The following is a 72089-nucleotide window of genomic DNA, read 5'->3' on the forward strand; positions in this document are numbered from 1 at the left end:
GGAAGGAAGGAAGGAAGGAAGGAAGGAAGGAAGGAAGGAAGGAAGGGCATACTTTGAATTCAGAAAATCTCATTCACTCCTTTCTTTTGGACATTTCTAGTAAACTTTTAGAATCTGTAACAGGTGATTCCAAGATTTCTCTTGCATCCAGGATGTAAGTATTTTTCTCACATGTTCCAACATTGAAATAATAGATGACATAATGTAAACATATTCCCACCACAAGGTAGTGTCAGCTTCCAAAAAAATTCATACATTCATTGTTTAGAAATGTGAAGTATTTCCACTGTAATAATTGGAAGGCTGTAAATAAGTATTTAGGTGAATGTATAAAACAGCATTTACAAAAACTGTTTATATTTGTTTGTGGCATTTTCCATTTAACTCAAGTTCCATTCACAAATTACTTCAATATCAACAGCTTAAAAACATTCAGGGTCCCTTGTACTTTCAGAGTAAGAAAAGTTTTGCAAGCAACCTGGAATCTGTTACACTGTTCTTTTGTCCTGACATTCTTATTACACGTTGTTTCATGAACTTCATAGTCTTTAAGCAAAACTGAAGTGAAAGTCTTGCCTTCAGTACACAATACCAGTAGTCCTGTAACTAGTATTTGTTTTTATTGGAAAAAAAAACAAAAACAAACAAACCAAAAAACCTCAACCCTTTGCTATTTGTTTTAATTTTATGAATAATGTCTAAATTAAATCTCTTGCATGTTGAAATTTTTCTACAGTACAAAACTGTTAACCAGATCTGTTAAACAATTTTATTTCCATCCTTCTTCATTTCTCTTTTCATTTTAAATATTCTGTTTATTAAAGGGGTTTAAAAATTCAAGAAAGTCCTTTCTAACCATTTATTCCATGCTTAGTAAGAGTGGAAGCCCAATAGATTGCATTTGTATTTTTGAATAAATGTAATTCTTGCCTCACCCGTATTCTGTCTTTAATGCAAATGTTGCTGACTTCACCAATTTTTGGTTTCTCAAACATAGCTTTTCCAAAATACAAGAGGTTTGTTACTGACAAATTTCATTATTCCACTAATTTAGCAAAATCTGAATTTGTTCATGACCACATGTTCCAAAATTATCCTCATCTACCTGCACTTCTGACATATTCACTCCATTTGCTAAGATAGCCGTTTCTATTTTGCAGGCTGTTAACATTTTTAAATCAACCACGTCCATCATGTCTTAGGACATCTGATTCACGTTATTTCTAATATAGTTTTAGTAAATAAAATGTGTGCTAAATTTGCAAAATAAGTGATATATGGCAATTTAACTGGTTTATCAACATAGATTTTTAGTATACTTGCAGATTAATTAATCTGATTTTAAATAGTTTTACAGTAAATTACAGAGGATTGGTGGATGACACATTTATCTGATATTCTTCAAGGAACCTGTACAGAAAATAGATACAATTCTTTCCAGTAGTTAACTTGGCACCTGATATTGCAAATTACTGTATGAAGACATCAGAGTAGATTTTCCATGTCAGTTTATTTATAGCATCAGACCTTACTTTTTTATGTTCCCGAAATGCTAAGTGATAGTTCATTCTCAATTACATTGCTCTGCCATATAAAAAATCCACAGTACGTACATAAATATTTTGCTGAGTGCAATATCTCTCTTTGATTTCTCAAAGAAAGAGTGTAGCACCTACCATCAACCAGAAATTTTAAGCTCTCAGTATGTGAGTAATCCGAGAATGTGTTCTAAGAAAAGCACAGATGTGATAATTCTGAATAATGCATCTAAATGCTTCAGAGGGGCAGAATTTAAGACCCATTACTATTGACTAGATTCAACAACACCCCACTACAGAATACTGACTTGCATCTGTAAGAGTTATAGATGCCTTACTGAAAGATTACATACATTCCTGAAAACCTGAACCACGATGGAGAGTTTAGGATTCATAAAGCAAAGAAATGGACTCAGTCTTAAAGCTGTGTTGCAACCTTAAGGAGCTGCTGAGGTGCAGAAATATGCAAAAAATGCAGGATTTGATATGTAATTTTAACTCTTTAGACAATGCTGGGGAGGATAACATAGAATAGTCATCTGAACAAGTGCAAGGATGGAAACAACCGGCTGGATATAAATTTTACAGAAAAGAGCTCCAGAATCTACTGTGAATTTTAATCTAAAACTGTGTGAAGTGCTGTGCTGTTGCAAAAATCAAATATATTACCGTAAGGGATAACAAGGGTGGGCAGTAATTCTTATGCTCTGTTAAGTGATAGGAAGGTCTTAACAGGTCCTAACAGAAGTCTTGTGTCCTATTTTAGTTAGGAGATTTAGTTTCTAGTGGTTAGGATAGCTAAGCATTACCTAGGGAGGTGAGAGACTCTCCAGTGATGGAAGTCTTTAAAAACAGGTTAGATAAACCTGGATCAAAAATGTATATAGCTGATCCTGCCCTGGAGCAGTGGATGAACTGGATGACTGCCTAGTATCTTTCCAGCCCTATTTTGTACGGATGTCATGAATTTTAGAATTATGTGAATAAAACATACAGTTCTGGTAGGATATTGTAATATAACAGAAAATACAGAAAAACAGGAAACTTGATGTTGAAAAAGTCATGTTTTAGTAAGACATTTGAAAGAACTTATGTTACTTTTCCTAAGAGAAGTTGAAAAGTATCTTGATTATTGCACTGAAGATGAAAAGTACTTGTAAAGAAAATGTTAGTTCTAAAACCATTCTTAGATAAGTAGAGAAATACAACAACAACAATGAAAGGATCACTAATTAGAAGCTGGACAAGTTCACAGTGGAAATAATGCCAAAGTGTTAACAAGATGTCAACCATTGAGGCAAACTAGCAAAAACCCACGCCAGTGTTATAAGCAGAAACCTTTCTGAAAGATGTGGTTTTGGGAAAGATATGATGCATAAGTAAAGAAATGCATACATTTTGGTATGATGGATTTCAGATTTGATTATCCAGTGTTATTTTTTCAGTGCTACTCAATCTGTAAAACCCTTTTCCTTCTCTGAAATTCTTTGTTGCTTTTAAGTTTCAATTTTCTGATAAGTCTTTTATGACTATAGCGATATCAACCACTTCAAATGCTAGTTTTCTTCTAGGAATAGACAAAAAATAATAGAAATATATAGTACAATCTGATAAGTTCTACATAAGTTGCTCTGAAAGTAACACCTCCTATTTAGTTTCACTGAAACTACAACAGATACAGAGAGCACAATAAAAATTTGAAAAAATAAATTTTCATCTATAAAACACTATTTTTCATCATAGTCACCAACATTAGCAATGCATTTTCACCTGCGTGCTGAATTCATAAAAATTTTCACCGGTGGAGGCGACCCACTGTTTCACTGAAATGCACATCCCATCACCCCACTGTTCTTATAACTACTATTTTGTCTCCATAAATGTTCAGTAAACATTCGTGAATGTCAATGGGAGCCATTTTTTCTGCATGGAGGAGTTCAGTGACACTTCCATGTCAGATGCCATTTTGTCAGAGTGCCCCTCTGCTGCTATCTGTCACAGAAACAAAATGTAATGGAACTCTGGTGGGAAGGTTCAGTCACTACTGCCGTATCATCACCATCTGCCTCTAACATTGTGGACCTCCTATTTTAATAGGAGGCATTACTTTTGAAGCAGCCCTGGTATATTTTGTAATGATCGACTATGTCAATTGTAATTCATAGAATATAAAAGAACTGTTTGCAGGTTATTAAATAAATCCTCCTGTTTTGGGAAAAAAAAAAAAAAAAGAAAAAAAAAAGAAAAAGAAAAGAGCCCATACCATATGCTCGCAAGGAAATGAAGGACTTCAATCTGCCTGGAACTTTCCAATATTAACAGATTATATTTGCTCTTTCATTTTCTTTTGTCTCAGCATGGGTCCCATTATAGGGAAGATGAAATTGGGCCCAGAGGGAAAAAATAAATAAGTAAAATCCACTATAATTGGCATTGGTTTCACTGGCACTGGAAGTTTGCAGGTTTTTTTCAGGATCAGGTCCTTACATTTTATGTTCATCTTCCTGGCTATATCTCTGTAAGTCTAATTAGTCTGTAAGTTGAAAATGACAGCAGGGGAACTATTCTTTCTTAAAAAATAAAAAATAAAAATAAAATAATAAAAAAAATGGGATTGCATCTGTTTTGTTTCTCAGACTAGCAGAGCTCTGTGCTTAATAGGAATAAAAATAAATGATGAATTTCCTGCCTTCAGGAAAAAAAAAAAAAAAATAGTTGGTGTTCCAGTGTATCACAAATGAGATGTCTTCACTTGCCTTGAAGATAATAGAAATTTTTAGCAACAGAAACTCTAGTGGATGGTATAGCTAATTCCTGTTATATTTTCAAGTGCTATTGTCATGAGCTATATTCATATGCAGTTTTCTCACCTTTTGCATTTTAGGCATACTCTGCATTTTGCTTTGCCATTTGTCTGTATGGGCACAATTGAAAGCACATTCTCTCAAATCAGATATTCTACTGTAGCATACAGTAAGAAAAGAAATGATTTTTAAATGTAACTTTGTCACAAAAAGCTCATGAATATATTCATAAACTCAATATTCCCATACACTCTCTGACCTTCAAAAATTTTCTGAAGACTGTAGATTAAGAATTCAATGAACACTTATAGAAAGAATGTAATTGCCATTCCAGCCTTCCTACGTAATATAAGAGAAGTAGAAACAATGGACAGGGGAAGAACAATCCTTATGAACTGAAAGATGACACATACATACATGCTACACTAACAGAAGATAGATGATTTGAATGTGCATGAAAGATAATGACACTTGCTACTATTCCATGCAGAAAATAGATATCTTAAAAAAAAAAAAAAAAAAGCTTGAGGCTGGATCTCAAAGGAATAACAAGGAGATACTTCTTGCCTTTGCAGTTTTTGACAAATAAAGGTCAGTATCTATCTATCTATTCGGAGAAACCCATTACTAGCTCCACTGATTAATAATTTCAGGTCTAAACCATAAATAATCTGCACAGAGTAGGTCTTTCTTATTATGTGTTATTTTTGGTTCCAATGATATTTTCAGTTTCTATAGCTCTATAGAAAACTTTGCTCCATAAATTTGCAATTGAAGATCCTCTACAGTGGTATTCGTTAAAAAGCATGTCAAGCTGAAGCCCAATGAAATTCCGTACATGTATTTGACTCAGAAGACTTCCTCCTTAGTGGGAAGCAATTGCTACTTCCTGCTGCTAGTTTAGAAGCAATGTAACCAGTGTAAACCAATAATATTTTAATATTTCTGCTTTCTTCACACAGAAGAGGATTACAAGACTACTCTTGATGTTTCAGAATGTAAGATGTAAGGTGATATATTGACTCCAGGACTATTTACCTTACAATTTGTAGTAACACATTTGCTTTTTTCTATATGTATAAGAATATATATGAATAGGAAGTGTTAACAAATACATACATTCAGTGTTTTGTGTTAATATATTAATGGAAAGTTACATAAACTGCAGGAGGGTATGCACAGCAGCCAAAACAGAGCCAGTAACATCTCCGTATTAAAAATGTGTTGAGTATACTAGTTTGCTTTTAACCTGAATACAAGCCTTCTACACCAGCGTAAGCAACAAGCAAGCTCTCAGTGACACTGCGGTGGCACAGCCACTGAGCACAGGCATGCCAGCAATGCGGCCACCGCAGGCGAGTGTTCAGGTAGCCCGGGTTGCCAGGCCAGAACAATGCGAGCCCCAGGGTCTGCCAGCAGTGATATGCAGGAAGAAGTCTGGTGAGACAAAGGACTCAAACGAAACCGGGGCGGGGCAGGAGAGGACCCGGAGTTTAAAATCAGAAGTAAAGCCTAAACTAGGGGAGTGGAGAAGCGGAGCAGGAAGGTCTTTGAGGCTCTTTGCTCGCCTGTGTTTCAGCAGCCGCAGGGAACGCAAAGGTCGGTGCTCGTGGTGCTGATATTCAACAGAGGGTGAGAACTGATCGCTAACAGTAAGTGTCGTCGGAGTAGATGGATTCAGTAAGGTTTGACTTTGAGTCTAAAACTGGCCACCTTTGTCAGTATCAACACTCAGATCTCATAATTTCTTTAACTGATATTTATATACACGTGTGTGTAATTTGTTTGCAACAACATCTGAAGAGTTAACACCACCATGGTTTCTTTCCTTTCCCAAATGCAGCACAAGATGTGGGGATTCGTTAACATTTTGAAGATGTGTGAATAGAACTCTAAGAGATGTTGTTTCGATTTTGTGATGTTTTTCGTAAATGCTGCATTTGTTTATTTGAGTACGCTCTGTCCATGGAAATTCTCTCTCTCTTTTCCTTTCCATTTGTGGTTTTTCTATCAGAGTTAAGAGATCTTTTAGGAAAGTTCTTGTGTGCAGATTGCCATATACAAAAGTCCCTCAGCTTTGCCTGCTGCAGAGAAAAACCTGCAACAGGGGGCACTGAATGTTCAGCTGCACGGAGTTTCAGAACAAAACAACAAAAAAAAAAACCTAGAATTTTTGTAGCTTAAGTAACCCTTGACTGTTTTACCTGGATTCGGGGGACGGGGACGGGGGGGGTTGGAGAGGGGGAGAAATGTTTGTTATCAAGGCCTGGATTTGATTCTTTCTTACTGAGGTGAAATCTCTAATGAAGTGAGAAAGAAAAGCTTTGTCCAGGCAGCTGCTGAACAGAGAGGAGCCAGGGCCTGAGTAGGTTGACTAGGCTTAGAAATGGATTTTGCGTTCTAGCCGCAGACTCAGCTATCACCAGTCCTCATCAGACCCTCAAGTATTAAGTGCTTCATCCTATTTGGAGGAAGTAATCTCCGTCTTCAGATAAGCCTGCCTCATCGATTTTCCTGCTGGTTGGCAGAATGCTGCAGGCTGACGAGGAGCAGGCTGAGCAGCCTAGCCGGGTGGAAGCGAGGAGCTCCTGCCCTCCTGTGTTCTGGGGAGCTGCGTTGTGTGCTTCAGCAGCTGGGCTGGGACGTCAAGATCGGCTTGACCCACTGCTTAAAATCAAGCTGCTTTTTTTTTTTTTTTTTTTGGATTGTTTCAGATCTGCTTTCTCCTCAAAGTGCATGGGGAGAGGGAGAACTGGAGAGGCGATGCAGCAAAATGCTGCAACGAGAGAAAATTCTTGAAATATCCTGGACTCAGTTCGCGGTGGATTTATAATTAGCTCTCCGTATTCTTTTGAAACGCCTGTCATGATCTTACATTTTCTATCTGGGACACAGAACAGGTCCTTCTAAGAGAGAATCTCAGCAAAATTGAAAACGTGATGAAAGTGTTAAGCAGCCGAGCAGTTTGTAGAATTATTCCTTGGTGTGGTAATGTGCAGGACTGCTTGGCGCTTCCTGCATTCCCCTTACAGCCACCCTATGGCGCTTAGTATCTGAGCTGTGTTTCCAGACGTAGGAACTCCGCTTCAGCCGTAACCTGGAGGGGGACATAGCAGTGCCAACGAGAGCTGCTAACCTCTCCCAAAGCGGCAGGCGATGCGCCCAGCTCCCTGCCAGGCACTGTAGTCATCAGCCTTCCTGTGTCAAACACGGGATGACCGTAAAGTGGCAGAGAACTACGGTTTAAACAATGTTATTTAATCAACGTATTTATCTTGCAGCGGTCTTGAACAAAGACGGGAGCTAAGCAACTTGCTTAGCTTTCTAAAGCACCCAAAGCCCGAGGGCTGTAACGACTGAATGGCGCCTGGGGTGGGGGCCTCACAGCCTGATATTCCAGGGAAGATGTCGTTTCAGTAAAGCCGGGAGAGCAACATAGTCTCTGAATCGAATATTGCTCCCAATCCCCCCTAATTAACATAAACCCTGCAAGTTGCCTTTAGGCACGCAAGACTCAGTCCCACCTGGTCAAGAGCATAAATCTGGCCCTCTGCCAATGCTTTGTTGACAGGAGATAAATCCACTGGCCTCGGTGGAGCTGACTCATCTTCCTATCCCCATTAGCGGGGACACCTCTTTCGATAAGATATCGCCCTCACCCGGCGGCCCCGGTCTTAACACACGGAGAAGAGATTCAGGGCTGTCTCTTCAGACACGCTGCCCCTGGGTTGAGGAGCTGGGATATCTGTGATCTACGATTCTGTGATGTCATGGAGGAGGTTGCCTGAGCCCAGCCAGAGAAAGCCCCAGAGAGCCCCATGCTCTCTCACTGGGCCGCATCCCTATGCACCGCGTCTTGGCCTCCTCTTTCTAGATTGCAGCCAGAGTCTGGGAATCTGGGCTCTTACATATCTACACAATAGATTGCACTGATCTCTGCTTGTTTTAAAAGATGTAGTTTTAAAGTGATGGTACTTAAAATTTACTGTAAGTCAAATCATTACAAGGGCGTATAGTGCATGTAAGTTAACACCATCTAGAAAAAGACAATAAATGAATGGTAAAATCAGATTGAAAGGCCCTCCTTGTTAATTATTTTGAAACTTGCAAGTTCTTCTGTTTCCATTCTGCCAGTGCATCTCTGCGTTCTTCTTTCCACTACAGAACTCTCATGCATTTATCTTAAGATAGCTCTTGGAATAGTTTACTTAGGTGTTTTCCTTTTAAAGACTGAGACAGCATAGTGCTGTATTTCTAAGTACAGCTTGCAGTTGGTAATAGATGAGTCTATAGATAGTGTAGGTGACAGCATTTACTGTCTGACACTTTTTATGTATCTTCTAAAGTTGAGCTCCTAAGAACTACCATTCTGGCTGAGACCAATATCACTTTCTGTGACAATTTGGTATGAGTAGATTTCCAGCTGTCACAGAGGGAAAAGCACTTTTTTGCAAGCACAAATTATAAATAACAGGGAAAAATACACATTTTAAATATTATTATAATTTACATTTATGTTTCACTATCCTGACATGTAAACAGTGTTGCACCTCTAAGGGTTCATGGAAGGGTGTCCCAACACCATTAACTTGGATTATCAGTGGTGAGATAACAAAGTGGTGAGATAATAAAATCATACTTTTATTTTGCTTATGTATTATCCTTTTCTATCAGTATGTACATTTGAAAGCTTCTGTTTGAAATAATCAGGGCTAAATTTTAATTTTATAAAGTGAAAATATATTTTTGGAATTCCATAGATAATTACTTTTTAGAAATGCTCTAAATATTGAATGAGCTTTAAAGACTGTATGTTTTACAGCTTTTTACATGAAAATTCATGCAATGTAACTTTTAAATGTTGCTTTGTAAAGTGCAGAAAAGTGAATTATCACGTTCATTATGTTTAGATTGCATCCAAAGAGGCCAGAAATTCTAGATAAGCAATTTTTATTGAAATCTTATGATCTCTGTTTCAGAGCCTTGTATGGAAGAGTTCTTGTTTATTTCTGACTTTTTTAATATTGTGGAAAATAAGAGGAAGATCTCGTATGTATGTATGTATGTATGCATTGTGATCCATTCAGGTGACATTTCTCAGTTATATGTATGCTTTCTTGCCCTGGCCATTCCATCCATATTTTTTCATGCTTCTGCAGACTCTAAGTTGTGAAAGTAGATTTGATTAGCTTTCACCAGATATAAATTACTGAGGCTTAGCAATTTTTGCACAAATTTGATGTAGAGGAGAAAAAGACTGCCTATAAGACACAGACAATTATGTTAGAACCAAATGCCATTACTGGAATGTCACCTACTTTATGATTTAATATAGTATGAAGGGTGCTCCAAAAGTAATGTCTTTTATTTTATTATGTTGGCTCACAACATCAGAGGTGGATGTTGGTGGTGTGGCAGTAGACGCTGAACCTTCCTGACAATATTCCATTACAAGTTGTTGCTGGGTGATAGATGGCAGTGGAAGGGCAATCTGACAAAATGATGTCTGACATGGAAATGCATATGAAGCATGTGTGAGATTGAATTTCTCAGTGTGGAAAAAAATGGCTCTCATTGATGTTCACTGACTTTTGCTTAATGTTTATGGAGATCAGGTGGTATATATGAGCACAGTGAGGTGGTGGGTGCATCTTAACAATGACACTGTCATAGCAGCTGTGAAACAATGAGTCACCTCTGCTGTTGAAGGTTTTCATGAATTTTGCGTTTAGGCTCCTGGATATTGCTAGTGAGAATGTATAGCTAATGATGGTGACTGTGTTAACAATAGTGTTTTGTAGCTGAGAATCTGCTTTATTAAATAGAGTTATTGCGTTCTTTATGTCTTTGTACCTTCTATGGAAACAAATTGGAGGCATTACTTTTGGAGCAATGTACATGTAATGAGGAACGGACAGGATTAGCTCTGAAATTTGGGAAAAGGCTGACACAAACTTGTGGATTGGTAAGACAAAGTCATTAATTCATGAGGAAAGCAGGATCCATGTCAGTGGAGTAGTCATCATTCTTTGCTGGCATGGCAAAATGTCAAGATTCTTGGTGCCAGCAGGTTTTTCATACCTTGCGCTCTCCTTTTTTCTCAGACTAGGAAAATTTTTAGCTGCCACAGCTTAAGCTGTGAAGATTATTTGGCTGACTTTGAATGGGCGTGAAACCTGCTGTTCACCTATAGTAATCTGCTTTTCACCAGAAATGGCTGAGAGGTGTGTTGTAACACTGGAAGACAGGGGAGATAATGGCAGAGTCAAAATAGCTGTCCTGCTAAGAATCAGTGTGGAGAAGCAGTACTACATGTTCAGAAGATTACGCTGCTTGGAGGCTAAGGGTACCTTTGAGCCTTATAGGTGATTGGAATTGTAAGCTGAAATTGGAGACTTAGAAAAGGAGAAAATTATGAGCATGAATATCTTGTAACAGTTCCTTCATATCGAGGTCTTGGAGAATGGGGGAGGTGCCTGAAGACTGGAGGATAGCCAATGTCACTCCAGTCTTCAAAAAGGGCAAGAAGGAAGATCCAGGTAATTACAGGCCAGTCAGCCTCACCTATGTCCCTGGAAAGGTGATGGAACAGCTTGTGCTGGATGCCATCTCCAGACAACTGGAAGAAAAGGAGGTTATCAGGAGTAGTCAGCACGGGTTCACCAGGGGGAGGTTGTGCTTGACCAACCTGGTAGCCTTCTATGATGTTGTCACTGGCTGGGTGGATGGGGGGAGAGCAGTGGATGTAGTCTACCTTGATTTCAGCAAGGCATTTGACACTGTCTCCCATGACATCCTTATAACGAAGCTGAGGAAGTGCGGGATAGATGAGTGGACAGTGAGGTGGGTTGAGAACTGGCTGACTGGCAGAGCACAGAGGGTTGTCATTGGCGGTGCAGAGTCTGGTTGGACACCTGTAACCAGCGGTGTTCCCCAGGGGTCGGTGCTGGGTCCGGTCCTGTTCAACATCTTCATCAATGACCTTGATGAGGGGGTAGTGGCCACCCTCAGCAAGTTTGCTGATGATACGAAGTTGGGAGGATTGGCTGACACACCCGAAGGCTGTGCTGCCATTCAGCGAGACCTGGACAGGCTGGAGAGCTGGGCAGTAAAAAAACAGATGAGGTTTAACAAAAGCAAGTGTAGAGTCTTGCACCTAGGGAGGAATAATTGCATGCACTGGTACAGGTTGGGGGATGACCTGCTGGAGAGGAGCTCTGCGGAGAGGGACCTGGGTGTCCTGGTGGACGACAGGTTGGCCATGAGCCAGCAGTGTGCCCTTGTGGCCAAAAAGGCCAATGGCATTCTGGGGTGCATTAAAAAGAGCGTGGCCAGCAGGTCGAGGGAGGTGATCCTCCCCCTCTACTCTGCCCTGGTAAGGCCTCATCTGGAGTACTGTGTCCAGTTCTGGGCTCCTCAGTACAAAAAGGACAGGGATCTCTTGGAAAGAGTCCAGCGGAGAGCCACAAAGATGGTGAAGGTCCTGGAGCATCTGGAGCATCCACCCCTATGAAGAAAGGCTAAGTGATCTGGGTCTGTTTAGCCTTGAGAAGAGAAGACTGAGAGGGGACCTGATCCAGGTCTATAAATATCTAAGGTGTGGGGGGCAAAGTGGCGAGGCCAGACTGTTTTCAGCAGTGTGCGGAGACAGGACAAGGGGAAATGGCCAGAAGCTGGAGCATAGGAAGTTCCGCACCAATGTGCGCAAGAATTTCTTTACGGTGAGGGTGACAGAGCACTGGAACAGGCTGCCCAGGGAGGTTGTGGAGTCTCCTTCTCTGGAGATATTCAAGACCCGCCTGGACGCCTACCTGTGTGACCTGGTGTAGGGATCCTGCTTTGGCAGGGGGGTTGGACTCGATGATCTCTGGAGGTCCCTTCCAACCCCTACGATTCTGTGATTCTGTGATATCTTGCTATAAGAGCTGGGTCTGGGAAAATTGTCCAGGTAGCTGCAACTAAGCAACTGTTCTGACTTAACATTTCTATCTAAGTAGAAGGAAACAGGAGCTGTTATGCCTTTGTGACTCCCATCTTCCCATGATAATAATTTGTCTATAGTAGGCCTTTAAACATTTGCTGTCTTAGCTTTTCCCAAAGTGCAATCATCTGCACTTTTCATGTGGACAGCTTAGAGCTTTAGAGTCTGAAAATTCAATGAGCCATGGATGTATCAGGATCCCATGTTATACAAAGTAAAGTAGGGTAACTTAGTACCTACAATAGGACCTCTTTCATGCCAGATGGGATCTTGGAGGTTCTGAGCATGCTATGAATTATGCTGAAATGTGGAAAAAGTCCCATGGAAAAATAGAAAGGATTGAGGTGCTGGCATAAATCCACGAAGTAGGAAATTAGGTAATTAAAATCTACCAAGTGTACTTCAATGAAAATTCAAATATAATGTGACTTATTCTACTTCTTCTACTGAAGAAACAAATGATGAAAAAATAGAAATGAAGCTCTTTTTTTTTTCCTTAAAATTTCCAAGATAGATAACTAACCCATCATCTGTAGATTTATTTATGTCATATTGCACTGTTTGTGACTATTCATGCATTTAGTTCAATGTCATTCTAAAAGGATTGTCTTCTCCTTTATACAAGCAGAATTTGAAGGCATAAAAAGACAAAGGATACTTTAAAAAGTAACTTCCACTGGGACTTTGAAGTATTTGGAAATAAAATCTCAGTATGATTCACCCAAGAGTGCATGTGGATGAAGGTGACAGAGAAGGGAAGGACTGGCTAAGAAACCTTTATGTATACTCTCTAAGATTATTTAGCATTACTCACAGTAGGTCTAGGAACTAGAATCAAAATCTAAAAACTGAATTCAAATTTGATTCAGCAGACTGAGAAAAGATTTATTTTCTAGTGTTGATTCAGTTGAAGAAATGCCACATAGGATCAAGCAGTATGTATTCCTTGTGTTGGGATGAAACAGTGTTCTCCCTGTTCTGACTTCTGATTTGAAGGTCTTGCTTCTACAGTGATGTGTTTGATTCATTTCCAGGTTACAAAGCATTTCAAGATTGAAGAGTGACTTGCGTGAAAGATGGTAGATCCTGTGAAATTATGTGAGTCTTCTAGCTCTAAATTTATCTGGCCGCAGCCTGAAGAACCATCCCAGAAAGAGGAAGAAGAAAGCAAAGAATCAAAGATCAAATACTACCTGCTAACAGTTGTTACAGAAGACCGCCTTGAGGAGCTAGGTAATAAGCACATAAGATGTGGCAGTATGTAGGTTTTTATACAGGAGAACAGGGAGAAAAATGTTGACGATTGACCGGAAATCCTTCAGGTACAGGATCTAGCAATAATATGGCCTCATCAGTTGTCTTATCTTTAACATTCCTGAGTCTGGCAGTTCTAATAAATTTTATTCAGGTGTTTATACCAGAAAATCCACTTCACGTCTGGCACCTTACTAAAAAAGAACATGAAAATAGAAATTATGGAGACAGATTTCCTTCTTCGTCTTTAAAGCAAGAGGCTTTTGATTTAAACAAGGATAAAAGATTAATCTGCATTAATGCATTAATCTGGGGATTTGCATACATAACTGGATAAAATCCACTTTCTTCCTTGTGTTTGTCCTAAGGCATTACCAAGCAAGATTTTCAAGACTTTTCAAGGAACAGACGTGATGGTTGTAAGTCACATTATTTTTATAGAATAGAATGTAGAAAGCTGTCTGGTTTGTTACGTATCTCAGATACATAGGTATACTAATTAATCCATGTGCTGAATTTTTAATTATTATTTGAAACAGAACATGTTTATTTGAGTTCAATTCAACGTTCTAAGCCTCTGAATTTCAAGAAGTCAAAATAATGGTTACAATGACCTCTTGTGTCTTTTAAAGATTGGTAAGATTGCTGTTCTTTCTTTCATAATAGAAAATAATATTAATGCCTTTGAAAACATCAAGCATAATGGGTTTCTACTCCTTTTCTAATATTGAACACAATGAAACTTGTGGTCTTAGTTGTACAGCCTGAATTCAGTTTAGGATTTTACATATGTAAGCATATTTAATTTTTTCCCACTGCAATTGTAAATTCTGAAAGCCGAGGGTAAGTGATTCACTATCACTAAAGTGTTAAAACTTACTTTTTTATTACATTTTATTTATTTCATATTTTTATACTACTCTGTTTAGAATTCTTAGCTCCAAATTGCAGGTGGCAAGGAGTTATATCTGCTGTTTGTAGACAATAGCAAAGTGTTTTTTTTTTTTTTTTTTTAAATCTTCAGTGGCTGATAGACTTGGAAAAGAAGGGGAGAATCATGAACATGAGGGACTGGTACATGCAGAAGAGTACAAGGTGTCATCAGGAAGTCAAAGAGAAAACATCTTCCAGAACAATGACCAAGGTTGCCAGAAGGGTGAAAAGTCTCAAAATGGCAGTTTGCAAACAGCCTTTGTGGAGAAACAGACAGCGGTATCCAAGAAGAGATGCTGTAATGTGGGAAACTTCCAAGACAATGTGATCTCAGGGAGACCTTCACCAGGACAGAGTTCATATGAATGCGCTGTGTGTAAGAGATGTTTCAGCCGCAGCTCAAGCCTCTTCAATCATCTGTGTATCCAGACTGCAAAAACACTTCACAAATGCACACAGTGTAAGAGAGTCTTCAACTTCAACTCAGCTCTGATTCAGCACCAAAAAATGCACCATAGGCAGAAAATATCATTAGAGTGTTCAGATTGTGGTGATCGTTTTACTTGCAGATCTGGCCTCATTATCCATCAAAGGACTCACACAAGGGAGAAGAGGCCCTATATGTGCTCACAGTGTAATCAGTGTTTCTACCATGCTTCTGAACTGGTAACTCATGCTCACATGTGAATGTGATCCTTTGAGTCTCAGTAAACTGGAGCTACAGGAATAAGAAAGAAGCACCAACCTGTCTACATTTTTTTTTTTTTTTTTTTTTTTTCCACCAGATCTAACATAACGTTGTGTGCAGGTAATGTCTGAGATTGGCAAAGCAAAGAAATAGGTAAAATCATAAATATCGCCAGCTGGAAGAGACCCACAAGATCTTTGAGTTCAATTCCTGGATTCAGACAGGACTATCCAAAATTCAAATCATATTTCTGAGAGCATTGCTCAAATGCTTCTTGAATTCTGGTAGGTCATCTCTAATGCAAAGAGTGTGGCTGGAAGATCAGCTAATTGCTAAGAGAGGCCAGTGGCTGAAGAATGAATCTTCCTTCTAACATTGTAAGTTTCTGTTAAGATGGAAACAGGAGTTTGAATTTATTTTAAAGATGGTATTTGAGAGAGAAATAGGACTTCTTACTAGAAAGATGAGAACTAGGTACTTATATTGGTACAGTTTTGATTCTAAGCTCAGCTGCAGGATGACCATGTGCTAATTACTTTATCTATGCCTTTATGACTTGTTTTAAAATAAATGTTAACTTACCTTAAGTTTCTCACTGTAGAATGTGGACTAATGTGTCTGGATACTGAAGTTGCAGGAGACAGATGTGTTGAGTAGTTTAAAGAGCAACATTCTGAAAGCGTAGATGTCTCTTTCATTGGCTTTTAAAAGGAAAATATTCTAAAACTGTGCTTTAGAAGTTTTTCACCTTTTAATGGATTTTGGGTTGTGAACTTGCAAGGCATTTCTGAACATTAGCCTTTTGTAATCATCCAAGATTTCTGAAGGCATCAGCATCTGATCAAACATCAAAATAAACAATTCTTTCCCTCCCAGTGCTTATAGATCTCTGCAAGTCCTTAACATCAGCAGAACATCTTTGATGCTGATGTGAGGAGTCATCTTCCAGAAATGTTTAATATCCAGCTTACCTAATATCTAGTTGAGGAGAAAGGAATCACTTAAGAATTGGATTTAAAGACAGACGCATCAGACGAGCGTCTCTATTGTCATGGAAATCATCGGGATACTCAAACCAAAAATAAAGAGGACTTTTATTATGCAGTTACAAATATAATGTAAAATTTGGCAGTTACTAAGAATTGAAATGACTGCCGCATTCTCTCTGTCCCCTCTCAACTTTTACCAAGTAGTCTCTGCTAAAGCTGGACCCCATTTTATGGGTCCACAGATATCAGAGTGTTGATGTACGTGACAGTTCCTTCCCTATAGAAGTTTCATCAATGTTCACTGAGACGAAAAGATCAAGAAAGAGACTCTGAGGCACCAAAGCTATCATTACAGCCTGCTTTCTTGATGTGAGTCCACCTTGCTTAAGTATTGTGTTAGCTTTGCTGTGGACATAATTACCAGTAATAATGCCAGAAGATCATTTTTGTATATTAATAAATGTAAAATATATTGAAGTTGTACTTGTTTTTACCTCCTTTCACAGAACTTACCATCCAAAGTGTCTAGCAAAAGTTATCAGAATCAGGAAATCGTGATATTTTAAAAATATTTCTAAGATATCATGGGTATCTCAGATATCTATTACAGAATCACAGAAGACGTTGGAAGGGACCTCTAAAGGTAATTGAGTCCAATCCCCATATAATGTTATCTCTGATTCAAGAATCACTTTATGCACATTTTTAGAAACCTGAGTTCACTTAATCTTCTAGCTGATGTATTGTGTTTTGTTCTGATCTCGTATAAAATTATTGGCAGGAATTATTGGCAGTATATGCAAAAAAAAAAAAAATCTTTTCTTTCTTGCTCGTTTAAATAAATGATATTTGTTAGAATAGTAAATATGAATTATGTGAAAGAATTTTACTATGAGATGAAGCTTCAGTTGTGTGTTTTGACAACTGACTACTTCTGTTTTACTTTTTTTTTTTTTTTTTAACTTCATTATAGTGAATATAATCTTGATGTTTTGGGGCTTTAATCTTTATTAGAGTGACTACATAAGTAAGTCTGTAAATTGTATCTGGACAATACGTAAGCATCATTAACCTGAAATTCATTAAAGGCTAAGTATTACAACCCTTGTTTGTGATGGATTGGTGATACTTGACAGTTGTATTGGTGAGGAAAAGCATATGCTCTTATACATGAACATCCACCAACATCTGCATTTCTCAGCCAAGCATGAACTTTTGATACCAATGACAATGTCTGCACTCTGCATTTTGCAACTATTAAATTGGGTATTTAAATTTAAATTGGGTATCAGTTTTCTGTCTTACTTTAATGAGTTTTGGATCAAACAATAAATTTAACATTTAATGAGAGTGACCCCTTAAGAAATCATTACAAGTTGGGGTGGGTGTCAAAAGGATAGAGCAAGGCTCTTTATGTGGTGCCCAGTGTCTGGACAAGGGGGTAGTGGGAACAAACTGGAAGAAAAAGCTTCATCTGAACATAATAAAATACTTACTTTGAGGTTGACAGAGCACTGAGACATTGAGGTTGTGGAGTCTCCTCCTCTAGATGTATTCAAAACCCGCCTGGACACTTCCCTGTGCAGTCTGCTTTAGGGAACATGCTTTAGCAGGGGAGTAGGATTAGATGATCTCCAAAAATCCTTTCTAACCCCTATGATTGTGTGATTCTGTGGTTTAGTGCCTATCTGTCTCCATGTCTAATTTTTGTATCAGATCCTAATCAGGTGCATTTTATTGTTTCTTTTCCACTCTGAAATCCTCTCTTAGTTTTCTCACATCTTCCTCATGCTTAACTGACATTTCAGATATGAAATTTTATATCAGATAGCAACATTATTGGAGTAGATAAATGCAGGTCTTTGTGGCTGTTCTAGAACATTGGTAGTTAAACGGGTAGTACTTGTGGTCTTTCTTTTTGTTCTTGAAACAATTAACTTTGATTTTTGAGTGATCTGTTAAGCTTAACTTGCAGCACAGAGATGAAGAGAAATCCTGATTGATTTGGACTAGTAGATAGAGCATCTGGAAGAGTAGTAAATCTGAAAAGTCTAAATGCCTATATTCAGACCCTCAAAGGGGTGAAAATTTTGGCATATTGCTCTAGAATTAATATGTTCTCCTGGAACTAAATACCTTCCAGATCTGGAAGCAGGAGTTATAGATATGTTTCAATTGTCTGGAGCATATGAACAGTTTCTTGCACAGGCATTTTCCATTGTTCAGAGTACAATAGTTATTTTATTAATAATTTAATTAAATCATATATATTGCTGACAATTTGTAATTAACTTAGACTATGTGGAGAGTTTGAGGTGTGCTCAATATTTCTTTATAAAGAGCAATTAGGATAATAAGTTTCCTTTTGATAGTAAATGGTAAATGTTGGAAAATATCAATTTTAAATTAATATCTAATAGACAAGCTATTTATTTGATAGATTTCCATACAAATTCATTTGGTGTTCAAGTAATAAAGTTATCTCATTTCAGAGTCATGATTCTTATAAATCTAGGCAGTGGTGGTTGGGGGGAAAAAAAGGCAGGCTTCACTCACTACATCAATCTGCTCATATATAGTAGAAGGTTAACCTTTATTTCTTCCCATTTCAGCTGGATGACCTGCTAACTGAAGTGTCAACAGGTTTTGTTTTGGTTTTTTTTTTTTTTTTTTGAGGAAATCACTGCAGTGTCTGAACTCATATTGCCAGTGTGGGTGATCTTATCTGTATTTGGTCACTGAGATAATTTTTTTGTACAAAAAGAAAAAGGCCAAAATGATTATTTCTATCATCCAGATAATTTTCTAGTTATTTGCCTTCTAATAATGTGGTGTCGGTTTCTGGGATAAGATCATAATTATGATTCAGTCCTCAAGATTAGGCTCTTAAAACCTGAAAACAAACGCTGCAGGAGAGATAAATTAATTTCAGACTAGAAATTAAGTAAAGATTATGCTATTAAATTGGAGCCACTGTTACCAAGAATGGCTTTTCTTGTAGAAAGTGCTTGTAGAAAGTGTAGAGTGCAACCACTCTTTACGATGGACTCCATTAGGGCTGCTACTCCAGAATGGTGGGCGACAAATGCACGTTGCTCTAGACATTTCTGATTGCAGCTAGGGACAGCAAAGAGACATTTGTTTAGGAGTGCCACTCTCCTTCTCCCCTATGGTCCCAAGAAGGTGTCTCATAGCAGTCAAGTTATTACACTCAGTGTGTCCCTCCAAAATGTTTTCTTCTGAGCTTCATTATTCTAGTAATGCCAGTAGGGCAACATACCTCTCTTAGCAGGCTTTTTCTTTTGTTACTGTAATTATCTTTATGTGCCGTGTGTGGGGGACAATGTCTCTCAGGATGGAAGATTGAAAATATGGAAAAGGACACTCAGTTACTGAGAGTAAATACCCCTTTTTCCTGTATTATTGACTAGAAGCTAAACTACATAAACTCAAACTACATTTTGAATTTCTTGGATTTTACATAATCTTATGGGATTCCAATGGTGTGATTTTGAATGTCAGTATGAGTAATGCATATCCTGTGCATCAGATCTGAGATGTATGTGGCTCTGGATAGGTCACTGAAGGGCCTATCTAAAATTTTCTACAACCTTTCTAAGTGAATGAGTTGGGACCTTAAAATATAATAAAATAGAATACTAACTGCCAGTATACTCATGTTTTGTGGCTAATTTATTTGAAATGACTTCTGAGAAATCTATTGAGAAATAAAAACCGATGTTACTGAATAGATGAAAATTTATTAGTGTAGACAGTATTTACTTACACAAATGTAAGAAGTTAAGACATAAGATGTTAAGATTGAACTCAGAAGAAATATTGTATTTATAATAAACTGACAATGAGGCCTGAAGGGTTTCATCTCACTTTGAGTTTTGTTACAGTGAATTTCATGAGTCTTCTTCAGTGGTTTGGGTTGGAAGGGACCTCAAGGATCATCAAGTTCCAGCCACCCTACCACAGGCAGGGTTGCCAGCTGCTAGATCAAGTACTAAATCAGATTGTCCAAGGCCCCATCCAGCCTGGACTTAAACACCTCCAGGGACGGGGCAACTGCAAACCATTTTCTGTTTCTGATCTCTTCATTGTGTTCTTTGCCATAATTCTTGCTTCTGTCCAGTTATTCAGAAACTGTTCAAAGTTCAAACACATTTTTTAATAGACACTTGCACAACATTTTAACCTTCTTGGCTTTCCTTATAGCATTTATCATGAGTAACCTACATGATTTTTTTTTTCCATTGCTGTGAGTCTGATTGTAGCAGAAATGCTAGGAAAGTCAGGGCTTGAAGCAGTGATTAAGCACCTGGTGGGAAGGCAGGACCAACCCAGGGGAGCTCAGGTGCATGCAATGCACCTGTGTGACCAGATGGGGTGAAGTGAGGATCCGCCCCTTCCTAGACTTCATTTAAGGGTTGGCTAGAGATCCCTGTATACCTGAGGCCTTCTGAGGGTAAGAAGTTTCTTTCCTTTATTTCTCTCCCTGTGGTGGTTATGTTTGAGCAAATTGTCACTTTCTGTAGCCTGGGACCTTGCTGCTCTGCTGGTAATGCTGTGCTTTCCATCGCGTTATGCTGATACAATGGGTTACTACATTCTTTTAATTGCATTCTTTCCCTTACTTCTTTCTTTCATTGAATGGAAACGGTACAAAAAAATCTGTTTGTAATATTTATGACAAATCCTCTCTGCTCGCCAGTCAAAATAACAAGTTAAGACAGAAGACTGTCTAATTTCCATTAATAAACTAACCTTCAATATTCATTGTTTAGCCAATACAATAAAATTTTAATGAAAATAATTTTATAATGGGTGTGGTAGCAGTGCAATGGAGGTGATTACACAAGCTGTGCAAGTATAATGTAAATTCATCTGAGCTATCCAGGTGCTAACCATTATCTATGACAGCACAGGGCTTTGCAAGGACTAAATTATTGCCCCTCTAAAGTAAATAATATAAATCATAAATTTCTGATCTGTCCTATAGTCAAAATAATATAGTGCCACTTGACACTGGAGGCTTTAGAAACTGGCAGGGAAAAAAGCTAGCTTAATCAAGTAGTGGCAGCTGTGCAGAGATCAAGGAAATCAAATTGTGTAATTTTGATATGTTTTGGATTTTTTTGAGCATAAGGTTTTGCTTTACATAAGTTGTGTAAGTGTGTGCAGTGTGTGTTACATATCTTTACTCAGAGCATAAAGTATTCCCCCTAATGTGGAGACAGGAGATATTCAACATGTTACATAAATTTGAATATTCTTACACACGGACTCCAGGAGTTTAGTGCTACTCTGCAGTAATATGGATCGAATTTAGCTGTCAGTTTATTCGTAAATTCCTGTGTATTCTCAAGATATGGTGGTGTTTTCTGTAGTGCTCTGAAATTCTGTTAGATTTAAGCTGACAAAGAAAGTACATTTCCTATGTGTTAATCATTAGAAATATGATTTTTAAGATTTATTTCTAGTAATACATACTGTGTTCTTTGTTTATGGATGAATCCTACAGCAGCCTGAATTTGAAAATAATTCATGAGAAATTAATAAGCACTCATAATAAATAAACTTAGGGACAGTTTAATGACTATTCATGAACAGTTCATGCACAACAAATCCAAATGTTTATCAAAGATGTTCATAAACCTAGTGCACAAGCAGCTTTAATGAACTGATAAAGAACATTAATGAACATTCATTATGAATTTCCCTTTGCTGAGAATGGCATCCTCAGAGGAGACCTAATATGTTAAATTCCCTTCCTTTTGAAGAAATTAAATGTGGGTTTAAAAAAAAAAAAAAATCACAGTACTCAGGATAGAGGTGAAATCTGAATATATACTTTGTCATGATTTAACTATCTTTGTGTAAAGGATCTCTGAAGGCTGTTTTGTGAGAAGTGTGTTAGATATATTGTCAGATTCAGAGTAACCAATTCTTACTCACTTTGAAGTTGTTATCTTGACTGGATTTTATAATTGTCTACTTTCTCCAGAATATAGAACAGAAATATAGGGCTGCATTTGAGAAGTCTGCGAGGAGAAATTTGAAGCTTAATCAGAGAAATGAAGTTAGGGAAAAAAAAATATAGGTGTGAGAAAGAGGAGTAATGTTTAGTACCTCACAAATAGGGGAAGATTATTTCTAGAATAGTATTTGAATACCAGCGGTTATCATCAAGAAGTTCAAAATGACGTTGCATATTCATGGACAGTAGATCCATAAATAGAGCTTACTAAACTGAATATGTAGCAATGTACACTCTAACACTTTGGCTGCTGTGTGAGGGGAAACAGTGGAGGTCAGACTCTGACATTATCTTTAAATAGAGTGTCCTGAGGCAGGAGAAAGGACACTGATTGAAACCAGTAAAGCTTTTCTTATGTTCTTGAAGATGCTGTCAGTAAATGAAGAGGCTGGTCTCAGGGAAGTTAGTGAATGATATTTAAATTAGAACGTGATGAGCATCAGAGACTTTATGGCTGACATACTGACTATTATTTTTTTCATGCCCTACATAGTGCTGAATGGAGAATTTACACTGACATGTAAAGACATGCATCTTTTAGAAATGCTTGTTTTATTTCAGATTTGAAAGTGTTTTGGTAGTAGACCAAGGGAGACAAGACACAAGCATAAGACATCTCTGTTTGGTCTCTGAAGAACTCCTAACTTGTTTTCTTCCCAGAAAATTCTGTTCTTTAAATTTTGTCTTAAATATTAGTGGAAAAAGTTGTATCCTTTCTCACAAAAACTGAATATAAAGTAGAACAGCTTCAGTGCAGCAAATCTAAATAATGGGTTCAGGAAATCAGCTTAATGCTTTCTCATTGATGACTTTGGTTATGAGTATATCTTAAATTAAAAAATCCTTGTGGTTAGGTGCTATATATTATTCATATCGATTATATTTCACTGTTGAAAAGTGACTACATAAGTGTTTTATTTAAATTGAATTTGTAATCCAAAATAGAAAGTGTGTGAAGTATTTATTATTTAGCACGGTTCATTTTCATCTGTGATACAGTAAGGAACTGACTAATCTCTGTTCATATTTATAAAATATAATTATGAGTTCCTTGTTATTTCTAGTAACTGACTAAAGCTTCACCAGCACAGTGGCGAAGGCATAGATGAAAGAATGTGTAACTATATACTAGTTCTTTTTCACAGCATGTTAAAATGATATGGGCAGCATATTAATCATAGTTTCACTGCAAAAATATTGGAGGTCAGCTGAATAAAATCGCGTTTATCTGCAGAGGAACTGGAGGAACAAAACATTATTCCTTCAACTGGGATATGCTTTTTTTTTATCTCTAATTCATACTTATTGGAATAAGATGAAAGCTGAGCTAATCGTTGCACTGAATTTGCTTTGTGTACAGAATAACTAAGCTGCTTCTGGTTTTGCTACTATGAAGAATGCAATAGAAACTCTCATAACTTGTTATGTTTGAGATCCTGTTACAGGCAGAAAGGAAACACATGCATAAAGGACAAATTAAGTATAATTGAAATCTTAGAAGTCTCTAATAAAAGAATCATTACTAGTTCATATCTAATTGTTATTAAAAAAAAAATAGGGAAGAATGGTAATGGAAAGAAAATATTTGTAGTATTAATACTTTCAAAACTCTTGTACATACGTACACTTGGTACTATGTACCCCTTGTCTTGATGATATGGGCACTGCACCAGTACTGTTGCTCTGAGTCCTAAGGTCAGCGATATCAGAAAGTGTAAGGGGAGTATGTTAAATAGTTAGCAGTGCGTCTTTTGTTGGGAAAAATGTGTTGATAGCTTCTTCCTTATGCTATTATCCATGTGTAGTCATTTTTATGTGTGTGGTCTCTTGTTCTTTTTTCTCTGTTATTCCTAAACCTTTTTTTGTTTTGCATTGTTTTCTTTAACTGCCCACTTCCTCCTCTCTTCTTGAAGCTCCTTGTTAACTGGGTCTGCTCCATCTCTTATCACCCCATGCTTCTAGTCATCCACACCATATCCAGAGTTTCTATTTCTGAAGACCTCTACCAGGCCTGTATTTCTGCCTACTGCATTACCACCTTGCAATCATAAATACATAATTCTACACAGGATAACAATTTGTTGCTTCTATCTGTATGAAATCCTTGGTTGTAACATGAGAAGTTAAGCAGACATAGAAGTAAGTATAGGAACGTGGTCATTAAAAGACAAGTCTGGTAGAACTAACAAGTAAAAGCAAAGCTGCAGGCAGGTCAAGACAGGATGAGAGAGCAAATCTGACAAATCTCAGTTCTTACATGTTCAGTAACCTGTGGCCTGTACCTATCAGTGGCAGTGTTGTGTTTACGGGCTATAGGAATACAACCTTAGCAGGTACTTTTTGATCTCTTTCACAGAATTAAAAGACTTTAATTTTGGAAGACTGATCAAAGGTAGGTTCACTGAAGTTGTTATGGTTAGTGTGGTTAGTCAGTTTAACTAACCATGTGAACTAATATTGATTTTCTTTGTGTTTTTTTTATTTTTATTTTTTATTTTTCTTTGTTACTTTTCCACTCAAACTTCTGGTTTAAATATAAATGCAAACATTTTCTTTACACAGAATAACCTCTAAAACATGATTATTTTAAAATAGGAATGTATATGTGTTAAATCTAAGAAACCAGGTATCTATTTGTTTATTCCACTCAACTCTTCAATATTCTAACTATTGTAACTTACTTGCTGTGCAGTCACCGGATTCTGGCCTGCAAGATTTGTCTGTCTCTTGGTATGATAAAATTTTATCCAGAAGCATTTTTGCTATAGAGCTCTCTGTTAGGGAGAGTGATAGCACTCTAACTTCAGGAAGCCTCTCATACTAGCATTCAGTTGGTTATCTAGTCCTGATTACTGTACTTTGGTGAGGAAGGTTCCTAATATGAAGTTCAGTGATATCCCTGAAAAATACTGTACTTTCCAGTGGTCATGGAAGTATCTCAGCTGAAATGTGATTTACGGTGCACTTCAGTTCTCTTGGAAGTAGTAAGAACTTTCAAAGGGCACATGACTTAATGTGTGATGTGCCTATGATGCATTTGAGGTTTATGAGACTGGCTTCATCAAAGACAGTGGGTCTTTCCAGTAACTTAATGGGATCATAGAATAATTCATAGTAGGGCTATAGTCCAATGTCCTGCTCATTACAAGGCCAGCTATGAGCTCAGATTAGGTAACTTAAGGCTTAGTCTAGTTGCATCCTAAAAGCCACCAATGCTGGAAGCTGAACAACCCTGGGCAGCCTGCTCCACTACTTGACTGTCCTCATGCTGACAAAGGTTTTCCTTGTATGCATTTACAACCTCTCTTACTTTGATTAATGTCCATTGTCTCTCAGTCTTAGCATGCGGCTTTGCAAGGTGTCTGTCTTTGTGATAACCTCCTTTGAAGTATATGAACTTTGCTGTTAAGTGGTTTAAAACATTTGTACACCCATGTTACAAGAACATAATATTAATGTGATTTCAACATAGCATTTCATAGCGTAGACACGGATCAGGTGATACATTTTTTTTCTTTTCAAAATGCAAATCTCGTTTTCTTTGGTAGGTATGCTATTTGTCTTCATGATGAAGTTTTACCCTGAATAGATGATTCTTACTTTTGTTAACCTAAACTGAAATCTGTTGCTCAGTTTATCATACAAGACTCACAGCAGACAGTCATCTCAAGAATGCCACCATCTTGGGAAATAGGCTTTCTAAGCAATGTATATTCAAAATATGGAGAGTTCAGGTTAATAACGTAATAACTGCTCATTCCTAATTTAATCTAAAATATCCTGAATATATACCACAAAGTGTTGCCTGCATACAGACATACCACTGTTTTTCTTTTTGGCACTGTGACTGCAATGTAATATGTCAATAATAATTTTTTCCCTGAACTGTAGAGCAAATCTGAGGTAGACAGGCATTTAAAAACAGATTTGATTTGCTGTATTTTGCAAGCTCTCTGAGGCAAAGCGATAAACCATAGCAGCTTGAAGTAATATGATGAGAGCACTCTATCACTGCATATGCTTAACTCTCACTATCATACTGCCCTTAAAAAGTGTTTATGAGAAATAAAAAAAGGCTATCAGTTTGATACAGTCTAGTAATAGCAGAAATGCTGAATCATGGCTCCAAATAAGCCTTGCGCATAAAAGTATTACGTGTTCAACCAAATAATTGTTTATTACCTGGAAACTTCTACTCTATAGGTTGCTATTTTTCGTATTGATGTCCTTATGAAATGTTTAAAAGGTGCTCTGGATTTTTGTTACCAGTATTATTCTTGCACTATTTTCAGGGCTAAAATGCTACTTTTTTTTTTTTTTTTTTTTTCTTTAAAAAGAGAATTTAAAATAGTTCTCAGTGAGCTTTCCTTTTTCACCTATCTGTGTGGGAAGCACAAGACTCTGGCTATATTTTTATGCGTAGTTTTGATGACAAGAAGTACATACTTCAAGAAAAACAATAAAAATAATTTCATGAAGTAAGAGGAAAACAATATCCATACTACAGCATCCAGTCTTCCATAGCCAGGCTGCCTAACACTGAGCTTTAATATGTATAAATTAAAGGCATAGAGGCACAAATAAAAAGACACAATTAACTATGCAGAAATCTTGCAATTCATTCTCTGAACACACAAAATTTTGTAGACCCCAAGATTCACATTTTAGCATAACTAATGCTAATTATATTACAGCACAGTAAACAACAGAGAGGGCTAAAGTCTGCCTGTTTTGGCAAGGGAATTAGAAATGAATAACACCTTATGGTCAAGTCCTGTTGGAAAGGTTCCCTCTGTGGCCTTGACAATTTATTGAAATTTATATTTTTTTTTCCGACTTCAAAAATATGCAGTATAATATTAGAATGGTAAAAGCCCTATACAATTCTCAGCATAGAAGTAGATATCTTAAGTAATGAATTGAAGTAGTAAATTTGAAATGGCTTTTGTCAGGGCTGGCAGCAATAAATAGCAAAGAGAACCTTTTGTTTGATATATGATAAAGCTACAGAAATGTAACAGACCCCCAGAAAAAAATGCAGTAAAATAGAGTTAAAGAATTTTTAAATGAAATAAGTTGTTCCTGGCTTAAAATAGGCTCATCGATCATTATTTTTGGGGTAGGAAAAATATATGGTAAGTGCTTATGAAGAGTAAATTCACATACAATGTTTATGGGACAGAAATGAAAGTTTTCTGTCTATCTCGCAGGGGTGTTAGGTGAAAACCCCTGTATGCTGAAGCTATTAAGCCTTCTCAGAGGTGACGTGAAAGAAGAAAGTAAAGTACCATGTCCCAAGGAGAAAGAATAATGAAACAGAAATGTATCTGTAGAGAATATGCTTTAAAAGGATGTTTTTTCAGGTTTTAAAAAATATAAGATGAATAAATTATGCCTCTGAGAGGCAGAATAGTACATCTAAAAGCTTTCAACCTATAATTAATTAAATAAATAATTTGTAAGCAGTATCAGTTTTGTATGCTTTTTTTTGACCAAACACCTGGATTTTGTGTTTTTGTGTACTCTATATTCTTCACTGACCAACAGTTAAATATATTTTGTCTTTATAAAACATTTTGTTAGTAATTAACCTGGCTATTTTGTTCTTTAAACTCTTCTTTTAATAAACACTGAAATGTACATAGCTTGTAAGGATGTAAGGTAGAGAGACTAGAACTTAGGCAGGTAGAAATTGGTAGGAGTACCATAGGGAAGTTTGTTCTTCCACATCTTTCTTCCTTAGAAGAACAATGTATCTTTCCTTTGAACAGGGAGTATTTCTGCAGAGCTAGTGTTCTCTCCAACTGTGTGCTGCAGAAGTAATAGGCTCAAGTAAGTTTTCAATGATAGCTAGACCTGCTATTTACCTGTTCCTTCATCCCGTGGGTCCATATTTCTGGTCTGAAATGTCCTGATAACTGCTTTATTGCAAAAGTGAGGGTGCATCTCTTGGTTTTCTCTTCACATCCAGACTTAAATCTTCCAGTGAAAGCATGTTGTAACCTCTTAAAATAATTAGGCATCTTCCCTTCCTTTTGCTCATTGAATAGGTCTTTGCTATATGCTGAAAATTAAGCAAGAGAAGTTGAAGGAGATTAGAAGCATATTTGTTCAGGACTTGTAAGAGGCTGGATCAAATGGAATTGACCCCAGTTAGCACATTACTTAATGTTCAGCTGTCTAAAATATTATGACCACTTCTATACCATGTTTTCTAAGCCTTTATCTTAACAGGATTCAAAAAATAAAAACAAAACAAACAAACACAAAAACAATGAAACAGAAAAACCCACTTGATTCAACCATGAATTGCATGATAAAATCTACGCATTTTCAATCTTTTTTTCATAGAAGGTTGTTTTTTTATATAAATATATATGCAAGAAACAAATGAACTGCATGAAATAAATGGGAACTTAACAATTTTAAGCAATTACTACGTCTTAAACTATAGGGAGTGCAGTTATTTTTGTGAAGTCCATTATCTGATAGACTATTCTATCATACATATAATATTCTATAAACAAAAGATCTTTTATGGGTTTCTAATTGAGTGTTTTTCTAACCTTCCCAATAAATTTGAGTTCTGTAATACTGTTGGATGTTTTGGCACTGAGAAGTTCATACGTGTAATCTGAGACTTCAGAGAATTCATTTCAGTGTGAGATTTTTCTATTTCCTACAACTAACTTGTGGATAAAAATGTAAGTACATGTTGATTGGTCTCGAGGTTGTGTTTTATATGATTATGGGGGGAGAAGGGGAAGAAAATAAAAACAAGAAAATGCAATGATAATGCTCTTAGAAAGCTATCATTCATTCACCTTGAACAAGCAATGCCAGTGAGTTAAAGAGAAATCACTGTTCTTCCTTTTAATATTAATGTGAAGGGTTGACTACAAACTTTCAAGCAGGTCTCATCGTGCTCTTGTGCTGTACTAATACCCTTTGGGTGAGCAGTAAGTAAATCCAGGAATGTTTGATGCAGTATCAGTGCTCTTGAAATGAATCAAAACTTTCATGTAAACCCTGAGCCTTTAAAAGGTACTATTGTTAAGGTGACATATTGAAGGAAAGTTTTGCCACTTCTCTAGCTATAATATAGTATTCCCAGTATTTAAATTTATATATCATGACTTTGTAGCCAATTAATAAATCCATGAGGACAAGTAACAGTTATGGCGTTTCCTAAGAATCGGCCTTTCCCTGCAGTCCAGAATGTTTTTTAATGCCAAGGTTCCTGGCTTCTGTCACCTGCAGTTCCTGGCCCTGCTGGATTGGTCAGGAGCATTCAGAAGAGGCAGGTTCTGTAGACCAAACCATTCTGCAATGCTTAACTTAGTCTGGCTGCTTTTTGCTTTGTTCACTGAGGAGATGTTCTGTAATGACGTCTTTTGAAGTCACCCTTCTAATGCTTTCTATTTGGTCATCAGCTCCATGACGTTTAACCAACCTTGGTTTGATTTTGATATGCAGTGTACTTCCACAAGGCTGGTAGTAGAAAAGAAACTTTGTTCTGTGGTGTAAAAATAAAATTCTCTTCTCTCTTGCTCTGAACAACATAGGTACCCTGTCCATTCAGTCAGCAGAAATGAGAGAAAGCTGTTTCACTCTCCATCTCTCTCCTTCACTCTGTCTGACCAACTGATGCATGTGAGTGTGATACCACTCATCTTTAGATTGATAAATCTTTGTTTAAAAATAATTTAGTTCTCTAAACCAGTAAAGAGCCTTAACTAGAACTGCTGAAGCTTTCTGATGTTTCTGTGCAAACATCCTCTTGCTTGGAGAAAACATCTGGGAATCATTGCTCCCTATTTTTACATTTGTGTCATTTAATTTTTCTCATTGCTGAGCCTTGCAACAAAGGGGCCAGTTACTATTGATTTATTGAGTTTTCTGAGATATAGATGCATATGCCTGTCCACAAAGAAAGGGATCTATACCACATCACCCCGTGTAGTTCACAGAATCTCCTAGTGCATGGTGGAAGCCTGAGGTGCTACTGTTCTGTGAGGCAAACACAAAGGTAGTAAGAATATTCACATAAAAAATGTGCTATGTGATTGGTCATTGTCTGCCCTCTTTTCTACTCATTATGGCAAGTAAGTATAAATAAGCTTTTTTCACCATTATGGTTTTCTGCAGTTGCATGACAACTTTGAGGTTTTGTTACTTCAGGAAGGGGCAAAACATGTTTGTTTCCAAGAAGTGTGCATATCAACCTACTTACTTGAAGTTTTTTCCCATTACAACAGAAGGCTGTGTAATTTATACACAGAATTTTGCAACAGACCCTTTTTATAAGTTTTCTTTTACTACTAGCTGTAGTCATTATTGTCTGTTTTTTACAGTGTATATAAAACAACCTATTTTTTCATCAAGTCATTGTCACTTCTAAAGCATCCAGTGTAGTAAAACATAACTGCTATATATCTTTTGGACTTAGAGTTTCATCAGTTTTACCTTTGGTACAAGCCATATTGCATTTAAAGGACTTGTTTCCTGGGATATGGTTTAAAAAGAGTGGATCATTCTTTTGAAAGGCTTTGATCACTGTAGTCATATTGTTGAACCTTTTATCTTGCTGGTACATTGATTTTAGCCAAAGATTGCCTTTCATGAAACTCTGAACTTTAAAAGCACCTCAGTTTCAAGAAAAAAATATTCTGTGAAACATCTGAAGGCTCTGTTTTGATCTTTTTATGTGCATATTACTTCTGACTTATTTTCAGTGGAACGGTATTACAGTGTAGGTGTTTCTAAATTGTGAAGTACCAATGGCATGGAAAAAAAATGAGAATTGTATGGAAGCACTCATAGTTCTGCCTTTCAGCTGTATTCCTCTCTTGTTAGTTAATTTGCTGACTATATATTTTTTGAAACATAGCGTAGAAGGTGTGAATATAGGTCACAATTATGAGTTATTTTTCATAATGTTTACCGGGCTTTGGTGTACTCTAGAAGTCTTTTCACTGGACTACATAAAACACCATATCTTAAAATGTGCTGGAAGAGATGCAAACAAATCTGTATTTACTGGAAAGTGGGGCAAAGTTTTGAAGAGCATGCTGCAGCCATGATTACTACAATGCATTATTTCTTTTATACCTGGAGTATTTACTAAATAAACATTAAGATAAAAATAAAGGTAAGAAAACATGTAGGTTTTTTCAGCCCTGTAGCTCTCTTACTCTTGTGTTTCTGTATTCTAGCACTAATTCTCATTTCTGAAAATTTCAAGAAAAATAAGCAAAACACAACAGCCATACGGTTTACTATGTAAATTCTAGCATGCCACAAAAAGGCAGGACTTCACATTAATTCTTCTCTTAACAAAATAAATCTGAAGAAAGTTATTCTGCAAAGGCACTGCGAGAAGATAGGTCAGGCAACCTCATTTGGAAATGTCAGTAAGGAAAAGAAATGTCTGTGTTTAAGTAGACACTGCTCTAACTCAAGGTCAGTCTGTTCTCCCAGAGCACTCCTGTATTGACATTTAGATTCCCTCCAAAAATTTTGTCTCAGGAGTCTTCATTTTAGCCAGGAAATGTTCTCAAGCAGTAGCTGAATGTTGCAGGACTTTCTGGGGCATTGAAAACATCATTTATATTGCCAACATCACAGCATGGACAAAAAAATCCCCTGATTTATATTTCTGTATAGATTAATCTTCTTGATTTTTTTTTTTTTTTTTTTTTTTTTTTGAGAGCATTGTAACATCTCTTATATTTACTAGAATCAACTGGAAGTGATTCAATTTTGTTTTACATCTCAGTTATCTAAGGTTCTCTTAGTAACAGTGGACACAAATTGGAAAAAAATTAAACATTTCTTTAAGATGCATTTAAGTTTTACTGTTATAGTGCAAATTCCTCCATTAAAAATATCAAGGAATGAAGACAATTTTTCCCTGTCGCACTTGGATAAGATGCAATGTGTGATTCCATGTGTATTCGAGGCAATGATTTTTTTCCCACTACCTGTCAACAGATTTTGAGACCAAAATCTGAGTAGCAGTTGAGGCAAATCTCCCTTCTAACTGGGAAATAATTTTTGAAGTGAGAGAAAACTTGCTTTATAAATTCGCAGCTTTTATTTTATTTTAGTGGAACAACGGAAAATAATTCATTTATGGAGGCAATAGTGGCTTTGAGTGCTCCCAGTCCAGCTCTTCAATAAGTAGGTCTCAGCTACAAAATGCTTCTCAGGTGATGAAATTTTGGTTGTATTATTCTTATTGTATTGATCTGATTGTATTATAATTTCATGTGTGGTCTGTCTGTCTTCAGTCTCCCCCTCAACACAGTTCTGAAGAAGCTTCAAAAGCCAGTGTATTGCTAAAGCAGTACTCGCTCCTCTGATCTCTTCTTTGTCTGAGTGTTTTTGTTTGCCTACTTTATTTAAGGTCAGATTCAGCTTGTTTTTATTAGACCAGATTTTGCTATTTTTTTTCCCTGGGGCTTGCAGGTTTTTCTACATTCTTTATTCATTTTATATTCATATTCACAGATTTGTTTTCATTATATTTGTAATGTTTTGTTTTTTGTTTTTTGTTTTTTGTTTTTGTGAAAAACTGAAGTGTAGATTACTTTGTAAGATTATTAGTTAACTGTTTAATAAATTAAAACCTTTTTAAGACCTCTGAATGTTTTGGAACACAATCTCTCTCATGTTAAACGATTTTATTTTCATATGACTTTGCCTGATAATTGCACCGACATCTTAATTTTTTTTTCTTCTCAGTTGAGATGCATTTTGTTTTTCTACAGAGAACTGCACTTAAGCAGGTTGCACTTAGCGTAAGAATTAAGCTGATGTTTCAAGCCAATCTTGTAAGCACTTCAAGTTATATAAACAGAGATACACAAGCATTTTCTGGTAGAAATTTATATCATATTTAGAACCCTATTTTAAGATGTGTGGAACAGCATTCCTGGAGATGCTTTAAAGCAATTTCAGTTGAATTTCTCCAGAACAGCAACAGCTATTCTGGTTGGTTGGTGTGCTCATAGCCACTTTCAGGTTGTGGAGGTAAATTCTTCATTTCTGGGGCAAGTGTTTCTTTCAGAGTTTTTTATTATTATACCGTTTGTTCTAGGAAATAGATGATATGGTAGCTATCAGAATGAAATTTCACACAATTTTTCCTCACAGTAATTCAAAAAGTGACTATACAGATCAACAGGGATGTTAAAAAGTTTAAGATACTAAAAAATTCTGTGCTGCAGACATTCTTGAGCAGAACCCGCATTCAAAATGCTGATGCCAGATCTGGAGAACGATGTGACTTGTACAAGTTTAATGAAGAACAGGCAATATTTTCATACCTATACATTCTTAATGCCAGCATTTGCTAGTAGTGTGTCATGGTTTTATGATTTTTGGTTATTAGTATTCCACATCATGACACCATGTAGTACACTGAAAGTTAAAGAGTTAATATTCCAGTTCTGGGTACCTGTCCCAGAAGAGAAGAATTACATACCCTGGAGGAATGTTTGCTGTTCTGTTACTGTTTCTGCTCAGAGGGAAAGATAAAACTGCTTGCATATCATGAAGCATGCTCTCCTTTCTCTTCTGTTTGGCCTGTTTATATTGTATTATAGTGTGTTACCTTGTGTTCTGATATCTTATTTAGTAAACTAGTTTGTTTCTCCTCAGATCATTGCTGCTGCTTTGTTTTTAGGCCCATCTCTCTACCTTTTCCCTTTCCTGGGGCGTGGGTTACCTTGCCCTGCTAGTAATGGAACCAGGCTGACCAAGCCTATTAACTGTTGACACAGTGAAATGTAATGACTCATTCTTATCAATTCCTCAGTATTTCCTTGAGTAGTACATCTGAATATGTTAAATTTTGTTGCTTATAGATGTCTCAATATTTCTGTTGTTGCTGGACACAAAATAAGGCAGGGAGAAACTAAGAAGGCTAAAGAGTATTTATAGCATTGCTTAGTGTAGTGCATGTGACTAAGATAATACTGAAGTACTGTGCAGTCTGACTGCCATCAGCCTCACAGCCTGATTCACCCAGACAGTGGCATTTTCACCTTGATAAAATATTTGTAAGTCGTCTTACAGTGTACTGAAGATTTATAGGCCAGATATTTCCAGCAAGAAATCTTTTAAGTCAGACCACAGAAAGCACTTTCAGAGATTAAGCTTCCCATACTCTTAACACAGCTATTAGATTCTGCCCTGCTGCTAAAAGCCTGAAGAAGCCTGAACCTGAGTGCTGATGGACAGCTGAGTGATGCCAAGATCCCCAACTGCTGAGAAACCAGCTCCTGAGGCAATGCAGAAAAGATCAGATGGGTTGGTAACTTGTGATCATTAGGGCCACTTCCTTACACAGATGATCTTCCCTGAATAACTGGTCAGGGTGAAGCACAAAAGCATTGTGTGGTGGAACTCATCTGTGCTTCTGCTCTTTCTCAGCCCATCCACTTAACACTAACCTGAGAATAGTTCCTTAATCTTTCTACTCTTAGAACAGGGAGGGTCCTTCAAAGGACTCATTTGCGGCTGCAGGGAAATGCATGAGAATTAGGGATGCAGATTATTAAAAAGCTTTGAGATTTTACTGACAGAACATTCTTGGAATATCTGTGAAAATACAGTTAATGTATTCTCTTCACGCATAACTACGTAATCAGTTCCTAAAATAAGGGTCTGCTCAAGAGGTTTTCCCTGAATTTTCCTAAAAATGTTAAGGATTTTATAAAAAAAAAAAAAAAATCATTCTATAACATTTGCTAAAACATCATATTTAGGCTGCATCAAAGAACGTTAACATCTTCAAGAAAAGGTTATCTTTTAATTGAATGTGTGCACAGTATTTACTGAAAGAAACTCTTTGCATGAGAAGGAACTGCACTTTTCAGCATTTCTTGCATGAATCAGCTAGCACTGTTTGGCTGTTGAGATGGTCATGCTATTTTATTTGAACTTGGGTAGTGAATCAATGAAATCTCTGTCACAATTCTAGGCAAATCTTGAGCCCAGCAAAGTAACAAGGCTGAATCCCAGTGTGAAAATAACCTAAGTGGAAAAGTCCTACTATGCTGAAATGTTAACAGTGGGAAGAGTTGCAGATAGTGAATTTATTTGATACTTACAAGCAATGGGTGCCAGTAAAAACAAGACAAAAAAGCAGCATTTTGACTGACTGAAGCAGACCTCTGTCAGATTTTGTCAGACTGAAAAATGACAAGATGTCGCTATGATCATGAATAGGTTCATAAATACAGAGATCAGCACCTGCTGTTTTGAAATACTCAGATTACAAAAATGAATGAATTAGCTTGGTAATATGGAGATATACTGATCCGTCAGCAAAGTAGCTGATTATTATAAAATGCAAAACTGCTAGAGCAAATTCTTGTGAATGTCACTGGAGCTCCTCAAAAGGTTACAATTCTAGTCCAAAGGCTGTAGCTGGTAGAACGAGTCCAAATTTGTGTATGGTATACCAAGTGTCAGTCTCCAGTTCTGTTCCTCAGTAGTGAGGAGGGGATCAACCCTCACAGTGCGTACAATTGAGAAGTATACCGGGATTAGAATGGGTAGCTGATCCATAGTCTCTTTGCCAGAGTAGAAAAGAGAGAATGCTTGCAAGGTTACAGGAACTTTGCAATATTTAAAGAATGAAAATATAACTGTTATTCATCAGTAAACAAACTCTCTCAAAATAAGACATTTATTTGGAACAGAATTTCTTAACACAACAGAGGGGTGCAGTTTTTGTCAGGAAATTGAGGCTTTTAACAATTTCTGAAGAAAATCTGATGTGCTAAAAGTTATGAAATGCAAGTGAGTGCAGGTGGCCTTTAACGATACAGTGTGATGAAGGTGTGTACAAACTCTGGAAACAAGGGTGTGCCACCTGGGAAGAATACAGGGATGTTGTCCGGACTTGCAGATGTGGGATCAGGAAAGCCAAGGCGCAGGTGGAACTGAACTTGGCGAGGGACGTGAAAAACAACAGGAAGACTTTCTATAGGTACGTTTGCCAGAAGAGAGAGGCCAAAGCGAGTGTACCTCCTTTGGTAAACGTAAAAGGAGAACTGGCTTCAACAGACAAAGAGAAGGCTGAAGTACTGAATTCTTTGCCTTGGTCTTCACTGGCGGCCAGGATTCCAGGACTCCTCCCATCCCTGAGCACTGCATCCCTACACCTCTGGGTGGGGACTGGAGTGGTAAATCCCCCCCCCCCGCTGTGAGGACAGAGCAGGTCCGAGACCACCTCATGAGACTGAATGTGTACAAGTCTATGGGGCCGGAGGGCGTGCATCCCAGGGTTCTGAAGGAGCTGGCTGAGGTGGTTGCCGAGCCGCTCTCCATCATATTTGAAAAGTCGTGGCTGTCAGGTGTGGTCCCGGATGACTGGAGGAAGGGTCACATCACTCCCATTTACAAGAAAGGGAGCAAGGAGGACCCCGGGAACTACAGGCCAGTGAGTCTCACCTCTGTGCCTGGAAAGATCATGGAACAGATCATCCTGGATGACATGCTTGATCACATGAGGAAAGGGCGTGTGATCCGTGACAACCAGCACGGCTTCACCAGAGGAAGGTCATGCTTGACCAATCTGGTGGCCTTTTATGATGGAGTGACAGCATTGGTAGACAAGAGAAAGGCGACCGATGTCATTTACCTGGACTTGAGCAAGGCCTTTGACATGGTCCTCCACCGCATCCTTATCTACAAACTGGAGGGATGTGGGTTTGATGGGTGGACCACTCGATGGATAAGAAACTGGTTGAAAGGCTGCAGACAGAGGGTGGTCATCAATGGCTCTATGTCCAGGTGGAGGCTGGTAACGAGCGGCGTCCCCCAGGGGTCTGTCTTGGGACCGGTGCTCTTCAACATCTTTATCAATGACATCGATGATGGAATTGAGTGCACCCTCAGCAAGTTTGCTGACAACACCAAGCTGAGTGGTGCAGTTGACACGGTTGAAGGACGGGATGCCATTCAGAGGGACCTCAAGAGGCTAGAAAGGTGGGCCCAGGTGAACCTGATGAGGTTCAACACGGCAAAGTGCAGAGTTTTGCACTTGGACCGGAGGAATCCCAGGCATCCATACAGACTGGAAGGAGCGGTCCTTGAGAGCAGCCCTGTGGAGAAGGACTTGGGGGTCTTGATGGATGAAAAACTTAACATGAGCCAGCAGTGTGCCCTTGTGGCTCGGAAGGCAAATGGTATCCTGGGCTCCATCAAAAGAGGGGTGGCCATCAGGGACAGAAAGGTGATTGTTCCCCTCTGCTCTGCTCTTGTGAGGCCCCATCTGGAATACTGCGTCCAGGTCTGGAGCCCCCAGTACAAGAAAGACAGGGAGCTGTTGGAGAGGGTCCAGAGGAGGGCCACGAAGATGATCAGGGGACTGGAGCACCTCCCCTATGAGGACAGGCTGAAAGAGCAGGGCTTGTTTAGCCTGGAGAAAAGGAGGCTGCGGGGTGACCTCATTGCAGCCTTTCAGTACCTAAAGGGAGCCTACAAAGAGGAGGGGAATCAACTCTTTGAAAGGGTGAGTGACAGCAGGACAAGGGGAAATGGTTTTAAGCTGAGGGAAGGGAGATTTAGGTTGGACGTCAGGGGGAAGTTCTTTACAGAGAGAGTGGTGGAACAGGCTGCCCAGGGAGGTTGTGGATGCCCCGTCCCTGGAGGTGTTCAAGGCCAGATTGGATGGGGCCCTGGGCAGTCTGGTCTAGCATCAGGTGGGATGGTTGGTAGCCCTGCATGTGGCAGGGGGTTTGGAGATTCATGATCCTTGAGGTCCCTTCCAACACTGGCAATTCTGTGATTCTGTGAAGGCAAAAATACTTGAAACATCAGTGGCATTTTTCTTCTTTTATTTTATTATGCTCCATGCTTATGGAGGCATATTTGCTTACAAAAATCTCCGAACAGACTGAGAAACTACCTCCTTATGCTACTGGAAAAAAGAAGGGAGCTATAAGAATATGCTATATAAAAAGTTTAAGAACTGTATTTGTTAAGAGCTTTACTGAATCTTTACTGTACTGCACAAGGCTTTCCAAATCAATTTCAGCTTTCTATCTAGCTGTCTTGAAAAATAATACTGTATCTAAAATAAATAGAGCTATAGTTGGATTCCCCAGCCTATTTTGCAGCATTGAAATTAGAAACAAAAACCAAAAGATCAAAGAACCCTGAATTCATTATTTCTTTTGCCATGAATACCAGAGTTGTAAAAACTTGCTTAATAGAAGTCTTAAAATGTTTTCTGACATTTCTGAAAACCTAATGCAAAATGTGTGGATATTTACTAGCTGAAAGTGAACTCCAGACACATGAAATACTGATGTAGTTCATGTTCCCTACCAGAAGTAATGCTTCTGAACCTGAATTGGAAGCTTATATCTGATCTGGAATTAAAACATCCACTTCATTCCCATACAGCAAGGAGCCTTACTAAACAGATGCCACCTCAGAACGCTCAGGATTAATTTTTGCAGAGCTACTTTGCTGTTTCTCATTCTGTTTCTGTGTTCATTCAGGAGGACTTCCATGGAGACCGTAAGAAAATGAAGCATGCTCAGATTATGATTTTCAAAAGATCATTAATATTCTGGATCCTGCCTTGATTTATTCTGTTTATTGCATACTTAAACATAGATGCATAAATTCATGTAGTACCACCTCTCATTATACAGAGGCAAGGATATAAGGAGTCAAGAAAAATCTGGATAATCCTGGAACTAATTAGATAAGAGCCAGCCTCACACTGAAACTACTTTCTGTAAGAAGCTTTTCATATCTGTCATGGAATGATGAAGTATGTTTTAATTTTAACTTGATCAAGTAACTAATTTGTTGTATTATGTTATCTCATGTTGCTACAAATGACATATAAAGCTTGTGTGTTACTTAACCTTTTCTCAAGGATTGGCGTGTTACTAAAAACATTAATACTACTCTTAGCTCCAGATCAATCTATTAAACTGGAATGGACTATGTCTAGAGAATGATGTGGAATGATAATGTAGATGAGGGATGATGCAGGATTCTCTTTAGTTCTACAGTTCCTCCTGCAGTGTTAGTGTCAGTCCAACATCCCATTGCAGCTGCCATGTTTTCCTGCTCCTCAGCAATGTGGCAGACAGACAGTCAACCATACAAGGGCTTTTTTTCTTCTGAAGGACCTTGTGCTGAGGACTTGATTTAGCAGAATGCCTATTAGGGTGGAGTTGGCCCTGCTTTCCTTAATATCATCACACATTAAGTGAGAAAAGGATAGAGAAACTGAGACCTCACTGACGTGTTGGATGAATAGGAGCTTGAAAGGATACTTTAGTAAGATGGGTATTCAAGAAAACAGAGTTGGAATTTTTGTTTCAGTTGGGTTGATAAAAGATAAATTCTAAATTCTTGTAAATGGGAAAAATTATTTAACATCAGGCATTCTGTAAATTAAAGAAGTAGTAGTAAGTTAACAGAGATAAAATGTGTTTTTTAAAAATATTGAAAAGTAGAGAATGTTTCCTTTAAACACAATTAAATGTCACATAAAAGGATGTCTTAACTAAACTTCTAGAACTTTTTAAAGATTGATTTTTCTCTTTATCATTTAGATGCAGTATTTACTGGATTCTATATATTGAGCTATTAATGTTCTAAGAAAAATTGATTTTTTTTTTTCCCTTTTACCCTTGTTCTGTATTATTAAAGATCTGAGTGTACTGAGACTTGATAAGCAGTTGGAAATCCCTTGAATATTCAAGAGTTTAGGAAATTATGCTGATGTAGGATTTCATTTAGAGTGTTGTCATTTGGCGGTCTCAAAAGGCTGGCATGTATATGAGATTTTACCCAGCTTTGTGTGCTGATAGTACTACATATGTAGTTGTGTGAGAGAGGGAGAGAGGGAGAAAGAAGGTCAGTGGAAGAGATTTCATTCTCTGAAAAATCACCAGTAAACAAATTATATCTGAACTGAGAAATGGTAAATGGGAAAAATATTTAAAAGAACAAGTATACAACGGGTGAGAACATGAGGGTAAGAGAAAAAGATATGAGTATACGACTATTTAATAATATTTTTTAAAAAGTAAAAAAAAAAAAAAAAAAAAAAAAAGGCAACATCTGTATATATGTTCATATGGGAAACCAAAACATTTATGCATTTCCTCTTTGTGTTTCTTTCTGCTAACATTTTCTCTGGCTATTGATGATGACATAGAATAGCATTTTTTTCCCTAGAAAAAAAAAAAAAAACAACCAAAACATCATCAATATCACAATTCATTTTAAAAATTACATTTTTTTTTTTTTTCTAGTGAATAATACCACAAAGTTGTGAAGAGAGAAGACTGAAACATAAGGACAAGTAAATGCTACAGTGAATGTGTATCATGCATTACATTGAGGGAAATTAAAAGGTTAATAACAATCCCTGTTTACCAAAACAATATACTTTCAAATTAAATGTTTTGCCAGCAAAGGGAATACAATGTCTGGGGAAATGTGGGGGGGAAGCATAGAAACCTCTGACATCTGTTATGTTTTTTTGCTCATAAAATAAGCCCAGAAAGATGAAAAGGGTTTGACAATGATTGCTGGATGTGCTATGCTGTGGCTCAACCTCAAGGGCACAATAAACTTAGAACAAGTGCTTAGAAACAGATCAAAGATCCAGTGAATTATTTTGCATTTTTAACCTTTGACCAAAACACCATATCCTGAATATTGTTGCTGTTAATTGGAGAGCTTAAAAGATAAGTAGCATACAGGGACAACCATTGCCATAGGAAAGTAAAACTGTGTGATTAATTATGGCATATTCCCTTGTCTATTCAATATGTTTATGTAAAACTTTTTTATTCTTTCAGCAATAATATTAGAACTTTTCCCCTAATGAGTAATATTTAACTTCATACATATGCAAATAAAAAGGTGAGAATGTGCATAAATGTCAATGTGAGCTATGTTACCCACCTAAAAAGAAATTAAACAAAGCTCCTCCCTTAGCTTGCACTGGGGGTTGTTCAGTTATATTCCTCATAGCATAATAACAAAAGACAAATTTATTTGTAATACTGGTTCCGTTGTTGAAGAGATCAACACGTACACAACTCCATTTTCAATTCAGACATTAGTCAATGACAGTGATACTGTTTTAAAGTTAATCGAGAAGTCTAGTTATTCTTTTCAGTCCATCTTGGATAGGTTCCGGTTTGAGTTGGGAATCTGTTAAATCTTGGTGATCAATGGATGGCGAGGTAAATTGTTCATGGAAGATTATCATATGTGAACAAAGGCTAGTTCCTGCAATTACATTAAATATACAAGGTGTTTGTATAAATTAACACAAAGTATTTGAATTATGTTTATTTAGTTGGTGACTTTTATTTGGTAGTGTTTTGATGAGCAGTTAACAAAATTATGTGAATTTAACTCTAATAGTATATAACAAAGTTACTAAATCAGGAAAAAAAATGTGATTGAATTTCAGGTCCATCAACTGAAACAAAAATTCTTATTAGTTTAATGTATTCCAGCTACTGAGCACTACTGGATATTGGGTACGTATATTTGCAAGCAAACTCTTTTGCCCTAAACAATAATTGCAAGCCACATTCATCAAAATTTAACAGAAAGTAAAGAGTAGTTATGGTAGACAGTTTGCTAAATATGAGCCAGTAGTGTGCCCAGGTGCCCAAGAAGGTCAACGGCATCCTGTCTTGTATCAGGAATGATGTGGTGAGCAGGACTAGGAAAGTAATCCCTCCCACCCTGTACTTGGCACTGATGAGGCCTGACATCAAGTACCGTGTTCACTTTTGGGCACCTCAATACAGAAATGACATTGTGGTGATAGAGAAGGTCTGTGGAAGGGCACCAAGGCTTGTGAAGGTCTTGGAGAACGTGCCCTATGCGCAGTGACTAAAGGAACTGGGGATGTTTAGAATTGGGAAGGGAATGCTGAGGGGAGGCCTTATTGCTCTCTTCCAATATCTGAAAGGTGATTGCAGCAAGAGTGGGGTTGGTCACTTCTCACCGGTGACAAGTGAACAGAACAAGGAGAAATGGCCTCAAGTTGTGCCAAGGGAGGTTTAGGTTGGATATCAGGAAAACCTTCTTTACTTAAAGGGTGGTTAAGCACTGGAATTGGCTCCCCAGGGACGTGGTTGTGTCACCATCCTTGAACGTGTTTAAAAACAGTTTGAATGTGGTGCTCAGGGACATGATTTAGTGGTAGGTTTAGAGTTAGGGTAGTATGGTTAGGTTGTGTTTGGGCCTGATGATCTTGAGTGTCTTTTCCAACCTGAGCAATTCTATGATTCTATTTACAGAAATTTTCAAATTACTCTAACATTTGTTTCAAAGTGAAAAGTGAAACATACAGAGGTACAAGAAGCTTCCTTTTAAATTTAGTTGCATTTTCTTCTCTATTTTTCATACACACAAGAAGTTTTGATTGCCTCTCCTTGCTATATGCTCCATATTTGTAGATCCAGAAGAAATTCTAGTCATTCTTTTTAAGCATCAAAATACTTTTCTCAGTATGTTTTTCTTTGCCCAACATTTTGATCTTCACTTTGGATGATGAAGAATATTTACATCTGCTAGTTTAATCAGTAACTGCAAATATAAGAAATTTAGAATTTATAGGCATGGCTTGGAACTTGGAAATTGTACTGTGTAACAAAAGAAGACTAAGAGAGTGACCTTTATTCGTTGTCTGTTGTTTGTCACTTGAGACTTAGGCTCTTTTTGGTTTTGTTTTTAATAAAAATGTTTTGCTTAATTTAGTGGCAATTACAAGAATTACGTGGGGTATTTTCCTTTTTGTAAAATGAAGTCAAAGAAAGGTGGCAATTTCATTAAAATATAAATATGTCAAATGAAATATAGGTAAGTGTTAATGATTTAATTAATGGGGTGAAAACTTCTTGGAAGCAATGATCATATGTGCAAAGGTCGAGTAATAATAATCTGAGTACAACTGATTTAAGTGGAGAAATACTTTCTTCTGTGAAAAATTCTTTTCATACAGTCATGAACCTGAATAATTAATAGTTTTAGATTAGTGGATACGTTCAGGGGAAAATAAAAGGCTGAGTAAAATTGAAAGAAAGCTATCAACTGTATCACAATTTCAGGTTAGGCAATTTAGATTTACTTCAACAGTTTTTCTAAATAAAGCTTTGATATGTTTCATGAAAGAGAACTGCAATTTACTCTTGCATTTGTCTATTTAAATGTTTTTGAGAGGGATAACTATTCTCAGTAAAAAAAGAAAAAAAGAGGCACTTGTACTTTGTATAGCTCTTATCATTAAAGCTTATATGTCGAATATATCTAGCAAATGCATTTTTTTGTTACTCCAATCGGATTGCTGTTTATCTCAGAGTTGAATTTAGCTCTGTGTTTCAAGTAATGGCTAAATCTGCAAAATATATTAGGCCTCAAACAGCAGTTTTAGGCATAATGATTTAAAATGTAGGTCCTCTAAACATTTGTGCTTCTGCCTTTTAATTCTAGAGTCTCCTACAATACACACAGGCAAAGATTTTAAATTTTTCGTGGACATCTCTAAAACTTTGTCATTCATAGTGCATAACAGTCTGGTTCTGCAACAGCAGTTATCCATGGTTGTTGCTGCTATCTGTAAACTCTTTTACTCCACTTCAGTTTTAGACATATGAAACAACTTTTAATAAAGGTTTTCTGTTTTTTTTTTTCTTTTTTTTTCAGTGTTGGGACTCACTGACATGGGTGATGCCAGGATGGATAAGAAGCAGCTCATGTGCACCAGCTGAATCGGTTTTATTCACTGTGGCTGAACTAAAGCAGAAAGCTATAGCTAAAGCTTTCCTTAAACTTGCTTGCAGCAAGAAAATTGTGCATCTAAAGCTTTTGTATTATTTATCACTACAATTCCAGTGAACAGAAACAAGCAAGACATTTCATCAGCATTTAGGAGAAACTTGCATTTCAATTAGGTTTCCAAAACATGACAGTAACATTTATGCAGATTTGAGTTTCTTTTAGAAACTGAGTAACTATCTTGTACACCTGAAGATGAGCAATTTTTCTAGTGTCATGATACTGACTTCTCTGTTGTGTGCTATACTACCACTTTCTCTAGCCCAAGCTGATCCACAAATGAGTCCATCTCAGCTGTGGGGTTGATTTTCTAGAACAGAAGATTTGACTTAGAGGAAATACAATTATGTTGGTCCTGCCTTGAGGGGAAAGATGGATTAGAAATGTCTCCTTGAGTTCCCTTCTTACTCATTATTGCATGTGTTTGTATTCCATGTACTGTAATGATGTTGGACTGGACATTAAGAAAGCCATAGGTGAAGTAGGAGTATTTTTTTTTTTTTTCCATAGAAGTTACTTTCATGATACATGGAAGTTTCAGTTCTTGTATACTTGAAGAACCTGTGTCTTTCCTCTTATGCTAGAGAACAATATGCTAAACACTCTGTCATGCATTCTGAACATTTAGTTTTATCTTAATGGATTACTGTAAAAAATGGAACAGTCTAGATAGAGGATGGATTAAATCTGCAACTTTCTTCTTCATTTTTTTGAATCAATTAATAGTATCAGATCACGTGATCAGAGAATTCTTCCCACTTGAGAAACTAATGGATTACTGGTGGTTCTGAGTAAACCTCTGGGTCAACACATTTCATTAAAAGTAAATGGATATACTGGGCATGTCGGCCTAAAGTTAGACATCCACTAATTGGCAGTTTGAAGAAGGCAGGACCTGTGTAAGTGTGGCATGTGACAGCAGGCTTTCTGTAGTGTCTCTTCAGCTATTTTAGCAATACTGATGTCTTAAAACCTATTATATCTGGATGAGACGTAATTCCTACTGTACAGGAAAAACACATAATTTGTGCATTAGATCTACATCTCCTTTTTGCACTTATGAGGAATGTTCATTGCAAGTGCAATAGTAAGTAAAAATTCTTTTTGATGTGCCAGTGTTAAAAACCATTCCTAGTAAATCTAACTCTCAATATTTAAATTCAGTCAAGTTTCATGAAACTATAAAGCTAAATAACTGTGAGCTAAACCAGGGTTCAAATTGTCATGTCCCACCTGTAAGGGAGGGAAGGAGTGACTAGATTCTTAAATATTTTACTCAAAATATTTTATTTGGCTTTGGAGTATCATACTTGCACAGCATACGCAAACACAAGCAGACTCTGAGGTTATTTAAGAAATAATAATTTTGTAATGATACGAGAATTCTTAAGCAAATCATAGAACACCAGATCAATTGCCACGTGCCAAGATTAGATTAAAATAAGAATATATCCTCTGATATTATATAGCTACCACATGCCTTGATTGTTGGCTCATGATTATTAATAGATTTTAGTATTAAGTGCTGGTACATGTTGGTTCTTCTAGTGATGATGTCTGAATAGTAGTCATGACACTTATATAAATTTTTTAGTTTTCTTTAGTCAGACCTGAATAGAAAGAAATAGTTTTTAATTAGCATTAATGCTTTACTACACTTACCTTATTTCATGAGAATTGTTACAGTCTTGGGGTTTTTAAATACTGCTCATTCCTAACATGACTGTATTTTATAAGAGCATTATTGCAATGCATCATCTCTCAATGTGTGGAAATTATTTCATACATTTCAGTCAAATCAGGGAAAGAGAAAAACTCGCTGACACTTCTGAAATATTTCTTCTCTCCAATCTTTTGATTGTAACAGTTTCTGCAAGATAATTGCTGTGAAATTCATTGTCTAATCTTGCAGTTTTCAATTGTTGGCCAAAGACTGAATTAGGAACAAGAGTGTAGATTCTCAGAGGATTCTCTGAGGGCCTGGACTTAACGCTCTGCTGTTGTATAAGCAACTGTGCACCAGGCATGTCTTTGACCTTAGATTAATTGCAAAAGGTGGTTTGTCATAAGAACTCTGTATGAAATGTAAGTAAATGTCAACTGACGTATTAACAGGTTAATTTATTCATTAGAATAATCATTGCAAAACAAACACAGCACTCATTAGTAAAATCCAAGTAGAAGCGCACTGCCTCTGTGTCCCTTCAGTGTATACAGATGTGTAATGCTACATGTCTGCTAGAGAAAGAAGGAGTGAATGAGGAAGAAAAAAGCACAAATTGTGCACATGTGGAGCAGACAAATGTTTCCTAACCATTAGGCAAAATAATTTAGTTTAACTTAAACAACAAATCTTTGTTAGTAGCTCATGTAGACTGAGATGGATTACAGCAGAACAGTTTTGCCAGAATATATTATGTAGAAGTTATCAATGGGGAAAGATGTCAAGTAGTAGCTGGAGGCTGTCAGAGGGGCCCAAAACTGTTTACTAGTCCAGAGACACCCAGCAGAAGTTGCATGTCCTTAGCCTTGGGACTGTGAGAAAGAAGTATCACTGTTAGCTTAGGTAAGGTGGCATTCCCAAACATGATGCCTGAGTGTGCCCTTGTGCTGGTGCTGACTATGCCCCAACTGTACTTCCTGTAAGAGGAATTACAGAATAAACTTTAAAAAGAGAAAACATTTTGCTCTGTTAATTTGATTCATAACATTCACTTCAGAATTTTTTTTTTTTCCCCTAGCTTTGACTGAAACTGCAAAATAAAACTTCCAATATATAAAAAATACTCTGAGGCTTTTCTTTCTATAAACATTTCACTGCTCATCACTACTGAGTTGAAGATAAATGTGAAAATAGTTCTTACTTCTGAATAAACAAACTGAATTTCTGTCAGTTGTAACATTATTATGCTAAGTGAAAGACAGGCAAATGTTCATTTTACTGGGAAAGAATGCACTTACATAAATAGAAAGGAAGATGATGTTGCCCCGTGCTTTTAAGAAATGAAATCAAGAGGTGTGATAAAATGTGGTTAGGTTACTTCTGATAAATAAGTTCAGACAAAAAATGCTACTACTAAAAATTTTTGGAAAGAATTAATAAAGAAATTCTGTAGAATAGGAACAACTCAAAATCTGTAAATTGGTTTTCAGTGTGTCTAGAGTTGTAGTGGAAATGCTAAGTCATGGCTTGAAACTGACTGAGCACTTGGTGGAGAGGCAGGGCCAATTCAAGGGAGCTCAGGTGCATGCAGTGATTCCCAGACCTCATTTAAGCATTGGCAGTAGAGGCAACAGTATCTTGTTAGAGAACCCTGTGTACCTGAGGTCTTCTGAAGGTAAGCAGCTTCTTTCCTTTATTTCTGTGCCTGCAGCTGTTGCATTTGTTGCATAGATCAATCTATGCCCGTGATAGGGGACAGTAGGCCCCTGGGCTCTCTCCCCAGCCCCACAAAATGGGAAGGGGAAAGGGATAGGGAGATGGGAGCTGGGTTCAAGGAAGGGAAAAAAAAAACAGTGGCAACAATCTATGGAGGAAAACTAATTTTACTATGCAAGAATGCAAGATAACACGATATAATACAATATAATTGAAATTGAGACTAATAAGTAAGATAGGAGAGAGAGTTCCTGAGACCAAGTCAAACCTGAAAAGCTTGGAACGGCTAGGAAAGCACCCTCCAGCACCCACTGCCAGGCAGTAAGAGACTGCCCCACCTGGAAGGGCCAGATCCCATGACTTCCCTAAATGTATAGGGGAATAGGTACCTGGAATTGGAGCATTAACACTTTAACTCCCAGTGCACTACATGACGTTATGATGTGGAATACTGAAAACCAAAAGAACGTAAAACCATGACAATTTGAGTAAATCCTCATTTGCTGCAGCTTAGGAGCTTGCCTACTCTGCTGTCATTGCTGCACTTTCCATTGCATTACAAGAGCATACAAAAGAACACACCAATATTTATCAACTCAGAGGACTGAACACTAACCACAATTTGACTGTGTGTAGTTTGTGCATACTTGGTTTTCTAGCAAACTAAACTGGAGTCAGAACACCTATGGCTATATATCTTATTACTTTGTTTTGTTATGCAAAGTAAACAAAGTAATCAAATAAGAAGGCATTATAAGTGTGGCAAAATGATACCTAGATCTTTAAAATGGGATAATACAAATCCATAATTGCAAAACAGTTGTGAAAATGAAAGGTTACTTCTCAACAAATCTCACCTAGAATACTATAAATGATCATAGATATATGTAGGAGTAAATGTTGTGCTGTAAATGATTTTATTTATAAATGCCTAGAAACAAAATAAGAAATAAATCTTCATAAAGACAGAACTCAGAAGTCAGGAATAAAATGCTTGAGGAAGTAAATATAGATAGCAGTAAGTTCAAATACCTCCTGACAAATTATATGAAAACTCCATAAAACCTGTTCCTAGACTTGCACAAGCACTAGATACTTAAATTTTGCAAACATACTGTAGGAGAAAAACTCTGCTTTGATATGCGAAAAATGTATACAGAATGGATCTTTTCTAATGCCTATCTGATTTACATACATGTTTACTGAAACTTTAACTAAAGCACTTAAATCATTCTGCCATTTTTCCCCCAGCTATTGTAAGGAATATGTATGTTTTTCAGATCATTGACACAAAAATATAGCAGAATCTTGAAATTAAACAGTAATTTAATTGAACTCAGAAGTGAGAGAGGAAAATGATTATTTATTTGTTTATTTACTGTTAAAAAAATTATGTTGTCTTAGTCTAAGCAAAACAGCCTGTCAGGGGAAAAAAAAAAAAATAGGATATGGCTGAATGCCCACAGAGAACATTCTAGTTAAGGAAGGCCTGTTTATGTGACTTAAAGACACATTTAGTCTCTGACAGAGATTAGTGCTGTCTCTGAAACACAAGCCATGCCTTTTTTGTTTGTTTTAGTTTTTTTTTTCTCTGAGAGATGATTAATATTTCATTTGTATATTAATTCTGCCTTTCTGCAAAGACAGTTTTAGCTTTGTCTAACTTAAAAGGATAATGTGTTATGTCAAGGTATTATGTGTGCACATTATCATAACTGGCATTCACCACCTATGCTCCTATTTATGCTGCTTAGATATGGTGCTGCCTGGCCTCCTACAAAAGTTAAGAGAGAAGTGAAGAAACCTTAAATACATCTTTGTTCCTTTCACATCCTAATGAGATAAGGATGAGTGCATGCTTTCCTTCAGCCAAATAAGAAGCATGCTCACTGACTGAAAATCAAAGACTTCTCTTTTGCCTGTATGGAATAGAACTGGTTAAGGCTGATCTAGCATCCAAGACAGCTCCTTGCTATGCCTCTCTCTAGATATTTCATTTCTATATATCTATATTCTATATATATATAAACAGCTTAGTCATCTGACTTTATAAAGATTTACATGAGATTTATTGCAAAGATAATACAGTTACTCAAATAAAGATTAGAAACATAACAGATATATTTAAGCTGATTAATATTTCCATAGATACATTGGACAGATACTTAATTCTTGATCATGAAAAATGACAGCACAGGTTTTGGTGAAATCACTATTCCACGGAAATCATTAACATTTGTGAATATCCAAAATTTTCCAATCACAAAGAAGATTGCAAACTTGTGAATAAAGCCATTTTAAAAAATAATTAAACAGTGTCTGTCACATAACGGGTGCTTCATAAACATCCATTTAATAACAGTATTGCTGAGTCTTTTTTTTTTTTTTTAACCGATCTTTCCACTATCAATTAATAATGTTTCATGACTGAGGAGAGATCCAGTGAAGAAACTTAATTTTAAGCAGTTTCTAATAATTTAAAGAGTTCCATAATCTATTCAGATTCATTTTCCAGGGAGTTACCTCTCAGAGTATCTATTTCTTCACAAGCCTTTTTAAAACACTAATATGCTTAATACCTATTTGCAATACCTAAGAAATAATCCAGTGCATTCAAACTCAACACATACTAATTTCCTCAAGACTCTTGAGGACTTTATAGTGCTAATTATGTCTATTACTGTCATTTACTTTGAAATGATATGTATGCTCACTTCTGAAAAGAAATCCCCAATTTTGCTTAGTAATTAAGAAAGTTCTATTTCAGTAAGCCTTTCTGATCTAATGACTCTGATTTCATTTAGAAATAATAGGTTTACTTGTACAAAGAATGATGACACATATGTTTAATGCAGATAACAGGCTGCTTATCACATTTTTTTCTAATTAGACATTTTTGCATTATAGGATTAATGTAGACAATGTTGGAAAACTGCACAAGAAGTGAGTATTTTGCAAGTAAGATGATTTAATAAAAGCAATTTTACATTTTTTTTCATAATGTTTCTCTAAAGCTAGTAATTTTAACAAAGCATTAAGGATAACACTAAAAGATAGTAATCACTGCTGTAACAGTGGTGGGAAATTTTTTGATTTTAGTAATGTTTTCACCTGATATGTTGTGTGTTTACTTATATTTGGATATGCCACTAGGATTTTTTTTCATTTTTTCATGAATGTGAATCCCATTTCAATCAACATTTGTCAAAAAGCAGTGACTCACATTATTTTGAGCCACAGTTCCCATTGTGAAACAACTTCAGCATAACTGAATTACTAGAAAAACAGGTCTACCCTTCCTTTGTCTGGAAACCAGGCAAAATGACTATGGAGCTGTGTAGGTTGCTCCGAAAGTAATGCCTCCTATTTCTTTGTATGTGAACTACAAGAGATACAAAGAGCACAATAATATTATGTGACAGAGCAAATTCTCAGCTACAGAACTGCTTTTCAACATTTTTGCCACCATTGGCTATGGATATCTGCCAGAAATGAAGATGTGCCTGCACAATGTGCTAATTAAAATCTGCATCAGTAGAGGTGACACAATTGCTGTAATCATTGCTGAAATGCACCATCCACCACCTCACTGTGTGAGCACCCACTGTTTGGTCTCCATAAATGTTCAGCAAGCATTGCTGGATGTGCACTTTTTTTCCACATAGAGAAATTCAATTGCACACATTTACTTCATATACACTTCCATGTCACATGTCAGACTTCCCCTTTACTGCTATCTATCCCACAGAAATAAAATGTAACAGAATTTTGGGAGGGATGTTCAGCCTCTACTGCTATACATTCACCATCTGCCTATGACATTGTGGACTGATGTGATAAAACGGGAAATGTACTTTCAGAGCAGTCCTCATATATGTGAGGATATTTTTTGTGCTGAATATGAAGTGTACTTTTTTTTACAGTTCTGTCCTTCTACTGATATCATGGCTAAAGATGTCTTTGCCACTAACCAGGATGAAAAATTTAAAACCTGAGGAGAATCAGTTCAACAGAGTTTACAAGACTAAGTGATAGGACAAAGCTTTAAGCTAAAAGATGGGAAATTTAGATTAGGTACAAGGAAGAAATTATTTAGAGGATGGTGAGACCCTGGTACTGTTTGCTCAGAGAAGCTACGAATGCCGTGTCACCAAAAATGTTCAAGGCCAGGTTGGATGGGGCCCTGGGAAACCTTGTCTAGTGGGAGATGTCCCTACTTGTGGCAAAGGAGTTGGAACTGCAAGATCTTTAAAGGTTTCTTTCAACCCAAACCGTTTTATTAGGGTTATATCAGTCATTGAATCATAATTTTCTATGCACAAATTATTGTAGAATAGGAAAGATAAAGGGAAGACTTGATCTATCCACAGTATTAACAATTGCATGAAATTGCATGAATGAGAAAGGGGTAAATTGCTTTTCGTGTAAGTTTTGGATAAGATTAGAAAGGTTTATAAGAAACACAAGTTTTCCCAGGAAAAAAATATGAACTGCTTGACAATGAGAGACTGAAGAGAAACCAAGTTTAGCAGGATAAACATAATCATAAAAGTTTCATCACAGTGAAACAGAGATTTAGGAAAGTATGGCAAAGGAGTTCAGAATATATTTTCTTCTTCAGTTTGTTTTGTTTCAGTTTTTTCAGACTTTTTAAAGGAGCTTTGAAAAAGTTATAGATATAAATGCATGCTCATACTTTAAAGGAAAATAATACACTTGGAAAGAAAATCTAAGGAATATGATACAGAAAAAATATGATACAGAGAAAAAGGAATATGAAGAAATCTGGAAGAGAAACCAAGGAAAAAAAAAAAAGAAGGAAAAAAAAAAAAAAAAGGAGGGAGAATTTGTAGGTAGAAGGGAAAAAATAATGAGAGATCTAATCAGACAGTTTTTCTGAGAATGCAAAATGCAGATATTTCCTAGAAGAGGAAAAGTTTTTAGAGAAACTAGATAAAGCCAGTAGTGACATATGCAACTCATCAAGACTGAATAAGACTTCAAACTATGGCTGGGTATTTGGTGTATCCTGGTGTTCATTTATTACAACATAATAACAAGAAAATTATCTTTCTATTCTGTGTCATCTGATAACGTTCACAGTCTGAGCCCTTGTCTACTGACTGCTACCAACACATGTACCTCAAAATAATCTGATCTCTAGCTGAGTGACATGATATTATGATGTCATAAACATAGGATACTATGATATAATGGTATTATATTATAAGCATTAAGGGATTCCAAACCTAAAGAAATTTTGAATTATTGAAGGAGGTGTTTGATAAACAAGGAGAATCATAATCTGATAATTAATTGAATTCATCTTGTTTTAATAAGGTACTATGGCACCTGCTAGTTGCCGTTGTTAGTTAATTGCATTCAAACTGATAACGAACCAGTAGTCTGCCAAAATGTAATTTAAGTTTATATGAATAGATTCTGAAGAATTGCCTTGAATAACAGTAGATTAGAATAATGAATTGCTTCTATGTATAAGCTGTGTTAAAGATAACATGATTATAAATGGTGGTTTAATTTATCCTATAAGGGTTCTGTTGAGCTGTTTTGTGGACTGGCAAAGAAAATAGTTGCTGTTTTGGCTCCAGTACAGAATGCCAAATCCAGTATTACTGCTAAATTGTGTACTTAAGCCTACTTAGCTTATACCATATGAAGCCTTAGTGAAGTCAAGGTGACTCTTCATGAGATAGAGTATTTCTTGTGACAAATAAGGTCATCACGGTTAACTGCTCATCTACATAGCACTTCAAAAATTACTCACTTATTTTTAGAAGGTAAGATCACATCAACCTTGAAAATCTGACATTTGAGCTGAAGAAAATGACAATAATTGGACATATCTTGTGCTGCAAAGATGTTCCTTTAATATTATTTACGTTTTATGCGCAGACAAAACAAATTGAAACAGCTGATTTTACTGAGAGCAACTAAAACAGAAATAGAAGAAATACCTTAGCATAACAGGAATGCTCTTCAGTCCAATGAGCATCAGAGAAGAGAGTCCAAAATGCTAACTAGATCAATAAATGAAATATACAGGAAAGGAACCATATAAAGAAAATAACTTTTCAACAGAGAGGGATTAAATGCTTTAATTAAAAAGTACTAGAGTTATTATTTCAAACAGCTTACATTTTACCCAGCAATTGGAAACCCAGCAGGATGTAAAAAGCAGTTTTCTGTCTATTAAAAGCAGTCTGTGGAAGCATCAGGAAAAAATGCAGACAATGCACATTTTGGATCGGCATAATGACATCTACCATATCCCTGTAGGGGCACTAGAAAGAGATGCTTAAGTTGTGTACCAATTTCATTTTGCTGATAACACTTTTCATCAGAAAAGATGAAACAAATGTGACTTTCAAAATATAATCATGAAGGACAAGGACACTGGATAACTGTAACCACTTTAAATGTCTCAGGAACTTGTAACTGTAAATGTGAGCGTTATCAACTTGAAGGCAGACCAGAATACTTCAAGGCAAACTGCCCAGATTATTTTAGCTCTTGAAGTAGGAAGGACACATAGTACTTTAAATGTATTATACAGGTTACAAAAGAGAAGCATATTCTCAGCATCACATAAATATGAAATAGCCTGAGGTGAAAAAGAGCTGCAGCCAAAGGCCTTTAACTGGATATTAAATAACTCTCTATTAAGGAAGGAATCATAGCAAATATGCAGCATTTCACTAAAGGTATATTGTTGTATTTGCAGCGTGCCTAGAAGAAGCATTTAATAGACAGAATGATGTTATGAGGGCAACTAATACTGGACACAACAAATTACATCTAACTACTTGCTAAATTACAGGCTACAGCTTTACAATTGAAAGATACAAGTGGATTTGTCAGAGTGCTGGCTGAAGTCTGAGAATAATTATAAAGGTCTTACTCATAAAAACTAAAAATATTCAATGAGTCAGAAAACGTGAGTGTAAAAAGTGACACGAAAACAAAGACTAACAGTAATTTTTTAATATCTTGCTGAAATATAAACATAAAACATCAATTTATAAGAGAGGCTAAAAAAGAAGTGTTTTATCTTCTGTATATGTGGCTGAATGAAAAAAAAAAAAAGAGGCTTACAACTGATTATTCAATTGCGAAAAAATGCTTCTATTGAAACAATTATATTGGTTGGTGGATTATGCTCAGCAAAATAAATCGGAGTAAAGCATGATCAAATGTGTGTGTACATCTGCCTCTTCAGCAAAGTCATCACTTTTTTTTTTTTTTTTTTTTCAAAACTGGTTTTGATATTTGGTTTGTAGTTAATTCATAATTAGAAATTGTTACTTTCTTCTTCACTACATCAATACACTGGTCAGGATAAAATATATTTTAGAAGATGTATTTGACAGATTCATCTCTTTTCCTCTCCCTCCAACTATGCTTCTTGAAAGAAACCATCCATGACATTTCTGAAATAATGTTGTAAACTTGACAGGTTCGGGTAAAACTTACTGATTGTTTTTTTAGAACTTAGAACCATTTTTTAGAACCATCTTCACCTTTGTACTCACTGTTTCTGAAAATACTGCATATACATATACATCAAGCAACGTTACCATGCTATGGAAAAATATGAAAAATGAAACAATGGGCAGAGTATATAAGCAACATCAAGTGACTTAGACAGATATGTCTTATAGTTTTTCAATATGAACGTACAAATCCCATTATATATATTTTTGACTCCAGAGGAATACCTGACTATGGTCTCAATAGAAATCCTCAGAAATCTTATGAAGACAGTAAATTTAGTCACTGTAATACATAACTACCAGCTATTTTACTTCAATGGATCAAGCTCTTATCAGGAACATTGCATTATTTTTATTTTCCAGAGCAACGTACATATAGAGATTTATTAAAATGTTGCCATTGAACAGAGATTCTCTCTTGGATCTTTATCTCTGACAGAAGCCAGCAACAGGTATTTAGGGGAATACCAGACAAGAGAAGTAGAGAGAGAGATTTTACCTAATATCCTTGTAGAAACTTGTAAATACTTTGTTTGCCTACTTCAACTGTTCATGAGTCTGTTTCTTAAAAGTGCTAGTCAATAAGACTTTCTAACATGAGAATTTTTTTCACATGCAAACCATTGCAAATCTTTGCCTCTCTTCTTAACAGCGTTTCTAATTCTACCACGTTCTGTTTGAAATACAGTGTTTTCTACATTAATTTCTAAATATTCCAAGCACTTTTTAAATTATTTGGAAGACTGATGTAATTTTCAATAAATTGTTATCTTATTTTCTTCAAGTTAAATGTTCTTGTTTCTAATTGAGAGCTTTTACAATAGTGTCTGTAAAAATATACAGTTATGTTTTATCTTAACTCTAGCTTATCAGCGCTGTATACTTTCCTTTAGTACTTTTATTTTTGACAGTACTATTTCACTAGCAAATGGTAGGAAGTGACTAAGAAAAGTACTTAGAACTTTTTTAATGCAGTCTCCAGAATTCTAACAATTTTTGTTAGCTCTGAATTTTATTATTTTTCACTCTTTTCTATCAACTTCTACTTCTCTTCTGTAGTCAAAAATTGTAACTCAGTTTTTCATAATTATTGATTCCAGACAGATATGTTCTTTAATTCATATTAGTACATGGCAGCAGATAGTAAAGTAATATGCGAGGGGGTGTTAAGACTGGGGGACATGGTTTTATGATTTTTGGTTATCGGTATTCCACATCATAACATCATATAGTGCACTGGGAGTTAAAGAGTTCTGGGCACCTGTCTGGAAGAGAAGAAGAACTACATACCCCAGGGGGCTTTGCAGTCAGAGAGGAGATATAACCCTGGCAAGGTCACCTGATGTGCTCTTCTTCGTCTCCCTGCTGCTCAACCAGACTGCACCTCTTACCTCAATGTTATGGTGAGGCCTATCCACCTTTCGGACACTCTCTCTCATTATATTTGATTTATAAGCTTCAATTCTAATTAAATTGTATTATAGTGTGTTATCTTGCATTCCTATACTATATTCAGTAAATTAGTTTGTTTCTCCTCAGATCGTTGCCGCTGTTTTTAATTATTTTGGGGTCCCCTGTTTCCCTTTTCTGGAGGTGAAGATTTTGTGAAATCCCTCTGCCTCACTAGTCACGGAACTGGCAAACCAGCCTGTAAACCATTGACACTGGGATAAAGAGTATTCATGCAGAAATCATGATAATCCTTCTATCCCAGATGTCTGGGACTGTAGAACTGAAGAAGAGAAAGCTCAGGGGGAGTCTTGTCAATGTGTATAAATACCTGATGAGAGAGAGTGAAGATGAAGCCTGAGTCTTCTTGGTGGTACCTAATGACATGACAAGATGCAATATGAGCTAAATGGAAGACAGGATAGTGCCTCTGTAAATAAGAATACACTAATTCACTGTGAGGTTGGTTGAATACCAGAAGAGATTGCAGAAGCTGTGAAATCTCCATTCTTAAGACATTCAAAATCTAACTGGACATGATCCTGCACAATCTGTTCAAGCTGAATCTGCTTTAAACAGCGGGTTTTACCAGATGACCCCCAAAAGCACCTTCCAACCTCAGCAGATTTGTTGCTCTGTGATTCACTTACTCAAGGGTCAGAAGAATTTTGATAGCCACAAAAAATGCTGTATTATAGAATTGTGAATAACTGCACTAAAGAAAGCAAAGCTTACGCTACCTTTTGGATCTATGCCCAGGAGTGATGCAAGTCTAACCTGCACCTCTAAATGTGCTTCTCAGGCAAAAATGTATCTGCTAGGATAGTGATAGCATTACCAAGGAGAAAACAGAAAACAGTTTTTAAAATATGGAAATATCAGTTTGTAGTTGGTATGTAAAGATGCCACATCAAAATCATTATTTCAGTACTGTCAGTTGACTTAAATGGAAGAAAAGCAATGCTGAGCCTGAGTAGAATACCTGATATTTCCACTCTTTCTGTTGTGCTGAAGATCATAATAGCTCTTAGATTCTCAAATGTTTATTTTGATAATGTCTGTTACCTTTGGTGTTACCTTTGACAGGAATCTTCAACCAGTACAAATTTCTTGATATTGTTGCAAAACATACCATAAACACTTAAATATACCCTTAGTTGTCCCTTTACAAACAAACAAAAAAAAAAGCACAGTAATCAATTATTGATTATACAAATATTTAAAAGAAATTTTATTCAGGTATGACAATATCTAGTTTTGCACATTATTCCCCGTAAAGATAATCTCTTATTTTGTATTATAATCACAAATTATGCTAGATTCACAAGACAAAAGTCAGACTTTTTATTTTTCATCCTACTCTGCAGTCAGACATATTTTGTTTCTATTTCAAAGAGGAATTAAGTGGCTTGCATATATAGGACTTTTGTTATCATGCAGAAGTTGGATTCAGATTTCCTGAAGCTTTTTTCTTTCTTCTCTTGATACATTTTTCCTTCTCTCTGAACTTTTTCTCAGGACACCTACCAAAGCAATTAATACTTACAATAAAATAAAATAAAGATGAAAAATAAGTAATTATCAATTTTCTGATAGAACATCATAAAACCATTATTACTCAGAAAATTGTTATGTGTATAATATATATATAATAAGAAAAAATCATTCTTAATACAATAGGTACTATAATTATCTATAATGTGATTAAAAAAAAATTTAATAGCATGATACCTAAAAAAGCTGAAATTCTATATATTTGATCTTATTCACAGGTCAACAATGATGACTGGAATAATAAGTATAAATATAATTTGAGAGTTTGACTGAAATATTTTGGCAACTGAAAACAGAATAATGATGAATGAAGTCTCTAGAAAGTATGCGTTGCAATTGTAAGATTCTCAAAATTATCTTAGCATGATAAATTTGCTTGTTCTGCTACGTAAAATAAAAATAAAAAGGAAATGCATTCAGCTAACAGAGTGATCCCATATTGAATTCTTTTTCCTTTTAAAAGACATTTGAAAATAAGGACAGCCATCCCTTTGGGCAGTTTTAAAACACTGTGGCATCTGAAATAAGCTAGTGAACATCACTAGAGAATAGAGAGGAAATAAAATGTGCAGATTTTTGGTAATAAAATGATACAGTGGATTGCTATCAAAATCAAACATCAGTCAATATAATAGTCTTGTCAGCATTATGACTGGAATTGGATAAGGGCTAGTGAAGATAACAGCAGACTTGCATGAAAGGTGAAAAAAAGTAGATCTCGGGAGTTTGTCTATGCAATCAATTTAAAACAATTCAGTAATGAAAGTATTACGTTAGATGTTACTAAAAAAAGAAAAACAGCATTTGTCCTCTTTGTCCTTCAAAGCAACAAAAATTATTTGACTAGTATGTAAAAAATAAGCAGGTATGTTGAAAACATTGGAATTGGTACCAGAAATTATGGTATTACCAGTATACTTAAGCAATTACCTAGTTTTTAATTAGTACACATGAAGGTATAGTAGAAAAGAAAGGAAACAAATGTAATATACAGATATAGAGATTTGCTTTATGAGAAAAGGTGTCTGGTGATTTGATTTAATGGTTAACTTGCTCTGTTAGGAAAACAACAATTTTAAGGCTAAAATCAGAAGGTTTGATTGTGATTGGGGTAAATTTGGAATAATTTCACTAGTATGAGTACATTCTGGTTTTGTCCTTGCGTATTTTCTTGTACATCTCCACTCAACGGTATCCAGAAATGAGGTAGGCATTTTGTATTCTATATACTGACTAGGTCTTTCTCTGAGTTTGCATTTCACAAAGTTGTTTTGCAAGTTAAAATTGACTATTTGTTGTATAATGCAGAATTTGTATTATACGATTTTAGTACTGACCATTATTTAACAGTTGCAAAGGTAGTAACTGTGATTCCACTTCCAGATTTCTTTGTTAAGGGATTTCTTCGTTTATTGAAACATTACTGAGCTTGGGCTGTTCAGAAGAGAATTTGGCTTTTCAATAGAATAGGTATGAAGTTAGAAGTTTCAGTTAATCTGTTTTCCTGTGTGAACTGCAACCTTTATGGTGACACTGTACTACCTAAAAAAGTATATATGCCCTTGACAGGAGCTCATCACCAAATCTCCTAGAAGTCCAAAACAAAATAACAGCTTGTCTAGCCTTCTGATGACTGCAATTTAATGGAATGATGAAAGCATGGTGACTGTCAGTATAATGTATACAGTTGTGCTACCCATACATGTCCCCAGCTGGTGTTGAGTGGTGTCTATTTTTGATCATAGATTTTGATTTCATAAGATCCTGCAGAGTATAAGTGCTAGAACCTCTTTCTATCTTCTTCCTGGTTTTGTATCCATCTATTTTCAGCCTGGTTACCCTGTTTTCATCAATTATGTTTTTGTGCAGCACTCTTCCCTACATTGTTTGAGTTTACAAGGTATTGAGCAAAGCTATATCACCTCACCATCACTTTGATATTTCTTATTGTTTCAAACTGGAAGCTAGTGAGGTAATTGATTCTGCTGTAGTTCTGAAACAGGGTCAGAGATATGCATAATATATGCAGACCCACTGGGAGTATGTATCACCTAAAGCAACTCCTTCTCAGCAGTGAATGACTGCTGTACTTCTGCTTTGTGTGACTCTTGAGAAGTCCTTTACATTAAAATCATCTCTTACACTAAAGGTAACTATGATATGATCCTAAACATCTGGATCCTACTTTTGTCTTTTTTACGTTAGATGATCAAGCAGCAGCCCACCTATCTTTTTGGCAGGCAGCTACTGTCAAAAGACCTGAAAAAGAGAAGTTCATTAAAAAAGAACACATTTTTTCTCAAGGATTTCTTTACCCCATTGCAAGCACAAAGCAAAGACTGTAGAATAAAAGCACATATGAAAGGAAAATGTTGAGGAATAAGCTCAGACAAGTGAGAAATATAGAGGAGAAGTATAACAAAAGGAGTTCATCTGGTAAACATATCAAAACCAGCTAGTAAAATTAGTCAAGACATTTCTTCAAGCACAAATGAAATGTCAAAGTTAATGAGTAAAAAAAAAAAAAAGCACTAAAAACTGCTCTCATTTTCTCATGTATTTTGCCCAACAAGTGTCAATAAAATAGAAATTACCAGAAAATTGCTTTCAGTGTCCATTTGTTTAAAGAAGGTAAACTAGATTTCACTTCAAAAGCAATTTCATAGTAATGACTTTTCACATCAAGGAGGTAAAGAAAAATTAGTCAGGAGATGTAATACAGAAAATATTTCTTGTTCTGTTTCAGGATGTTTCTCTACTTCCTGAATATATATATATATATATATCTTTCCTTCTTTCCTTCTTTCCTTCTTTCCTTCTTTCCTTCTTTCCTTCTTTCCTTCTTTCCTTCTTTCTTTTAAATTCTTTTGTTGCTCTGTATCAGATCTTTACCCTATTTGGCTCACATTTTAAGATCAAAGTTACTGTATCTTTTGTTCTATGGCTGATCTTTGGAAGCCAGCAGGTGCTAATGTTGCAGAAAGTAGTATATGAGCTTGAGTGATCATTGCTGAATTATAGCATGGAGCCACAGATAATATGGATATATACACTCTAACTTTACTGAAACAGACTTTGAACTGTCATAGGTTTAGATATCAGTTGGTCAAATATTTCATTTCAAGGAAATTATTTTGCTTGCCTGTGTGTGCTGAGAGAAAATATGTTGTTAATCCAGTGAGACTTGGGCCCCACACTGCTTCAAATAAGATTAAAGGGATTGCCTACTAGGGTGAAGTTCTATTACATTTATAAATATTCATTGAAATATTGAAAAGTTTAAAGCAGACTGAATTTCAGTTAATTGCTCACAGAAAGTAATCTTCTTATTTAAAAGAATACTGTTAATTAGATTTTCAAGAAGAAAGACTGGGAACCCAATATTTTTGTACAAAGAGAGAGCTTCAGGCAGCTGAGTTTTATGGAACACAAAAGTCATCAGATCAATTATGAGGGTTAAATTAGTTGGTAGTTTCGCATGAAGATATTTTGCAGTTACAATATAATGTTACAATGTAATGTATGTTTCCAAGGGATTTGTTGTAGATGAATGTTCTCAACCAAGAATATTGGTTTAGAAGCTATAGAATACCTGGTCACATCAGAAAAAAAAAGTTAATTAGCTGAAAGACAGCTACATCATGCAAAAACACAGATTAGATGTGTAAGAGTAGCAGTATTTGAGGAGGTACCAGTGATAAACAAACAAAAACACAGAAAAAAGTCCCAAGATAAAGGCTTTCTTTGCAGTAGCCAGTAAAAGACATGCCAGTATTGAAGAGAACAGTCACAATGTGTTGTCGCAATGCAAACACTTGTTAACAAATGTGTAAGGAATGATAACAAAGCACCTTTTTTCTTATAATACCTTGCAACATGGACTACATGCTCAGTATTTCAGGAACAGTGTTAACAAAACATAATGTTGGAACTCACTAAGATAGAAAAATATTGGTACTACTAAGAAATACCAATCCTCACACAGGGTTTCTTTGCCAACAATTGCCTATGTTCAAGGTGCTCAAGGTTAGATGCTACTATCTGTCTAATTTTCTGTTTATCACAGGCTGAAGTAAGTAATCTAAGAGTCATCCATAAATAAAAGTAATTTTTTTAAAAAAGCAACAAAAACAACAAAAAAAAAAAACCCTGTTTGTCTTAGGGCTTGTCTATGTGGGGAAATAAATGTGGAATGAATTAGAATGTGAAATGATTGGCCACTCATTCCTGTCATTAATTCTCCAAAAGAGAGTCCTAACCTACCATCGGTGTGCTGCTGTGAAATAGATTTTAATATACTTTGGAACTGTATTATGATACAATACATTAACATTTTCTCTAGAAGGACATTTTATTTGTCAATGAGGTTACACAGAGAGCCACTGTAAGATTGGCAACATAATATAATTAAATTCCTTCTGATCATGAACTTTAACATATAAACATCCTCACAATAACACACAGTTAAAATCTGTCTTCCAGGCTACATCTTCCAAGTAAAAAAAGAATCCACATTATTTACACTAAAGGTTAATAACATTTTAGTAAAAATAAATGTGCTTCTTTTCACACTTAGAATCTGTAAAAACCTTGGCTTTCAGTCTTCAGTTCTTCTTTTTTCTTTTTAAGTATTCAAGTTGTCTAGCAGGAAAATACTTATACACTGAACTGAATGAAAGGGATCATTAAAGTCAGTGGTGAAAACTCTCATTAACTTCAGAGTTTGAAACTGATTCAAAAAAGAATCCTAAGAAGATTTGTTACTTTTATTTATTCCTTCATGAAATTTGTTTTCCAATCTGCTGAATAATATGTCTATTTTATTCAGCATTGCAGGAAAATGAACAAAACTGATCAGCTCTCAGGGTCGATATATAACCTCTGCTTGTAAGTTTTAAATTGTTAAAACCATTAAATATGGGTAATCAGTCATGCAGAAGTGCTGCTCATTCACCTCCTGGGCTGTTCTTTTCTAAGTTATTATTAAAGTAGGTGTGAGCCCAGGAGATGAATCTGTAATTACATAGATCCAGTTGTTTTGATATTCCTCACAGCTAGTATAGTTCTGTATCCTAAGTGGGACAGATGCCTGCCTTGACATCGAGTAAAGCCAAATTCTTGCATCAAAGACTCTTCTGCTTGGTTGTATATATTATAATGGAAATTAACTTGGAATATAAAGATGAGGCTATTGTTGGCAATTAACATGGCTTCTCCAAGGGCAAGTCATGCTTCGCAAATTTGGTGTCCTTTTATGATGGAGTTATAGTGTCAGTGGATAAAGGAAGTGCAACTGGTGTTATCTATTTGGATTTGTGCAAAGTGTCTGACACTGTTCCATATGTCATCCATGTCACCAAATTGGAGAAAAATGGATTTGATGGATGGACTACATACTCTATAAGGAATTGGCTGGATGTTCACATTCAGAGAGTTGCAGTCAATGGCTCAGTGTCCAAGTGGAGACCAGTGATGAGTGGCATCCCTCAGGGATTGATGCTGGGACCAGTACTATTTAACATCTTTGTAGGTGACATGGACAATGGGATTGAGTTCACCCTCAGCAAGTTTGCAGATGACATCAAACTGAGTGGTGCAGTTTACATGCTAGAGGAAAGGGATGCTATCCAGAGGGACCTTGACAGGCTTGAGAGGTGGGCCAATGTGAACCTCATGAAGTTCAACAAGGCCAAGTGAAAAGTCTTGAACCTGGTCGGGGTAATACCATGTACAGATATAGGTTGGGTGGAGAATGGCTTGAGAGCAGCCCTGAGAGGAAGGATTTCAGAGTGTTGGTTGATTCAACATGAACTGGCAATGTCCACTTCCAGCTCAGAAGGCCAACTGTATCCTGAGTTGCACCAAGAGAAGTGTGACCAGCAGGTTGAGGGAGGTGATTCTGCCCCTCTAACCTTGTGTACTCTTGTGAGATCCCACTGCATCCAGTTTTGCAGCCCTCAACATAAGGACATTGAGCTGTTGGAGTGGGTCTAGATAAGGGCCATGAAGATGATCAGAGTGCTAGAGCACCTCTGCTATAGGGACAGGCTGAGAGAGTTGGAGCTCTTCAGCCTGGAGAAGAGAATGTTCTGGGGGTATCTTATATCTGCCTTTCTGTACCTGAGGGAGGCCTGTAGGAGAGCTAGGGAAGGTCTATGATTCTATGATATTCTTGAAAGCATAGCAGTTTTCTTAATGAAGTTCCCTGTGAAAATGACTTTGAAGGAAATGGAAAAAACAAAAGCTAATGCAAATCCTCAAAAGTCATAGTATGAAAAATCATATTGTTTCAGTCATGAATATTCTCTAATGTTTACATAGCTGTCTAAATTGGAATGAGATATGTCACTGTTCTTTGAAAAATTGTTTGCAAGAACTACAGTAAGTCAGTACTAATTTTAAAAGTTTATTAGCTAAAAAAACTTTCTCAACCAAAAAGGTGACTCTATAATTTCTTTGTTGTGATAGCTATGCTTGTAACAACAGTCATTAACCCTAGATACAAATTGCTGACTTTTCTTCCTAAAATGCAAAAAGCCATTTTCTTTCCACTATTATAAAATAAGGGGGAAAAAAATCCCTTAACATACTGCAGTCTTCCTGCTTTTTTAGTCTTGTCTATGTTTAAGGAACAAAATAAATTTGATTACTTTGTTGTCCTAAAAAAATTACAAGATATTATATGATTGACAAAGGCAACATCTTAACTTAGGCCACATAAAACATTTTTTAAAAATTGAATAGATCTTAAATTAGATAAAATTGTCTATATAATGGTTTGTAGGAAATTGTGATGTGAACCAGGCAGTAATATAGCTCTGTGCAACGTCTCTGTGCAAATGCATTCCATATTTCTGTGACAAGAAAAATGACATTTCTGTTTGTATCTATGTATTTCTTTTATCTTGGGAATCTAGGTATAATTATTTACAAATATTATTGCAAAATAAAACAAATGGAAGACTTAGATTGAAAAATTTCAATTTCTTCCTCTGAAAGGAAAGTTGCCAAGAATTATGCAAATCCTGAGGGCTGCAAGCAAACTTCAAGTGTTACTTTTTTTCTCACACATAATCCTGCAATCTTCAAAGTCTGTTTGCTAGTATATTTATGAAATGTGATATTAGTAAACACTGATCAAAATAAAACTTGGCAGACTTTTAAAACACATGATTAATTAAAAAAAACGAGAGTTTAAGTTTACACTTAGCTGTTTGTTCTTTTATTTTCCCCATAACCCTTGAATAGCATTTCATGAGGCCCGTTCTTCATTTCTTTTTTGGATACACAATTCCTTAACACGCAGTCATCAGAAAAAAATCCTTTGAACAATTTGAATTTCTTACATAGATTATATAATCTATTTATTACTCTGCTTGGTGTAAATATTGCACTGATATAGTTCTTAAAAGGTAACATGGAATAAAAAAGATTCTCATTTTACAGGAAAAAAATCAGTTTCTCCTAGCGTAGTCTGGGATTTCAAACCTCACTGCAATCCAGACTGTCATAATCATAAAACTTCTTTGCCATAACCAACTTTTACAAAACTCATCTATTTATGTGGTAATATGATAATACAGGACACAAAAAACTCAAACTCCTTTTACTTAACCTGTGCAGTGTTAATTGCATATTAATGTAATTATTAGCACTGAATGTTAAGAGAAAATAGTTTGCAACTAGTAATCAACTTGAAGTTTATTGTATTTGACTTAAATGCAGAGAACCTCTGTGTCCAAGGATTTTCTACTTATTTTTTCTCCTCCAAGAGATACTTAACTACACTCATAATAGTTCTCCTTCATGGTGGGCCTTTTAAAAATGAAATTACTTATTAATAAAACAACATAGTCTTTAAATCTAGAACTGAACTTTCTCTATGAAGGAACCATTGTACTGTCCACTTACTGCAGATGTGTGAAGAATCTTTAATTGCATAGATGCAAGGAACTTTGTATAAGCAATAAAAATCACACAATAAGTGCTTTCAGGTTTTGAGAAACTTAATCATTTTTAGGAGCATTGAACGTATTAGTGTTTAAGCATGTATAGCAGTCCTTGATATTCTTCATGACCTTTCAGCAAATTTTCCACAAGCTGACAAATGTGCCCTTTCATCTCTTTACAATGAAATATTGCAGAATTATCTCAGAACCATTTGTATTACAGTTATTTACTCCTGATTCCTTACTTATTTTAGCGTGTGTGACATTTCTGCCTCATAAATAAAATGGAGAAAACTGGCAAACTGATCTTGAAATTGTATATGTTCCAATCACTAATCTTAGAGTTGGAACCAAAAATCAGTGTTTTCTGAGCTCTTTTGAATTAACACAACACTTTGTAATCAAAGAGGATTACTATTCTCCTGGCAGAAGGAAGAAAACACATACCTGGATAGATACTGGAAAAGCAAGAGAATATATTTGAGGCCAAACTTCTAACATTGATTTCCTTCAGACATTAACAATTGGAAATAATTTGCACACCACAATGAAGCTAAATGTACTGCCAAATTCTTTTTACTTAAAGGTTGTAACAACTGAATATAATTTTCTCTGGAAAGAGAAATTGGGTTGAATTACTGTAGGCTGCGGAGAAAAGTGACATCTGAAGTAAGAGTTAACTGCAACATACTCACTCTGGGCATTTTAGTTACGGACATTGCATAAGAGGAAAAACACCATCTGTTTTCAGCCAGCATCATTTTCTGACGCTAGGTGTCAAGAAAAGTAGGAAAGTAGTAGAACTTGTCTCTAAGGAGTATACAAGAAGTAACAAAGTAGATAGCATGATGACATATGAAGTACTGAGAACTTCATTTGAAGTCGTTGGGAGCTGGGGCTCTCAGAGTCTCTGAAAATCAGATTGCCCACAGAATTAATTAAAATTATGCGAGATTAACATACATAAATCACACTCTTATTTTATCCTGACACTTCTGTGTATTACTTGGCAGCGGTCAATGAGCCACTTTGTACTCAAATCATTATTTAGAATTGTTATTAGTACATTGGCAAGGGACCATATTAACAATCTGTAAAAGTTGATAGAAGAAAGTCTGGTCTAGGAGATAAACACTGAAATATTGTTTATTATGGAAAGACAGGCACTGACCTAACATCCTCATTTTAAAACGCAAGGAAAATTCTGTCCTAAAGTGAAGTTTGAAAGGAAAAAATGAGGAAGGTCATTTAATTTCTACTGTGTAGGTCTTCTATTATTTGATTTCTTTTAGCTTCCAAAATGGGTAAAGATGCACAACAGCATTGAACATGATCAAAGTAATGCAGAATGTCTGTCATAGAAAGTGTTTACATTGAGATAAACTGAAGTATGAAACAAAACATTCATTGATCATCTAATGCCTGAGTAAAATAATTTTTGTATGTTACTTTTACTTCTCTATATTTAGTTTTGAATTTGACATGATTTTATTTTTCTTGTGAAATGAAGAAATTGAGTTGCATTTTCAATTAGAAAAGGAAAATAGAATTACATGGAACTAAATTCTCATGTCCCCAGCATGACAAAATGCAAAGAATGATTTAAAAACACAGACAAAAACCAACCAACAAACAAACAAACAAAGAAAAAAACCCAAAAAACCAAAAAACAAAAACGAACAACAAAACCAGAGAAAATGAGAACAAAATCTATAGTTGCAGATGCTAGTAGCTTAAGATATCCAACAAGAAAAAGCAGCAAGATTTCTTTGGAATTGAGCTGCAATTGATACAATGTGTAAAATAACCAGTCAGCCAAACACCATCTTTCCAAATAGTTCTAGTTTAAGGCATCTGGAGGGCTTTGTTTCCATGTAAAGAAATTTAATGTGTAATTAAGACTAGGTCAAACAACATCATATCAGAATAAAACCGGAAATAAATATTTTTATGAGGAAGACCAACATTTATCAAAATAAAATAATATATTTAGCATTAAGGTATTATAGTATTAGAGGGGAGGATCACCTCCCTCACTCTGCTGGCCATGCTTCTTTTGATGCAGCCCAGGAAAATAGTTGGCTTTCTGGGCTGCAAGAGCTCACTGCTGGCTCATGTCTAGTCTGCCATCTACCAGTATACCACGAAGTCCTTTTTAGCAGGGCTGTGCCCAATCTTTTCATTCCCCAGCTTTTTTTGATAGTGGGTGTGAGCAGGTGTGAGTTGTGAAACTTTGCAGTTGGCTTTGTTGAACCTCATGATGTTGACGTGGGCCCACTGCTTGAGCCTGTCTAGGTCCCTCTGGATGGCATCCCATCCCTCTTGGGTGCCAACCACACCACGCATCTTGGTGTCATTCATAAATTTGCTGAGGGTTCATTTGATCCTACTGCCAGTGTCACTAATGAAGATATTAAAGAGCACTGGTCCCAGTATTGACCCCTCAGGGACACCATTCTTCACCAGTCTTCATCTGTACATCGAACTACTGACCACTACTATCTGGATATAATTTTGCAACCAGTTCCTCACCTATCAAATGGTCCCCCTATTAAATCCATATGTTTTCAATAACAACAGGGAAATCATTCAGCAATTACCATCACAAAAACAATTATACAAAGAATTACATGCATACTCTCAGCATAGGGAGAGTAATGTAAGGTATTGCCTACTGGCAACAACAACAACAACAACAAAAGGAAAGAAAAAAAGAAAGAAAAAGCAAAGAAACTAGAGCTTAAAGAAAACTAAAATATCTTCCCCCCCCCCCATCCATTCCCTTCTACCTCCTCCTGAGCAATGCAGAAGAATGTGGAATGGGAGCTGCTGTAGTCAATCCATTATACTTCATCTCTGCTGATCCTTTACAGTCACTCTCCGCCCCTGCTCCAGAGTGGGGTCTCTCCCATGGGATGCAATCCTTTCCAAACTGATCCTGTCTGGGCTTCCCACAAGATGCAGCTTTTCAAGCTCTTCTCCAACATGAGTCTGTCCATGGAGACACACCCTTTAGGAGCAGACTGCTCCAGCTCTGGTCTTCACAGGCAGCAGCTTCCCCAGCCTCCCTGCTGGGCTCCCCTTCATGGGCTCCCCTTCATGGGCTGCAGCTCTGACCCAAAACTTCTCTTGCAGGTACTCTCCATCGGCTGCAGCCTTCAGGCCACATCTTCCTCTGATCATTGTTGCTGTTTTGTTTTTAGGCCCATCTCCCTCCATACCTTTTCCCCATTTCCCCCTTCTCCCTCTCCGAGTGTGGGTCTGTGGGTCCTCCTGCCCCGTTAGTCATGGAACTGGGCCAAATCGGCCCAAAAAACAATTGATAAGTAATGAGTCAATAAAGCTTTTGTACAAGTTCTCCTCAAACAAGAAAGTGGTTTATAGGCCTACCTTTGCTAAGCCTGACAGTAAAAATGAGTCCTTATGTTTTAGGAGGGCCAGGTATTTGTACTGAATGAACATAAAATCTGTGGTTCACTGCTATAACAGTGCTGTGTGTCAAAAGATGACAGCCTTTACCCTTGCTTAATATAGCCTAACGTGGGTGGTATGAAAGTTATGAATAACTGCAGAGAATGCAGTCCAACAAAAATCTGTTCCATGTTATTAATATGCCAAAATTCAGTCTGGGAAAAAGTAATTCTTATTTAGCTTTTATGGCTTTATATATTCTACTAAGTTCATGTAAATATACTATCATTAGATAGATAGGTAATTAAATAATGTAGGTTTGGGGCCGAGGTTCTTTCTTTAGGCAATAAATTTAATACCATATTTCCAGTTTCACATCCACTAATATAATGTATACTCTTAAATCAACAAAAATAACAATAAAAATAATAAAAAGATAATATATGCTTCTGCTTTAATTGCTTAAATTACTGGAATTGAATTATTTTCCATTTCAAGATTTTACAATGGAACTCAGGGAGCCTGAAATAGGTTGGAAGGATGTTAAATCAATAGCTTTTACCTACTTTTTGTTTCTATGTATTTTAATAATTTAATGGAAGCTTGTAGACAAATGGTTATGTATGCTGCAATATAACATTTTAAATGATAGGGCATTGCTTTATCATTTAATCATATTGACTAAATTGCTCTTCAGAACTTGGTAGTAATTCTTGTTAATTTTGAAAAATACTCAAGGAATACTCAGTGATTCAAGTTTACTGTGTGCGTGTAATTAAGTAGTCTTGTAAGATAAATACTCATGAAATTATTCCAAGATACACACTGTTAAAAGATGTACCTGCCAATTAATTATTTCATCATTTCCATTATTCCATCATTTTTCCCCTTCTTTTTCTGCTTGTTCTTGTGGTGCGTGTGCTTCCTAGATGTCTTGCCTTCAGCATCAGAGTATCTGAAAGCTACGAACATTCAGTTATTGTTGTTTACAGAACATGGGAATCTAGATTTAAGTAAGTAATATATGTTTATATGCCGTTTTCTGGACTTTTTTCTCTGAAGGACTTTCACTATTTAAAAGTCTTTAGAGTATTCTTGTGCTAAATTCAGCACTAGCATTAAAAGGTCAGAAAGCAGGTGCATCAGTAAAAATTACATGTTCCCTCAAGTTGGCATTTATGGATATATAAAGTAAATAAAGGTTGAGGTAGAAAAAAAAGTATGCGTCAGGGAAAGATTAACCCTGTTTTTCCTTGTTCTCTTTTAGATGCTTTATTTTTATATCCTTTGAGTAGCTGCTTAAAAAAGAGATTAAGAAGTCAAACAAAATAATGTTTATCACTTAAAAAAATAAAATCCACTATGGAGATAGTGATATCAACATTGGATTACCATAAATATTCCCCTATTTATGTTAGATTATATCTGGTGAATTTTAAGTATTTCTTATATTTCACCAAGAGTGTTTAACTTTTCTATGTCTCTTGATTTTAATATTACAATGACATTCAGAGCACTATATACAATTGATTATTCCATACACAAAATCTGTAACATGCTGATCACGGAGAAAAAAAAAAGATATAAACTTGATGACAAAGAACATGGTAGTAAAATACTTAGTTTAAAAAGTATAATTTCAGAGACTGAAGAAATCCATTATAATTTTTAATTAACAAAATGGTTATTTCAGTATTTACATTGCCTCTGTTTCTCTTTTTCTCATTTCTTCTCACTATTTTCTTTAGTGTTCTTCTTCTCCTTTATAAGTACTAGCTTTAGCTTATGCTTTATAACAGTACTTTAAGATATTTATTTTAATTGAATTTACCACAGGAAGCTGCTTGTGGTTTTCTTTTGAAATATATACATAATATCTTGAGGCGTATATTTTTTGCATTTCAGGATGAAAATAAAGTGCAGGTTTTCTTTCATATTATCAATGCTTTTCTTCTTGTGCTACTGAAAAGTCACTCCAGAGAACCAGATAATTCTTATTGTTTCACTCTTCGCTACACTCAAAGATTTCCAAAGATGACAGCTGTTCCTGGACACACCTGTTCCTCCCACAGTCTTTCGTTTTCCAGTAATCCCACTATATGGGAACTACTGAATCAGGGACTGAACCTCTGATTTACCACCTGAGCAAGCAATGAATCAGCCATGGAGCACAGGTGAAGGTAATTCACCTGTGCTACTGGAAGGGGTGGAGCCTGGCTCCACCTCTCCTAGATCCCATTTAAGTGCTGACTGCCACTGGAGAAGGGTCTCTTCCTGGAGATCACTCCTTGTGGGGTGTATTGTAAGTCTACAATGTTGGTAAGCATTTTCCTTTTATAATTTTTCTGTTGCACTGATCTTACTTAGCCTAACTTTCCTGTATACTTCTTAATTACAACATCTATGTATTCATTAATTATATATTCATTGATTATATGCCCACTTTCCAGAAAATCACATGCGTTCTTTTTCTACTGTATGTAATACAATTGCTTTTTCAACTTGTGTTTCAGTTACTTATGTTGGCACTGGTGACTGAAGTAACGGCTTCACATTAGCAACAGTTAATAGCACTTGTATGTAAAACTACACTAAACTGAAATGTTTCTGTTGGAATTCTACCTAGAAAATTATGATTGAGTGTTCTACACATAAATGATCCCTGTCTGTCAGAATTAAGGTATTGAAAGGTGAACAGTGTTCCTGAGATGCTCCTAAATCACTGTAGTAGTACACATTTCAAGCTGC

At 36.3% G+C, this 72089-nt stretch overlaps 3 long non-coding RNA genes across 4 annotated transcripts in view; all 3 read left to right on the forward strand.

Annotated features, from left to right (window-relative positions):
* The first annotated feature begins 5889 nt into the window (after window positions 1-5889).
* On the forward strand, window positions 5890-15269 carry LOC116226036 (uncharacterized). Its single transcript, XR_016466474.1, has 3 exons — window positions 5890-5994; window positions 13358-13556; window positions 14602-15269. It is a non-coding gene; the product is annotated as an uncharacterized LOC116226036 (long non-coding RNA).
* Window positions 15270-40551: 25282 nt separating this feature from the next.
* Window positions 40552-45001, forward strand: LOC149918255 (uncharacterized). The gene is made up of 3 exons (XR_016466475.1): window positions 40552-40637; window positions 41711-41780; window positions 43957-45001. It is a non-coding gene; the product is annotated as an uncharacterized LOC149918255 (long non-coding RNA).
* A 26616-nt stretch (window positions 45002-71617) lies between these two features.
* The window catches only part of LOC116226035 (uncharacterized), a 3618-nt gene continuing 3146 nt past the window's right edge, over window positions 71618-72089 (forward strand). Inside the window, exon 1 of one of the 2 annotated variants that reach the window (XR_016466476.1) lies at window positions 71618-71660. This is a non-coding gene — a long non-coding RNA (uncharacterized LOC116226035). The remainder of the gene's footprint in view (window positions 71661-72089) is intronic. The other variant, XR_016466477.1, reaches the window with a different exon arrangement.

The sequence above is a fragment of the Phasianus colchicus genome, chromosome 4, assembly GCF_987193195.1.
Source record: "Phasianus colchicus chromosome 4, bPhaCol1.hap1.1, whole genome shotgun sequence".
NCBI classification, from domain to species: domain Eukaryota; kingdom Metazoa; phylum Chordata; class Aves; order Galliformes; family Phasianidae; genus Phasianus; species Phasianus colchicus.